Source organism: Erythranthe guttata, chromosome 13 (assembly GCF_056151865.1).
Source record: "Erythranthe guttata isolate IM_541 chromosome 13, IM_541, whole genome shotgun sequence".
Taxonomy (NCBI): domain Eukaryota; kingdom Viridiplantae; phylum Streptophyta; class Magnoliopsida; order Lamiales; family Phrymaceae; genus Erythranthe; species Erythranthe guttata.
In genome coordinates this window covers 4,228,959-4,301,047 of record NC_142545.1, presented here as the reverse complement: position 1 = coordinate 4,301,047, position 72,089 = coordinate 4,228,959, and the positions used below count along the sequence as shown (strand labels likewise).

Sequence of the window (72,089 nt, the reverse complement as noted above, 5' to 3'; positions counted from 1 at the left end):
AAAATAGCCTTATAGAAGACATACACACAAAATCCGGAAATTTAAGATCCCTACAATCGTGTGTGATTGATTATATCCCAAAAAAATCGCTTCCAAATTTTTTCCATAAACTGCCATCTGCAAACTATAATCTTTCCATAATTTTTTTTTAGATAAATTTAAATTTAAATTTTCGTTTTTTTTATTATTTTATTTAAAAACTAACAATAATAGCTTTAAAATAATATTTTTCTTTTAATTTTTTATTTAAAAAATATTTTAATTTTTTTTTTAATTTTTTTAATTTCAGTTTTTTTGTTCGGAATCAACTATAAAGATTCCGAAAGCAACTATAATATTTCCGAAATCGACTATAATTTCGATTTTTTTATTTCATTTTTCTTCATTTTAATTTTCAGTTATTTTTGGCATTTTTTCCACAAAACAACTATTTCTTTGCCATTTTTTTTTAATAAAAAACAACTATAAATTGTAAAACAACTATTCGAAAAACTACAAAAACCTATCGAAAACAACTAAAAATAGCAGAATAACGAAAACAACTAAAACAAATAGCAGAATAACGAAATCAACTATAAGTTTTAATATATGAGATTCACGAAATTGTTTCTACTGCTTTGACGCAATCGATGTCGTCACACATAGCACATACGTCGATATTATCCATAATATCTACAAAAATAACATAAACAAACAACAAATAACACGTTAGACTAAATACATGTATATGTTTAAATAACCATTGGACAAATCCATTATATCAAAATAATGAAATAAAGTACATGTAAAACTATGAATATATAAAAAAAAAAAAAAAAAAAAAAAAAAAAAAAAAAAAAAAAAAACCCTTTCCTCTTTGCACTATTTTTATTTTTTTGTGAGTGTAAAATTCGGGTGGAGAGTATGAGTGAGTAAAAAGGATTGGAATGTGTGATATTTATACTTGTGTTTTATATAATAAAAAATTAAATAAAATCTATTATGGAAATACACATTTAATGTCATAATCTTAATTAATTATTGTTGATGAGATCTTTTCCATAACTTATTCATATGAATCTTAACCAATCAACTTAAATAGGTAAGAAATCAAATTATATGACATAAAATTGGGAAATTGATTGACAATTTATAGTAAAAAAAAACATTTGAAATTCAAAATTTAGAATCTTAAAATTTAAATTTCAAAATTTAAATGTTGTTTAGTTATTAATATTTGTAAAATTAAATTAATAAATATATATTAAGTTGGCAAAATATATAAAAAAATCCATGTATGTTGATAAATTAATTTATTGATAGATTCATTTGGAGTATTAATGATTTGTAAAAACAATTATTATTATTATTATTATTATTATTATTATTATTATTATTATTATTATTATTATTATTATTATTATTATTATTATTATTATTATTATTATTATTATTATTATTATTATTATTATTATTATTATTATTATTATTATTATTATTATTATTATTATTATTATTATTATCATTATTATTATTATTATTATTATTATTATTATTATTATTATTATTATTATTATTATTATTATTATTATTATTATTATTATTACTGACTAGTATTATTAAAAAAACTATATTCGAAAATATATATCACAAAAAAGTGAGTTTTCTATTTTTTTTTTCAAAAAGACATTCGAAAAATATATTGCGGAAAATTAAATTAAAACGTGAGATAAAAAAGCAATTAATGAACCGTATATAAATATAATTATGATTATTTCACTTTAAAAAATAGTGTGTAGAATATATATATATATATATATATATATATATATATATATATATATATATATATATATATATATATATATATATATATATATATATATATATAAATATATATATATCGAGTTTTCTTTTCAAAAATAAAACTGAAATTATTGAGTTTTCTAGTTTTCTTTTCAAAATAATGAAAATAAACAAATAAATATATTCCAAAATTATTGAAATAAAATCATAAAAAAACATAAAATCAGAAATTTTAAAAAATGAAAAATGCAGATTTGGTGGAAGTATAATCTTTAAACACGTGTATTAAATATAAAAGAAATTAAAATGTAAATTTTGAAATTCAAAAGAACATATTATAAAATATTAGGAAAAATATCCGCTTTTTAACATAAACTAATATTTATATTTTGTAAATGTAAAATATTAGAAATAACAGTAATGTAATAAATTATATTAAAATAAATAATTATATTGTTATCATATTAATTTCCATGTAAATCATAAATGTAAATAATTTTATTTTATACATAAATATTTTGAAATAAGGTAAACAAATAAAGAATACAATGTAATAAGGATTAATTAAGGGAAGAAGTCAAAAAATGAAATACATGTGGGGTCAAAATTTGAGATTTGAAAACATCAATTGTGTACCTTGTCTTTATATATTATATAGATTACTGTCTTGGCTGCTAAATTACTGTCTCCAACAGTAACTTAACTGTCTCAAACAGTAATATTAATAATATTACTGTTCGGAAAAATAATATTCATAATATTACTGTCCCAAACAGTAATATTATTGTCTGAGACAGTAATTTAGTAGCGAAGACTGTAATATTAATTAAAATATTTTTTTTGTAAGAAAAAAAATTCGAAAAAAGAAAAAAAAATCAACGCCGGAGACCGGCGGTCAATGGTGGTTGACCGGCCAGAAAAAAATTTCAGAAAAAAAAAGTTTTCAACGCCGGAATCTGGCCGGAAAAAAAAAATTCAGAAAAAAAATATTTTTTTCAAAAAACTATTATTTGGGGGGTGATATATTTGTTTAAATCCGGGGTCAATGTGTAATATTAATGAAGTTAGAGCATAATTGATGGAATGGATAAGAATTATATTGTGGTGGGTATTTTAGACTAAAGGCATGGGGATGGGTTTATTGGAAAGACTGTTTTTGTTTTTTTTTTTTTTTTTTTTTTTTTTTTTGTGGACTAATGTGCATTTAAGTCCCATGTGATGGGCCTATTTGCCATTCGGCCTTAGCTGAAAGTGGCTCACATTGATCTTTTGAGAATAGAAATATATTTAACTTTACAAATAAGCTCATCAATAGGTACATGAAGAGATTCAGACAATAAACTCACTTACAAATAAGTCCACACATGGTCCAGATTTTTGTAAAAGACTAAAATAGCCCCTCATACTTTAATATGCTTTAATTTCATCATTAATTTAATTTAACCTCAATTGGAACCCAAATTTCACAAATTATTCAATTTTGACCCAAACACATTTTTAGGGACGAATTCGTCCGTCACCGCCGTTGACCGCCGGTCTCCGGCATTGACTTTCTTTTTTCTTCCGGATTTTTTGCATTGACTTTTTTTTTTCTCCTGATTTTTTCGCCACCGGTTTCCAACGTTGACTTTTTCGATTTTTTTTTTATGTAACATTTTTTATCGTTTAAACAGCAACATTGCTGTGATTGACAGTACGTAATATTAACTATATTACTGTTAAACACAGTAAAATTAACTATACTACAGTTTAACATAGTAATATTGCTATGTTAATCTCTAGCACAATAATATTAACACAACAAAATTCATTATTATTGTGTAATAAAGTACTAATATTATTACGTTACTCCGTGAATAACTCAAACAAACAAAAAAATCCAAACAAAATAATAATATTGATGTGGTTGACAGCAATATTACTATAACAACAGTAATATGACCGTCACCCATAGTTATATTATTGTGTTTACGGTAATATTACAATAATAGACAGTAATATTTTTACGTAACTCCGTGAATAACTCAAACAAAACAAAAAACCCAAAAAAATAATAATACTCATATTGTTGACACTAATATTATTGTGTTTACAGTTATTTTACTGTAAACAACAGTAATATAATTACGTTGACTTGTCAACAAATCAAACAAAATAAAAATAAATAACAAAAAATAAAAAATTCATAATATTACGTTAATTTACTGTCAACGGCATAAAAATTACATAAATGTATTATCGACGACAGTACAATTACGTAAATTAACTGTCATTGATAGTATAATTACATTAATTTACTGTTTGTGACAGCACAATTACGGTCAACATTTAGCGGCGGACGTAAAAGGAAAAAAAAAACACTAAAAAAAGTCAATGCCGAATCCGGCGGCGGAAAAAAACAGACAAGAAAAAAAAAAAAAAAAAAAAAAAAAAGTTCAACGCCGGAAACCGGCGAAAAAATCCGGAAGAAAAAAAAATTCGAAAAGTCAACGCCAGAGACCAGCGGCAAAAAAAAAAAATTGATTAAAAAACCGCCAAAATTGAATTTTTGTGGACAAAATTGATTAAATTGGGGTTACAATTAATAACTGAGTATAAAGAGTTGGGGTAATATTGTCATATACATGAATGTTTCATTTATTTATAGGAAAAATTAGCAATAACCCCCTCATCTAGAAAATGTAGTTAATGAAAACCCCCTCTCCTAAAAGTAATAAGAGAAAACCTCTTTTGTTGTTAGTCTAGATAAGTAATCAAGGTAATCTCCCAACTATAATCTTACTCTTAACCCTAAATTTTGACATATCATATATCGCCGCTGTTATTTCTTTTCTTTTCCTTTTCCCTCTTATCTTCTCTCTCTTCTCTCTGCTTTCTGCTCTCTTCTCTCGTTTTTTCTTCTCTCTTTTTTTTTTTTCTTCTCGATCTGCTTCTTCCCTTCTCGATCATAATTCGGCCGACGCCGTTAAATACTGCCCCGACGAACATTGGCCGACATATTGGGTGAAGAACTATTGCAACCATCATAATTGGACATATTGGGGTGGAGCTCTGGCCGCGAAGGCTGGCGATGACGAGGAGGTTTCGGCTCGACGATATGAAGACCCCGTCAAACAAGTTGTTGCCGATGCGGTTTGTTTTCTTAAACCGATTGATTTGTTTTTATTTTAAATTCATCATCTCCATTAAAATTTGATTTTGAATACCCTACAACATATTTTTTTGTGAGTAGAAATTGATGGAGTAATTAATTACTGTTTGTTTTATTATAATTTTATCTGTCGAAGAAATCACGTTTCCCAAACAACACGCATACTATTTGAGGATTTTCTACAACAACATGAATAATGTGGTGTGGCGGCGGTGTGGTGACGATGGGGAGGCAGATTTAGGGTTTTTTGGTGAATCGGGCGGATAACGGCGTATATAGACAAATTTGCGCAGGCTGGAATCTTAATCGACTATGTACATGTTCAATAGTCGATTAAGCTAATCAACTATGCTCTGGTAGTCGATTAAGGTTGATCAACTCCAGTTTTTTTTTTTTTTTTTTTTTTTTTTTTTTTGTTATTGATTCCAATTGTATAAATCAATTACAATGTTGGTATATTTTTTGTTTTTGTAAAATATAGTTGATTTTGCATTTTTTTACAGTTGTGATTTGTTAATTTTATTAGCAGATTCTTAATCGACTATGCTCTGGTAATAGATTAAGGTTGATCGACTCCAATTTTTTATTTTTTATTTTTTTGAATTTTTTGTTTATTGATTTCAATTGTATAAATCAATTACAATGTTCTTATATTTTTTTGTTTTTGTAAAATATAGTTGATTTTGCATTTTTTTTGCAATGTTGATTTGTTATTTTTAGTAGCAAACTTTTAATTGACTATGCTTAATCATAGTTAATTAATATACTGATATAGAAAAAAAAAAATAACAAACAAAATAAAATTAAAGAATTTACTTAATCGACTATGAAGCATAGTCAACTAAGGCTAACTGACTATGCTTCATAGTCGATTAAGAAAACTGATACATAAAAGAAAGAAAAAAAAACGGAAGAAAAAATAAATTGCTGAGCGCGTGACCCAGCAATGATGTGGCGGGCAGAGACAAAGTTGGAAAATATAATGGCTCAAAATGGGTGTGGATTTTTTTCAAATGGAGAGAAATATTTTGGACCTCTCTCCATTAAAAGAAGTAATGAGGGGGTTGCCCGCATGGGTGTAGCTCAACTGGTTCCGGAGGTGGTAAGTTGGTGCAAGGTCCTAGGATCGAATCCTGGCAGCCGCAGTGTGGGAATTTCAACTCCAAATGAGGGTTGGTTCCTTGTGGGCACCAGGTCCGGGTCCGCTACCTTAACGGGCCGTTGAGTTACCATGATTTACATCCTCCATCAATCCTTGTCGGGCCAAGGGATGGGGGCCCTTGGGGCGAGGGATTCGCCTTTTTTTTTTTTGGTGCAAGTAATGAGGGGGTTTCCTCAAATAGCCCCTTATTTATAATAAATATTAAAGGGATGAGCTTATTGGTGAAAGAAATATAGCCCCTAAACCTAAAATAATAAAGATGCTTGGTTAACGACTTATGCAAAAACCCCAAAATATAATATGGAAGTGAAATTTTGAAAATTAGATTAAAATTTTGACAACTTTATAATTTGGTTGAATATTGACAATGAAATTCCAAAGTTGACCGAAAATTTGAATGTGGACTTTTGTAAATTAACATCAAACTTCTGAAAATTTGTAATGAACTCAAAGATGTGCCCCTCATTATAGAGTCGCCCAAACTATTCCAATTGACTTTTATCAAATTAAAATACTGGGATACAATATTTTCGTAAAATAAAAAAAACGAACCACTTTTATCGAAACCGAAAGTAGCTTGTGCTTATATATATGAGAGGCTTTCAGTATATTACCTTAAAAAAATTATACGATTTTATGATAATTTAGTTATGTAATTAGGCTAGAGGGGTGAATACACAATTATCTTGTAAATTAAACTAACATAAAAATTCATTTTTTTTCTCACAATTGTGGGGCAATATTAAATGGGCAAGTATAACTTCACCCTCTCAGAAAAATCAAGTTTTTGCACTATACTCCCTACAAATATAAAACAGAAGTCCCCTTTGAAAATTTTGGCAGAATAGAATGTTTAAGAAGGGTAAATTTGTCATATAATGGCATATATATCAATCCTAGCTAATGGTCGTTAGGGATGGCAATTTTTACCCGACCCGCGGGTACCCGCCCCGCCCCGAAATTTCCAGGTAATGCCCGCCCCGTAAATAAATGGGGCGGGTACGGGTCCTAATTTTTCCCCCAAAAACGGGTTCGGGGCGGGTGCGGGTTTGTGTATACCCGCCCCGTACCCGCCCCGGATATATATATATATATATATATATATATATATATATATATATATATATATATATATATATATATATATATATATATATATATATATATATATATATATATATATATATATATATATATATATATATATATATATTTATTTATTTATTTATTTATTATAATATTATTATATTTTAAACTAAAAATCCTAGATATTATTTGTACTAACTACCGTACAGTTTGTTTTCTTTTTTTTTTTCTTTTTTTTTTGCCTTTTTCTTCAACTTTCACGGGTTTTTTGGCGGGGCGGGTACCCACAGGTCTTCTATGGAGCGGGTGCGGGTGGGTAAATTTTAGACCCATTGCAGGGCGGGCGGGTGCGGGTTGAATGGATTTCTTAACGGGGCGGGGGCGGGGAATGCAAAACCCGCCCCAAACCCGCCCCATGGCCATGCCTAATGGTTGTCTATGATCACTAACGATGTGTTCACAATAATGCATCAATCTTATCATTTGTGAGTTTCAATTCTTTTTTTTTTTTGGTATATAATGCATGATTTTTTTTTTATTTTTTTTTTATTTTTCAAGGATAAATGTGTGTTTATTGAAATAAGATTGAACTAATTTCAGTTATTTTGTCCAAAATAATGTGATATTTTTCAGCTTTTTCTTTCTTATTTCTTATTTTCCTTTATTGTACAATTTATTTTGTTCATGAAAATAAAAGTCCTAAAGTTGCCATAATGAAAAATGGGAATGGAAACTATTATAATGAAATTTTAGGGTGATGAAAATAAAATGGCCCTTGTATCCTTAAGTTACAAATTTGCCCTTCTTAAACATTCCATTTTGCCAAAAATAAAATACTTTTTGGAGCATAGTGCAATGAATTTTATATTTTCAAGGGGGACTTCTCTTTTTTATATTTCAAGGGGGTGTAGTGCAAAAACTTGATTTTTTGAGGGAGAGAAGTGTTATTTGCTCATATTAAATTACGGGTCAAACTTTAATTGAATTTGTTTTCCCATTCTCTTAAATTAGAAGCACAATAATGTAAGAACAACTCTAGTGGGAATATCAGATGGTTTATCAAACACATAAACCATTCTTTTGATATCTCAAAATTTAGAAGGAAAAAAAACACCTTCAATGAAAGTATCAAAATGGATGCGTATTTTGATATTCCACCTGTTTTGATTGTTCTATGTAAAAACACTTCCACATAGATTGAATTATAAAAAAAATAACTGTCCAAAAATTCAAATACAAGTTGACATGTGATAATTATAAATAAAATTACTCATAAACTGCCAATTAATAATTAATTGGGTAAAAATCATTTTATACCCTTGTACTGCGAAATGTGTCATTTGCCCCATGATATACATAAAACATCAAACGTCCCCCCTTTTCTTACGGTTAATGGTCAGACTTTTAAGGGTGTTAAATTTGAGTGAGCAATAACTCGTTAGGATTTTATTTCTATTTTAGGTTTTAAAGGGGTTTTAAGTTAATTTTTTTTTTTGGGTTTTGCGATCATTATTTGCAAGCTTTATTTTAATTGATTCGATTTTTCATTTTTTATTGCGAAAATAAAAGAAAAATGGGCCGTAAAGTGTGAAAATTTTGCTAAAACTTAGCAACCTATATATATATATATATATATATATATATATATATATATATATATATATATATATATATATAGGATTATTGAGATATTTTCGTCAGAAAAAAATCAATAACTCTTTGCAACAGTCGGTCAAAGGATCTGACCAACGAAATTAGGAAAAAGGCTAGCGATAAGGGGGCGTTTGAAGTTTTTTCATACATTAGACGGATAAATGATACCTTTCACATATTACAGAAGTGCAAATATAAAATTTACCCTAATTTATTTGATAAATAGGTTTGAAGTTAATGAATTTTAACTATATATTAGAATTTTATTTGAAAAATCAAATAAATATTAGATAACTCATTATAATATTTACCAATGAACTTTCTCTGAAGTTTGGAAATATGGATCTGAAAACGGCAAAACTAAAAAAGAAAGGGAAAATTAGTAATAACCTCATCATCTACGAAATGAAACGCCCCTCTAAAAAATAATTAGAAAAAATCCCTAACTAATAATCCACTCAAATGATATTTTTATTATTCCAAAACTATCCTTAATTGTTCAATATACTCTTTCAAAACCCTAATTATTTTTTACATTATTTTTTGCCATTTTTTTTTCTCTCTTTTCTTCTCTTCACACTCTCTTCTCTTTCTCTCTCTTCTTTTTCCCTCTTTACAAGATCCGATCCGAGTATTTGGTGGTGGTTCGGCAATAGGGCAATTATAGAAGGCGGCGTGGGCGGAGGTTGGCTCCTGGGGCTTCGAGTGGAGCCGGGAGCAGGACGATGGGGGCTGCAAAATACGCACTCAATGTAGTTTTGCTTCATTCTACTTATTCGTAATGAATTTTTAATCTAATTTTGCTGCATATTTTTTGATATGGGTGGCTTTGTTTTGGTGTTTTTTCAAGGTGGTGGTTCTGTTTTGATTGGTGGTTCGAATTGTGATTTACTGCACTTTTTTGATATGGGTGACATTGTTTTGGTGGTTTTGAAAGTGGTGATTCTGCTTTGATTGATGGTTCGGGTTCTGATTACTTATTTGTATAAAAAACTGTTAGAATATGGAAGCGGGGTGGTGATGGTGTGGTGTGGCGGCGACGTGGTGACGATGAAGAGCAAATCTAGGGTTTTTTGATGGATTGGGCAGAAGACGGCGCATAAATATAAATTCGCGCAGGTTGGGCCCTTAATCGACTATGTTCAGTAGTCGATTAAGGTTAATCGTCTCCAATTTTTAATTTTGTTTTTGGATATTTTGTTTATTGATCAAATTGTATAAATCAATTATAATGTTTGTATATTTTTTTGTTTTTTGTAAAATATAATTGATTTTGCATTTTTTTGTAATTGTGATTTGTTATTTTTAATTAGTAGTCAGATTCTTAAGCGACTATGCTTCACAGGCGATTAATATACCCGATAGAGAAAAAAAATTAAAAAATAAAAAATAATATTTTTTTTAAAGAATTTCCTTAACCGACTATGCTTATGAAGCATAATCGATTCATAAAACTCATACAGAAATAAAGTTAAAAAAAATGTTGATGACCAGCGCGTGATGCAATGATGATGTGTCAGGTGGGGGCAAAATTGAAAAAAATAATGACTGGAAATGGATATGTACTTTTCTCGAATAGAACAAAATATTTTGAGTTCTCCCCATTAAAATAAGTAATGTGGGGTTTGTAACAACAAATTCTTATCTGCGATATAAACAAACAAGAAAAATTGAACAAAGATGATTTTATTGAATTAAAATAAATAAATTGCGGGTTACAATCTCTATTTTAATCCTCTGATTCTTCTCTCAAGAACAATATATAGTTGACTTGAATTTTCGGAGTCGGGTCGTTGACTTGATCTTCTCCGGATTTGATTTTGGATTTGGATAACGTTTTCCGAGGGTCTTGCGACTTGAATCTCGGATCGAACGTTGAACTTTGACTTGATTTGACTTGAAGATCTTGAAATTCTTGATGGATTTGGCCCTTCAATCTTCCAATGATCTTGACTTGAATTGATTAACGTTAATCCGAAGGTTTGGCACCGTTATCTCGGATCGAACGTTGGATTTGATGAAGAACGCCTTGAATTTGCTCAAGAACACCTCGAATTTGACGAAGAACACTTTGAATGTAGAGAGAGAATCTTACCTCCTACGAATTCTTCTTCCTTGCTTCTTGAATTGTAGAGAGAATTTTGCTCCTACGGTTTCTGTTCCTTCAGTTGTGTTTTTGAATTGTGAAGGGAGGATCCCTATTTATAGTGGTAGAATAAGAGTCCTTGATGGGCCTTACTGATGATGTGGCGCGATTTGATTGGCCCGATTTAAATTGATATTTATCTCTTGTAACTTGGAAGAGAAAAAATAATCTGATTGGCCAATAATTAATTGATATTTATCTCTTATAACTTGGGAGAGAAGAAATAATCCTATTGGCCAATATATATTTAAAATCAATTATCTATTTAAATTAGGAATTTTTTTTAATAAAATTCTTAACATTAAAATAGAAAACATATAATTGATATTTAATATATATTGCTTTTGACGCATAAATTCACCCGGTTCTATGGAAATTAGCAATTTAATTGCTTGAAAATTCTTTCGTCTACAAATGCCCCCTCGAGACTTATTTACGGACCATGCATCTTGAAGTGAATAAGTCACGAATATATTGTGTTGATTCATAAATATATTTGGGCTTTTCGTGAATATACCACATGTATTCAATTTATAGACTTTAAATGTAAAGCCACTAGAATTGCCCAAACCGAGAATGCACGGCTAAGGAATGATCGATCTGCTATACCAATGCTTTCTTTCCTCAATTCGCTTTATAAAATTTAATTGGGCCCACTTAAAGAAACAAATAGAATTCCAATTGGAATTGGAATTCTAGAGGAGAAGCACCATCCACTTCAGCAAATATATATATATTTTTTTTATTTTCTTTTATTTATATATATATATATATATATATATATATATATATATATATATATATATATATATATATATATATATATATATATATATATATATATATATATATATTTTATTGCTTTATGGGCCCACTCAAAACTTCAATAGAACTCTATCAGACTTGAATTTGTATTAGTTGAGAGTTTGTCCCCTACCCACATTATGCTTCTGTCGTTCTTCATGATTATTTTGACGGATAGAGATTTCTTCGTCCACGGATTTTCATTACGTGAAAAATAAAAGCTGACACTACTTCTAATTGAACTCCAACTATTCTGTCATTGGACGAATGGAGTCCTAGCATCGATTGGTTCTTTTCTTTTTTTTCTTCTTTTCATGCTTATAAAAGGAGGCACCCCCTCTTTTTTTTTTTCACAAATCCGACGACCGCCAACTATCTGCTTTCTGCCCTTTCTGTTCTCTCTTTTTTTTTTTTTTTTTTTTGTTTTTCGTCTCTTTTTTTTTTTTTTTTTTTTTCTGAACATGCGGTCTCGAATTCTTCGAATTCTCCATTGAATTTATTGAACCCTTCTTTTCGTCAAACTAATCGTTCTTTCTTTTGAATTGTTTTGACAGGTTTTGCGATGGTTTTACTTCAAGGGTAGATACTTGTTTTGTGGCTCTCAACAGTCGGTGATTTTCGAAGACAAGCACAGGCAGCTCAACGGCCAGGTGATTCTTGGGGACAAGCATAGGCACTCTCTCAAAACTCGGCGATTCGAGCATCAACCCACTGATGAAGGCACGCTTTTTTTTTGACCTGTTCATGCCTCCTTGATGGTAGATGTGCAAAGCTTTCACGAGTCCACTTTTCATAGGAGAATCATCAACGTTGAGTATCAATCCATGAATGAAGGCGCGCTCTTGATTATTCACGCCCTCCGCAAGTAAGTCTCTTCGTGCAAATATTTCAAAGTTCGACTCCTCACCACAAGCGAGCTTCCTCTTGCGACTATTCCAAAGTTTGGCGCATCACCACAAGGGAGTTTCTTCGTTCAAATATTCCAAGGTTTGACGCCTCACCACAAGCGAGCTTCTTTTTTGCGACTATTTCAAAGTTTGATGCCTCACCACAAGCGAGCGTCCCCTCGAGACTTTCCAAAGTTTGGCGCATCACCACAAGCGAGTTTCTTCGTTCAAATATTCCAAGGTTTGACGCCTCACCACAAGCGAGCTTCTTTTTGCGACTATTTCAAAGTTTGATGCCTCACCACAAGCGAGCGTCCCCTCGAGACTTTCCAAAGTTTGGCGCATCACCACAAGCGAGTTTCTTCGTTCAAATATTCCAAGGTTTGATGCCTCATCACAAGCGAGCTTCTTCTTGCGACTATTTCAAAGCTTGATGCCTCACCACAAGCGAGCGTCCTCTCGAGACTTTCCAAAGTTTGGCGTATCACCGTAAGCGAGCTTCTTCGTGCAAATAGTTCCGAGTTTGATGCCTCACCACAAGCGATCTTCCTCTTGAGACCATTCCCAAGTTCGGCGCATCACCGCAACGAGCTTCTCCGTGCAAATATTTCAAAGTTTGATGCTTCACCACAAGCGAGCTTTCCTCTTGAGACTATTCCAAAGTTTGGCGCATCACCACAAGCGAGCTTCTCCGTGCAAATATTTCAAAGTTTGATGCCTCACCGCAAGCGCGCTTCCTCTTGAGACTATTCCAAAGTTCGGCGCATCACCGCAACGAGCTTCTCCGTGCAAATATTTCAAAGTTTGATGCTTCACCACAAGCGAGCTTTTCCTCTTGAGACTATTCCAAAGTTTGCGGCATCACCACAAGCGAGCTTTTCCTCTTGAGACTATTCCAAAGTTTGCGGCATCACCACAAGCGAGCTTCTCCGTCTTTTCGTTTTCAAGCAGCTTGCTTTCCTTTTCAATGTCTTTTATTTATGAGAGATAAATACTTTTAGCTCTTTGTTATCTAGCGGGGAGATACCCTTGAATTTGCCGGTGATTCTGATTTAATGAGGTGTGGGAAGATAATATTTAAATCGTGGGGAATTTTGATGCACCGAAGAATGAGCGTCTCTTTATCCGAGTTCCATGAGGTTCCTCGAATGGGCTCAACATAACGTAGTTCAAAGGAAAAAAGATAGATTTTTTTTTTTTTTTTTTTTTTTTTTTTTTTTTTTTTAGGAAAGGACTGAACTTAGAGAATATCTAAGCTGCCTACGTACCCCGAGTGGGATCAAGTCATAACGTAGTTCAAAGAAAAAAATGATAGATTTTTTTTTTTTTTTTTTTTTTTTTTTTTTAGGAAAGGACTGAACTTAGAGAATATCTAAGCTGCCTACGTACCCCGAGTGGGATCAAGTCATAACGTAGTTCAAAGAAAAAAGATAGATTTCCTTTTTTTTTTTTTTTTTAGGAGAGGACTGAACTTAGAGAATATCCAAGCTGCCTACGTACCCCGAATGGGATCAAGTCATAACGTAGTTCAAAGAAAAAATGATAGATTTTTTTTTTTTTTTTTTTTTTTTTTTTTTTTAGGAAAGGACTGAACTTAGAGAATATCTAAGCTGCCTACGTACCCCGAGTGGGATCAAGTCATAACGTAGTTCAAAGAAAAAAGATAGATTTCTTTTTTTTTTTTTTTTTTTTTTTAGGAGAGGACTGAACTTAGAGAATATCCAAGTTGCCTACGTACCCCGAGTGGGATCAAGTCATAACGTAGTTCAAAGAAAAAAGATAGATTTTTTTTTTTTTTTTTTTTTTTTTTTTCTTTTTTTTTTTTAGCCGTGCACAGTTTCAACTCATGCGGGCCAGGAGCCTTCTCCTCCGCTTCATGCATAGTACCGCTTCAAGAACTTTCCATTTATCGGACCAATTCTTAAACCATCTTCGGCAACCAACTTGTACGCTCCGTTTGTGTATGCTTCTTTGACGACATAAGGACCATCCCACTTTGAAGTAAATTTATTTCCCGTTTTATGAGTGACGATGATGGGCCTCCTTACGGCAAGCACCAAATCTCCAATTTGAAACGATCTTGGCCGCACCTTCTTGTTAAACGCCCTAGAAAGACGAGCTTGGTAGCATTCAATACTTTGTTGTGCCTCTAATCTTTTCTCGTCAAGAGCTTCCAATTCTGCAAGACGCAAACGGGCATTTTCTTCTTGAGTGAGTTCTTGTTGTATAGCTATCCTCAATGATGGAATTTGTTTTTCAAGAGGTAAGACCGCTTCCACACCGTACACCAACGCATATGGAGTGGCTTGAGTAGGTGTTCTATACGTTGTTCTATAAGCCCATAAAGCTTCTCCCATCCTTTCGTGCCAATCGCGTTTTGACTTGGCGATCACTTTCTTCAGCAAATTACATAAAGTCTTGTTGAAGGCCTCGGCGAGTCCATTGGCGGCAGCGTTGTACATCGAAGACTTTCTTTGCTTGAAGCCAAACTTTTCACAAAGTTTATCTATCACACTGTTGCAAAATGGCTTTCCGTTGTCTGTGATCACATATCGAGGAACTCCGTAACGGTAGATGATGTTGATGCGGATGAAATCAGCAACGTTCTCCTTCTTTACTTCTCGAAGAGGCACTGCTTCAGCCCATTTGGAAAAGTAGTCTGTTGCTGCCAAGATATAGAGATGTCCAGCTGAAGACTTTGTCATAGGTCCAACCACATCCAAACCCCAAGCATCAAAGGGCCATGAGGCAACAGTAGGGTGCAATGGCTCCGGCGGTTGATGAATAAAGTTTGCATGAAATTGACAAGGTTGGCATTTTTGGGCATACTCCATGCAGTCCTTCACCATAGATGGCCAATAATAGCCCATTCTTTTTATTCGGAAATGTAGCTTGGGTCCTGACTGATGGGCGCCGCAAACTCCGGAATGAGCTTCTTCTATGGCTTGAACGGCTTCGTCATCACCTAAACATCTCAAGAAGACTCCATCAAATGAACGTCTATAAAGTGTATCTTTATAGTAGATGAAACGAGCCGCACGACGTCGAATATCAACCCTTTGACGTGGATCATTAGGCAACTTTTCGTACTTCAAGTAATCCACAAACGATTGACGCCAATCTTCTTTCTCGATTTCAAACACGTAAACCACTCGAGTTTCGTCTTCTTCAATTTCTTCGTGTTCAAAAATTGGTGGTACGACCCACCTCTTGAAAATTGATATACGAGCTCCGTCTTCGGGCATGGCTAAAGTAGAAGCAAGTTTTGCCAATGCATCTGCTTGTTTGTTATCCTTTCTTGGCACATGCTCTATCATCACATCACCAAGGTATCCGATAAGTCTTTTAGCATAATCCACATAAGGGAGTAAATCGAGCTTCTTTACTTCGTACGATCCGAGTATCTGATTGATCACCAACTTGGAGTCTCCATATACCTCCAAATTTAGTTGCTTTATATCAACTGCCATTTCTAGCCCAAGGATAAGAGCTTGATATTCAGCAACATTGTTGGAGCAATTTTGTGTTAAGGTAAAAGAGTGAGGCAACACTTCGCCGTTGGATGTGACGAATACTACTCCGGCGCCCGCTCCTTCTCTGTGAGAAGCTCCATCAAAATACATCTTCCAAGGAGGACTAGCTTCAATCACAAGAACATCTTCATCGGGTAGATCATCGGATAACTCCCACTCTGCAGGGATAGGGTGATCCGCCAAGAAATCGGCTAGAACTTGTCCTTTCACAGCCTTTTGTGGAATATATGTTATGTCAAACTGCTGCAATTGCAGGTACCACCTTGCAAGTCTGTCGGATAGGACGGGTTTTGACATGACATACTTTAGAGGATTCATCCTTGAGATTAGACGGACAACATGCGCTTGAAAATAGTGCTTCAACTTTTGAATTGCAAAAATGAGTGCTAAGCATGTCTTTTCGATTGGCGAATAGTTCAATTCATTTGGTGTCATTGTTCTACTCAAGTAGTATAAGGCACTCTCTTTTCCATCATCATTCTCCTGGGCTAGTAAAGCTCCGACAGATCGTTCTTGAGCAGCAATATAGAGTATTAACGATCGTCCGGGCACTGGTGCAATCAACACAGGAGGCTTCGTTAAATACGATTTTATACTTTCAAAGGCACTAGTGCAAGCTTCATCCCATTCAAAGGGAACATTTTTCTTCATGAGTCGGCTGAATGGTTGACATCGACCGGCTAAGTTTGAAATGAACCTTCTTAGGTATGCCAACTTTCCTTGCAAACTTTTGAGCTCATGAATGTTCCTAGGCTCGCGAATCTTTAAAATTGCATCAATCTTGGCTTGTTCGATTTCTATGCCTCGGTGACGAACTACGAATCCAAGAAACTTCCCCGAAGTAACACCAAATGCACATTTCAATGGATTCATCTTCAATTGGTACCTTCTCAAGCGCTCGAAGACTTTTCTCAAACTTTGGAGATGATCTTCCCTTCTTTTGGATTTAACTACCAAGTCATCCACATAACATTCAACATCTTTATGGAGCATGTCATCAAATATCTTCTGCATGGCTCTTTGGTATGTAGCACCGGCATTTTTCAAGCCAAATGGCATCACTTTATAGCAATAGATGCCCTTAGGAGTGCGAAAGGCTGTTAATTCTTCGTCTCTCGGCGCCATTCGTATTTGATTGTATCCTGATGACCCATCCATAAATGATAATGCTTCGTGGCCCGTAGTAGCATCAATCATTAGTTCGGCTATTGGCATTGGAAAGTCGTCCTTAGGGCATGCTTCGTTCAAATCTCTAAAGTCAACACATACACGAATTTGTCCATTCTTCTTTCTGACAGGGACAATACTTGAAATCCATGTTGGGTACTTGACTTCTCGAATGAAACCAACATCAATAAGTTTATTCACTTCAGCCTCAATTGCAGGGACTAATTCGGGTCTAAATCTACGTTGGCCTTGCTTTACAGGGCGAGCTCCTTTCTTCACGGAGAGATGATGTATTGCCACTTTTGGGTCCAATCCGGGCATTTCTTTATAAGACCATGCAAACACATCCTTGAACTCGTGCAACAATTCAATATAAGTCTCCTCTTCGTTGACGGCCAGTAAAGCGCTAATGTAGATTGGTCGAGGATTCTCCGCATCTCCTAAATTAATTTCCTTTAACTCATCGATGGTGGCTTTGACTCCTTCTTCAAGCTCGGGTGGAGCAGTTTCAGCGTCTTCTTCCTCAATCAAGTCTATCTCACTTAAAGTGATATGATACGATGATGCCACACTTTCTCTGTCATCTTCCTCGTCGTCTTGGACTTTCGTAAAGACGACGGTTCGTATTTTAGCCTTCAACTCTTCACCACATGATATGGTCAAATAAGTACGCCGTTTCATGCGAGATGGAATCGAACTTCGAATCCTTCGTGTTTTGGTGATTTTAGTATTAGAGACACCCAACTCTTGCTTGTCGCTTCTGTTATGCCCCCACTTTCTAAGTGGTCCAAGCCTATCAAAAACGGATGGCGTAAGTCTATCAAACCCTCGTTTGTCGCCTTTCTTATGCCCCCACTCTCTAAGTGGTCCAAGTCTATCAAAGACGGATGGCGCAAGTCTATCGAAGACAGATGGTGTAAGCCTATCAAAGACGGATGTCCTTCTCACTTTTGTCCCACTTTCAAGAAAATCGTCTGTTGATGAGAATTCGTCTTCGATTATGTAATTACTGGTAGCTCTATTGATAGCAATACGAATTGGCTTTTGAGGAACAAATCCAAGACCAACTCGAGGACTTTGAATAGCATGTCCTTTTTCTTTCAACATTATTTGAGTAGTATTGAGGCCATGCATCTTTTCGCCAACAACTTCGGCAGGAAGCCTTCCAAGCGTAGAATCTTCATGTGGGTTAAAACCAGCTTTCACTAAGAGTTTATAAGCATTTGGGCCAAAGCATTTTGTCATTTGGGACTCGGAGAATTCTTTGCATTCCTCTTGGGTTTCTTCTGTGGGATGAACAAATCCTTTAGGTGGTTGAGAAGTTGATCGCTTCTCGTCAATTGGTGTTAAGGGAAACATCAAATCTTTCAAAGCCTCACACGCTAAAGGAGCCTTGTCTTGATTATTTCTTCGCTTTGGTTCTTCAACTGGTAGAATTTCTTTGGCCTTTACCGTCTTCTCATCATCAAGATAGTACTTAGCATCGGCAAAGTGGGCTTCTGCCTCGGTGAACGGTTTATCATCGGCGAGTATTATTTTAACTACTCCGTCTCGACAATACTTGAAACATTGGTGCCAAGAAGAAGGAACCACACTATTCTCATGTATCCAAGGTCGCCCGAGAAGCATACGGTATGAGGTTCTTGCATCAATGACATGGAACAGTGCGGTGGACAACATATCATCCATTAACAACTCTATCCTTATGATACCAAGGGCCCTTTGTCCTTCTTGATTAAATCCTTGGATCATCAAGCGACTAGTTTTGAGCTCCTCCGTGGAGATCCCCAACTCCTTTAAAGTGTGCAAGGGCAAAATATTGACCGCAGAACCTCCATCGATTAAAATTCTATTCACCTTCTGCTCACGAGCGTAGCCGGCAACAAACAATGGCCTATTGTGTGGTTTGGAACCAAGAAGTAAATCTTCATCAGCGAAAGTCATTGTTGACATGCATTTACCAATCACGGTACAAACTTCATTTGAAGACGGAGTTGTTCCACTAGCAGCGATCTCCTTTTCAATTATCGTGTTGCATGAGATGTTAATATGATCATCATCTCCTTCGTGTACGTTGGTTGTCGTCATGCCAAGGGACTCAAAACTGCTGACGATAAAATTTGTATTGGCGCTGATCTCTTCAAGTGATATCTTTCCTTGGCGAGCTAGCTGCATGATTTTGTCTTTGAATACGAAGCAATCATGAATTGGGTGCCCGACCAACCGATGATACTTGCAGTATTTTGGGTCATCGGTTTTGTTAGCTTCTTCGGGGCGCTTCATTTCAGGCAATTCGATAAGTTTTAAACTTAGCAAATCGTCAAATATTCCAGCCACATCAGTGTCGAGGAATGGATATTCCCTTGCTTGCATTTCTTTTAGAGTAAGTCTTCTTCTTTCTTGGGAAAAATCTTGTTTTTCCTCATTGTTTCCGTTCACTTTTCCTTGAAATTTGATAGGGGTCGCATTCACTGCCAAAGATTCTTTGCTTGAGGTCTTAGAGAAAACTCTACCCACCTTCCGAAAATCCTGTTTTTCTTTCGACTGTCGAGGCTCTTGAACTGGTGGTCCCTCAACTCCACTAGCCATAATGCTCAACTCCATGTCGTGCGCTCTAGTGGCCAACTCTTCAAAACTCTTAGGTTGAATCCCTTGCAGGATATATCGGAGTCCCCATTGCATTCCTTGAATGCACATCTCGATAGCTGAGGCCTCTGACAATCGGTCCTTGCAATTCAGGCTTAAATTCCTCCAGCGATTAATATAGTCAATGACGGCCTCTTCTTTCCACTGGCGAGAGTTTGTGAGCTCGATCATGCTCACTGTTCTTCGGGTGCTGTAGAAGCGATTCAAAAATTCTTGCTCCATTTGACTCCAACTGTCAATTGAGTTCGGCTCTAGGTCCGTATACCAATCAAAAGCATTCCCCTTCAATGATCGAACGAATTGTTTCACGAGGTAGTCTCCAAAAGTCCCAGCATTGTTGCAAGTTTCAACAAAATGTGCCACATGCTGTTTTGGGTTGCCCTTGCCATCAAATTGCTGAAACTTCGGGGGTTGGTAACCAATTGGCATCTTCAAGTCGTCTACTCTTAGAGTGTATGGCTTGGTGTATGTTGACGACGATTTTGAACCCTCATTGAATTTGTCTTTGATAGTCCCCATGATGAACTCCTTCAATTGGTCTATAGGAATCAACCCCTCTGACGAAATCTGGAATTCTTCAGCCGGGCTCTTCTCCCTTTCGATTGGATGTCGCCTTGCAGAAGTTTCAGCTTCGGTGTGATTTTCGCCTTGTTTACCCATGTCGTGACTACCGTCAACCTTGTTTCGCAACATCGCAATTTGGGAGTCTTGTTCTTGAATGTGCTTTGTTAGCCCTTCAATGGCCTTGGTCAAGATCGCCATCTGCTCTTCCATGGTCGTAGCATGTGTCGTCATGACGGGAGCCACCTCAGAGTAGTTTGATGCTGAAAGGGACGTGGATGACGAAGCTTCTCCTCTAGATCCTTCCACGCCTCCACCTGTGTTGACGAGAGGTGACGAGCCTTTTTCGATGATTTGGGGCGTTGAGCTAGTCTCGGAGGATGTCTGCAGCTTCTTAGCCATACTCCTTGTAACTACGCCCATGCTTGATGAATTTGAAGTAGCAGCCTTCATCGTGAACGTAGAACAACTACTAGGATCTTCGAGAGAGAGAAGAGATGAGAGGTAGAGGTGTCCCACCGGGCGTGCCAAAATTTGTAACAACAAATTCTTATCTGCGATATAAACAAACAAGAAAAATTGAACAAAGATGATTTTATTGAATTAAAATAAATAAATTGCGGGTTACAATCTCTATTTTAATCCTCTGATTCTTCTCTCAAGAACAATATATAGTTGACTTGAATTTTCGGAGTCGGGTCGTTGACTTGATCTTCTCCGGATTTGATTTTGGATTTGGATAACGTTTTCCGAGGGTCTTGCGACTTGAATCTCGGATCGAACGTTGAACTTTGACTTGATTTGACTTGAAGATCTTGAAATTCTTGATGGATTTGGCCCTTCAATCTTCCAATGATCTTGACTTGAATTGATTAACGTTAATCCGAAGGTTTGGCACCGTTATCTCGGATCGAACGTTGGATTTGATGAAGAACGCCTTGAATTTGCTCAAGAACACCTCGAATTTGACGAAGAACACTTTGAATGTAGAGAGAGAATCTTACCTCCTACGAATTCTTCTTCCTTGCTTCTTGAATTGTAGAGAGAATTTTGCTCCTACGGTTTCTGTTCCTTCAGTTGTGTTTTTGAATTGTGAAGGGAGGATCCCTATTTATAGTGGTAGAATAAGAGTCCTTGATGGGCCTTACTGATGATGTGGCGCGATTTGATTGGCCCGATTTAAATTGATATTTATCTCTTGTAACTTGGAAGAGAAAAAATAATCTGATTGGCCAATAATTAATTGATATTTATCTCTTATAACTTGGGAGAGAAGAAATAATCCTATTGGCCAATATATATTTAAAATCAATTATCTATTTAAATTAGGAATTTTTTTTAATAAAATTCTTAACATTAAAATAGAAAACATATAATTGATATTTAATATATATTGCTTTTGACGCATAAATTCACCCGGTTCTATGGAAATTAGCAATTTAATTGCTTGAAAATTCTTTCGTCTACAGGGTTTTCTCAACGAGTCAAAAAAAAAATATAAACTTGGATGAAATGAATGTCAGTGAGAAGATAACATCTCTTATCCAGAAAACAGAATGGGGCTTTGCACGCATAGCGAGGCTTGCCAATACTGTATATGAAGCATCTTTGTGTCTGGATAGTCTCCCAAATTAATTAATTCCCAACTCCAAACTATTGTTTGCTTAATACATGCCCACGTAAACATGTCTCATATCCACTAATTAAAATTAATTGGTCTATTATTTCTTAAGGTTAGCCTAACTTATACGATTTGTTGGATTCAAAATCAAAACTGAAAAGGTTTATATTTGTCTCGTAAAGAATGACCAATGTTAATTCACCAAAGTTCGAATCATCTTGTCAGTAGTCTCTAGGTGGAGTTTGTCACACATGATTAGTGTAGCGTGATTGACGTCTCTTGTATGATTTGCAAGTTATTTTACGATAGTGTTGCACCCAGGGGCGGACCCAGGGGTGTTTTCTTGGGGGGGCGGAAATATAGGGGTAAATTAAGAGAGAATTTTTTTTTTGTTTTTACTTTTTAGGGACTAAAATGTACAAAATTAAAAGTTTGGGGGGGCGAAAGTGTATAAACTAATACATAAATACCCAAAAAAAAAAAAAAAAAAAAAAAAAAAAAAAAAACAGCTTAAAAAAAAATTCTTGGGGGGGCGGGGGCCACCCCAGCCTTAGGCGTGGGTACGCCCCTGGTTGCACCTACCTTTTCAACTGCAGGCTCCTTCATTACCGAAAAAAAAAAATCTGAAATGAATGTCTGCGATCCAAATAAATGAGATAGTGACTTACTAGTGAAATTTTGTGGAATGCCTCCTCAAATCAATGAACATTAATTATTTTTAGATGTAAGAGTTTAAGTAATCATAAAGATAAAAAGAATAATAATATTTCAATTAAATAAGTGTATAAATGAAATATGGCTTAGTCTCAATTCACACCCTCAAAATATAGTATTTTTGCACTTAGCATTCTCGAAAAAATTAATGTCACTTTACACCCTCGAAACACAAATGAAGTTCATTTTATTTTTTATTGGGATGCAAAATAAATATTTAAATTATTATTTTCTTCAACTTCTAACCTAATTTTAAGGGTACAAAATGTGGAAAAAAATTCGCAGTGAGTTACTTTAAAACTAGATTTTCTCATAAGAAAAAAGACATCACATTTTCTCAGTAAATTATTCAATTGATAAATCTTTTATTGTAATTGGTAAAAATATTTGGTAGAAATCTTTGTCGGGAAATTTAATTTTCAAATAACTTGACTAAAAAAATAGCCGAAGGATTTATTTATTTTTTATTATTTTTTTTATAAAGTGTATATGTGATAAAAAAATATATTTTTTTAATATGTTGATGAGATGAATTTTTATTTTTTGTGGTTTCAAAAGTATTGATGAATATAAAAAAAGGATTTAAGATTTGTCATCCTAAAAAAATATCACTAAAACTATTAAATTACATTTGCTAGCTTAAAAATTCATTTCGGGTGCATTGTGCATGATCCAGTGCGTTTCGAGGACATACCCATTAAGAAAAATAAACTTTTGAAAGTACATCCCACCATCCCTTCCCCCCCACCGTACGGTATTCCACTTGGTAAATAATTATACCCATTCGGAATAAGAAATTTTTGAAAGTATAAGGAAATTACATGCATATATTAAAATATAGGGTTAAATAAAGTTGACACCCATAAAGTATACCCTTGTAACAATTACCTCCTTAAAGTATGATTTGTAACACTTACCCCCTCCCCCTCAACCATAATTTAATTGGTATTTTAAAGTCTAATACCTTAAAAAAATATCATTGAAAGAAATAACTTAAAGAATAATTAAATTATATAATTAAAAATTTATGTTGAAAAATGCAATATTTTAAAATTTTAAAACATGATGTTGCGTTGGGTACATATTCAATAAATAACATCTAATTGTTGTTGGACCAATTAACCGAATATATTGATATGGATGAATTTTAAGAAATCAATACATAACTTATAGTAATCTTAAGTATTTAAATTTATTTTAGTTCGTTAATTTCTTAAAACATATGTTCATTCATTATGAAATATATATATTACTTTTTTAATTTATTTTATTCAATAATTCAATTTTAGTTACTTTTCATTTTTTTATGATCCGATAAATTATTATATTATTATATTTATTATTTTTCTAATTCTAAAATATAAAATAGTCGATGTTGAGGGGGTAAGTGTTACAAATGATACTTTAAAGGGGTAAGTGTTACATATGCTATAGTCCAGTGGTGCAAAGTGTATTTAACCCTATAATATAAAAAGGCCATGTGCTATATTAAAAGTACAAGAGGGTCATGTGCATAAAATTCAAACACTTAAGAATTTGGGGGAGTCGGACTTATTTATTAATTGACCCAAATTTCCCCGCAATTCAATGATTCAATAATCCCAAGCAAGCAAACACCACCCGAAACCATCCATGGAGAAATTTAATTTCAGAACCCAGGTGTTGATCAGGCACCTCCAACAAACCACCGCCACCGCCACCGCAATTTCACGGTCGCCATGCCTGAGCTACGCGCCGCCGGAGATTTCCGAACCGCCGTCTCCGTTCGACGTGAGTTCGATGCGGAAACTGATGGACGGCCACAATTTGGTCGATCGGGACTGGGTTTTCAACCTAATGATTCAGAGCAAGCTCTTCAATCCGCATACGAGAGGCGGAAAGGTGTTCGTGGTGCCGGATTACAACCAGTCGATGGAGCAGCAGAGGGAGATCACGATGAAGAGGATTCAGTATCTGTTGGATCACGGCGTTTTCGACGGCTGGCTCACCGGTCGAGGGTTCGAATCCGAGATGAGGAAGCTCGCACTTTTGGAGGTTATCGAGATTTTCGACCACTCCCTTGCTATCAAAATTGGCGTCCACTTCTTTTTATGGTATATTAATTTTGTGCTGTTGTTTTTTCGATTTTGATTTTATTTTGTCAAATTAAGTTTCTAATTATCGGAATATTTATTGTGCTTGAGATTTTAAATTTGATCTGATTTGCATGCTTATTGAGGTTTGACTTGGTTAGTGAAAACTATTTTTACGTTGCTTATTAACTTGAGGGTAAATTACAGTCACCCCACCCCTGAGGTAAGGTCAAATTACGAAAAATCCCCTCTTAATTGGGTAGTTATACTTATAACCACCCCTTAGCTACGAATCTTCTTACACGTATATCCTTATGGTGTCAAATTTAACGTAATCTTCTAGATTGCGAGGAATGTTATATAGTTTGTACTCGTTTTCTGCAAGCAAAAAATGCAGTTTCTGACGCACCGCAATCTGATATTTACGGAGCATGAATGGGGTAAAATATGTACAAACTGGAGAATATTATTCAAGAAGATTCCACTAAATTTGACACCGTAAGGGTGGACGTGTAAGAAGATTCATTGTTGAGGGGAGTCATTGCAATCACCCAAACATGAGGGTTTTTTTTTTCGTAATTTGACCTTACATTAGGAGAGTGGCCGTAATTTACTCTTAACTTGATCGGTACAATTTTCGGTTATCGTATGGTATTTTGTGGCTCAATTAACTTGAAGAGTTTTAATGATTTTTTTTTATATATAATTGTTGATGGTTCAGGGGTGGTGCTATACAGTTTTTTGGAACGAAAAGGCATCACGATAAGTGGCTGAGTGCAACAGAGAATTACTTGATCAAAGGCTGTTTTTCGATGACTGAGTTAGGACATGGAAGTAATGTATGTAAACGTAATTACTCGATAAGATTTATTTATTTTTCTTTCTTTCGAAAAAATTCCCGTTAGAAGGCGTTTGATTTTGATTGTATGTTTTTTCAGGTTCGAGGAATTGAGACTGTAACGACATACGATTCGAAATCCGGGGAGTTTGTCATCAACACTCCGTGCGAATCGGCTCAAAAGTACTGGATTGGGGGTGCGGCAAATGTAATTAACTCCTTGTCGAAAACTCTATTTCTTATTTGATTGCTTAGAATTGGTAATAATATGTAATCGAGTCTCTTTTTCTTGAATTGAATGGTTTTGTAGCATGCGACACACACAGTCGTCTTTTCGCAGCTCAACGTTGATGGAAAAAACGAAGGTGTCCATGCTTTCATCACTCAGATCAGAGATGCAGATGGAAATATATGTCCCAATATTCGAATCGCTGATTGTGGACATAAGATTGGTTTGAATGGTGTTGACAATGGTCGAATATGGTAAACCACAATTTTTAATTGGATAAAGTTTAAACCTTTTTTTCGTATAATTTTTCCAAGTTATTCTGATACTCTCTGTATTTTTTTATTTCAGGTTCGACAATGTTCGAATTCCTAGAGAAAATTTATTGAACTCGGTTGCAGATGTTTCTCCCGATGGAAAATATCTAAGTGCAATAAAGGACCCCGATCAGGTTTTTTTCTTCCTGTCTTCGTCTTCATTGTACTGATCTTTCAGTTTTATTTAAATAATGTATCGGGTGTTCTAAATATTAAAAGTCTAATCGTCGTACATAAATATCGAATATATTTCAGAGATTTGGTGCGTTCATGGCCCCACTGACATCTGGGCGTGTCACCATAGCTGCAAGTGCCGTTTACTCGGCAAAGGTGAGCCCTAGAGACATTAGCTGGCATTTCTTTCGCCGACTACTTATTAATAAAAATGATTTGACGTATTTAATTTTCTTGAAAACAGATCAGTTTAGCTATTGCAATAAGATATTCATTGACGAGGAGGGCGTTTTCGATTACACCAGATAGTGCTGAGGTTCTTTTGCTTGATTATCCTAGTCATCAGCACCGCCTTCTGCCTCTTCTTGCAAAGACGTGAGTATTTTGTGTATACGTGTCATTTGGATTTTATAATTTATTTATATATTATTATTACAAGGTGCTCGTTTGTGCTGCTACAGATATGCTATGAGCTTTGCTGCAAACCACTTGAAACTGCTGTACGTGAAGAGGACTCCACAGTTAATAAAAACACTTCATGTTGTTTCCAGTTCATTCAAGGCTATTCTGACGTGGCATAACATGCGAACTCTTCAGGTTTGGCATATTTTAATATTTATATCTTATTTTCTATTTATTGACGAAGCTCTTACACTAGAGGAAATATTTTATTCAGGAATGTCGTGAGGCGTGCGGAGGACAAGGCCTCAAGACGGAAAATCGTATTGGCCAATTGAAAGGTGAATTTGACGTGCAATCTACTTTTGAAGGAGACAACAATGTTCTTATGCAACAGGTACAATTGATTCGTTAGTAGTACTTCCAAGATAGTGTGTAGAAGTCAAGTGATTCTGAGTTATGTTTAGGATAAGTGCTTATTTGTAAAAGTTGGGTGTTTGCTAATACTATGAAAAAATCAACTTTAAGTAACTAATAGACAATTTATAGTGTTTGGAAATACTCTTAACTTTCAAATTGGATTTTTTGGATGTCGGAAAATAATGGTGAAAACGTCAAATGCTTTTTTTTGTTAGTTACAGAAGTGCTTTTAAATTGGAGAAACAGCTTCGAGGGTGCTTCTTCTCAGGCTATGGCTTAAAACTGCTTATTTTTAGTGAAACAGAAGCAAAAGCTAGTATTGCAAACATAAAAGCTCATAATCGGTTTTTAAAAGCTTTTGCAAGCACCACCTATGTAACCAGAGAAAACGTTTGTGTGCTATTGAATTGCTTAAATATTCGATTTTGAAAAGTTTGGACTCATTTGGCGGTGCAGGTTAGCAAAGCACTGTTAGGAGAGTATTTGGCGGCAAAAAAGAGAAACAAACCATTCAAAGATTTGGGACTTGACCACATGAATAAATCTTGCCCTACGATTCCTTTGCAGCTCACAGCTTCCACAGTCAGGAGCGTTCAGTTTCAGGTATAGATAAAGCTGCTCATTTTTTTTCTTTTTTCTTTTTTTTTTTAATTTTTTATTATTAACTTTCTCAAACGAGTTATTCCGACACATTTGGGAGTTTTAACTGTACACTTTTTTTTTTTTTTTTTTTGGTGATAGAATGATATATTGTGCCTGCGAGAAAGAGATCTATTAAATCGCTTTGCTGCTCAAGTGTCTAAATACCAAGCTCAGGGAGAAAGCAAAGAATCTGCTGTTATTGCGGTAATGAATCCTTATTTAAATTAAATTTCATCTTATATTACAATTTCTTACATAACATTTTTTTTTCTCGCAGAGTTATCGGCTAGCTGAAGATTTGGGCAGAGCCTTTTCAGACCATGCAATTTTTCAGACTTTTGTAGAAGCTGAGAATAATGTGACAGATGTACCCCTGAAGGTACGTTTATTTTTTCCCGATTTTTCCAATATGAGTATGTATACTGATACGAGGGACTTTCAACTCGTTAGCTAATTTCGTATTGAGATGTCATATATGATTTAGTTTGAAGTTCAATGTCTAAATGATTAATGTCGTAAAATAATCATTAAAAAACTATTGGATTTATCCTAGAGTTTTCTATATTCAAAATTTATCATGTTTTTTTCAAACTTTAAACAATCTTTATAGACCGTAATATTTCTCTATCCTACTTAATATTTTTAATCTTTCTAATTTTCGGCGTTATTATCTCTCGTTGACAAACTAATAGAATTTTTATTGATTTTTTTTTGTTTTGTTAGAGCTTTTCGTCGAATTAAATCAACATTTTCGAATTCGAGTTATTATAATCTTGATAAAAAAAATTAGGTTGTATTACGATTTACGCCACAGTATCCATAGAAGAGAGCAGACGGAAAAAAAGAAACTACAATACGATGATTTAATTGAATACATTTTCATCTTTAAAATTAGAAGAACGTTTTAAGTATACTTTTAATTTAATTTCAAGTTTGATGCATGATGCAGAATATATTGAGTGTTTTGAGGTCGATGTACGTTCTGGTAACATTGGACGAAGATGCTGCGTTTCTCCGATACGGTTACTTAACAGTGGAGAATGCTGAGACAGTGAGGAAAGAAGTTGCGAATCTTTGTAGTGAAATGAGACCGCATGCACTAGCCTTGGTCACTTCTTTCGGTATTCCCGATGCTTTTCTCAGTCCCATTGCTTTCGACTGGATCGCAGCTAATTCTTGGTCCCCGGACCAAGACTTAGCTTAATAATCCCTACGATTTTCTTGATTTCGATTTTTAGTGGATGATATATAATAAAGTTGTAAGAATTTTGTTGTTTGTGTCTGAATAAAGGGTAAGATGCATGGTGGTAAGTAAGCTCCCAGACTGTGATATGGCCTCTGTCTTTGTTGTTTGTAACACCTGTTCATAAGACTTGAGGAAATAAACAAAATTCCATTTTTTTGTTTTATAGTTTATATATATATATATATATATATATATATATATATATATATATATATACAATTTTTTTGTAGCGAACTTTAGTTTTTTTAGCTGTTTTGAATAAGTTCGAATCTTATCAAACAGACATATTATTAGCCCTACAATTTAGTCGGTAGAACCTAATACTAATAGTAATCGAGACATATTATAATGTAAGGCTAATTGAAAAAAATAATGAAAGAAGTTTGCCATTAAACGCTGGTTTACAAATCTGTTTAAGTAGGGCAGCAGCAGCTTAGACACTAGTATTATACAAATGTTCTAAAAATCGGTTGAGGGGGCTGATTAATCAGTCGTCGAGGTGGAGGTGGTCTAGAACCTTTACGATTTTGGTTTAAAAGTTTGAAAAACTGGTGTTTGTATGTGAAGCGGTTTTAGGCGGTCTGAGGTGGATTGAGACGGTCAAACCTTGGTGACCACAAACCTTGGTGACTGGTCAAACTTCAGTGGCAAAAATCGTCAAAAATCGTTTTTTTTTTTCAATTAAAAAAAGGGCTTCTAACAAAAAATAGTCTATGTTTTGTTTACTTTTTGTTATGTTAATTTTTATTTTTAAAGGTAATGATATATGCTTGCAATGTTCAAACATAATTTTTTGCATGCACAAAATTTTTGTTTTATTTTTATTTTGTAAGGATTTTTATTATATGATGATCTTATTAATATTCAAATTTTATTATGTGATAATGATATATAAATGATGGAGATAAAGTCATGTTTAAATATTTTTTTTATATATGTTTTGAGTATTTATAAATAATATCTAAAGTTATATTACATCAAATTTAAAAAAAACAATTTATTTTCAAGTTATCACCGTCATACCGATTAATCGTGAGGCATTGCCTAACCGCCTCGGAACCGATTACTGACTTTTACAAGCTTTGTATTATCAAACTCAACTGAAAATACATTATCAACTAAATGATATTCCTCTAAAACTGGGTGAATAAGAAGACAAATACACGCAATTACTAATTACTCTTTCACGAAGATGTAAAAAACTATTAAAGTCAATAACGAGTAACACCAATTATATGGATCTCAGCTTGTCGCCAATAGTCACTCCAAATATAAGAAATAGGGATAACGAGGGATCCTCTAATTTTGAAAATATATATGAGGAGGTGTAATAAATGTTTTGGTTCTAGTCAAAAATTCAAATTTTAAGAACAACTCCAATGCTAAATATCGAAAGTTGAATTATCAAATATTTATTTGATATTTGAGATAATATTTTAGTATTGATTAAAATTCATCTACTCCAACTATGGTTATCAAATTAATTATCAATTGGAAGTTTATGGGTGATTTTATTTGTAATTGCCACATGTCCACTTTTGATTGAATGTTTAGATGGTCACACTTTTGATAACTCAATTTCCAGCAAGTATTTTTGCATCTCAAAAGTTGAATTATCAAATTAGAACCCTAATTGGATAACCATTGGAGTTAAAAATTCATATTTTTATATAAATAGTGGTTAATAGTTTGAATACCATGTTTGATAACCCATTGGAGTTGCTCTAATCTTAATTAGTTAGACCCCTGAGAAACTTGGGATGTTTGGTTTCATTTCCAAAACCAATTTCCGGTTCTATACTATTCATAAAACCGAGATCATGTTTGTTTCACAATTTTATCCAGAAAATCCCATTTTTTCTTATCAAATTTCTATTGAAAATACACTATTCATATTTTTTTCAATTTTCAAACCTACTAAAACCTACAACTAACCTATATATTTTATTCCATCAACTCATTTCTCCATCCTCATTAATATTCACACTCTCTCTCCTCTCATTTCTATCTGCTCATTAATATCTACACTCTCTTTCCTCTCAATTTATATATCTACTACTACTACTACTACTAAAAATAAAAATAAAAATAATAATAATAATAATAATAATAATAATAATAATAATAATAATAATAATAATAATAATAATAATAATAATAATAATAATAATAATAATAATAATAATAATCACTATCATAATCTTCAATCATTATATTCTACTTTTGCACGTACTTTCGTAGAAAACATTCACCACAACCAAACATATTCTCATTTCTACATCTACATAATACTAAAAATACCCCTTCAGCCAAACATATTCTCATTTTCTACACAAAAACCAATAAACTACTTTTTTCCATCAGAAATTTCGAAAACTAGAAATTCTCATTGGAAATATAACCAAACATCCCTTTGAAATACCTATTTTGCCATTTTAGTTTCAATTATAATGCTCTAACCCTACAATAAAACCATATCTCGATTCTCTTCTCTTCTCTTTCTCAAATCTCGTTCTCATCCATACCCAAATCTCAGCCGCCCACCGCCACTCTATTGCTCTCAGCCGCCCGCCGCTTACTGCCGCCACTCCGCCGCTCACTGCCGACCACTGCCATCCCGCCTTTGACTTGCGCACTTTTGCGCACTCTCTGTTGAACCCCTTGGTCGTTGATAAGTGCAAATCGGACAAAGATCGTGGATCTTGAGGCCATACCTTCAAATTGAATCCATAAATTGCTAATTTGATCAATATGCCTTCTCCCCTACAACTTGAATGAAATTAATGAATATATGGATTTAGTCTTTTCTTTTTACGATGTTCCATACGCCTTTTAAACCATATAATTTCTCAGTCAAAATGTAAATTCAACCTCAAACCTTTATGCTCATATGCCATGGAGTTTGAATTAGTTTCAGTTAATAGATATGCAAATTTGATGAAAAAAAAAGGTTACTGTTTTCTTCTAGCAACTAGCATAAAGTTTGCAAAATAGTTATAGATGATGTACTTTAATGGATGTCTTCATTATTTGAACTGTATATTAAATCTTGACTTATTTTTTAAAAGTTTTAAAGTTTGTCTTCATTATTTTAACAATTATTACACCACAAATGCACTTAAAATATTTGAACTCTCGTCTAATTTGTTAACGATGTAGGTCTTGGTGTTTGAACAAATTCCTTGCACTGTTTTTGTTGAGAGGATATGGTGTTCGTCAATTCAAAACGAGTTCTTTTGCAACTGATCAATCGGAGTTGTTGTCGCGTTGAAAAGTGGGATTTGAAGCTATAAATACAAATTACACTAAATATGACTATACTCTTATAGTCACATGTGGTCATGTACATAGTCATATATAGTGACATGTGGTCATGTACATAGTCATATATAGTCACATGTGGTCATATACATATAGTCATATATAGTCACATCCAGTCGTATATATATAGTCATATGTAGTCACATATAGTCATATATAATTATATATATACTATGTGGTTTTTCTGATGTATAGTGATGTTGATGATAGTGTTTTTTCAAATTTTTGTTCGGTACTAATTGATGATGATGATTTGTTCGTTATTGAAGAACATATGCATGTGATTGTGTATTACGATCTATATTTGTACAAGTTGATTTATAGTAATCAAGATTTTAAATTGTGATTTTTTTTGTTGGTGTTGATGAAGTTCTTTTTTGTATATAATTAGTTGTCTACATAGCCGGTCGACTATATATAACTCTGGTTGAAGAGAATAACTCTCGGTGAAGAGAAGGTACAGGGCAATATATAACTTTGGAGTAAAAAGAAGGTACATAATTATATATAACTATATGTGACTATAGAACATGGGATATATTATAGTCATTTGTAGTCAATTTCTGTACAAGAAACTTATTGAAAATTTATTTAAAAAAAAAACGATTAAAAAATTAAAAAAATGCCGTACAATTTTTTTAATAAAGTTAAAAAAAAAAAGATTAAAAAATTTAAAAAAAATATTTAAAATTATTTAAAATAAAAATAAAAAATAATAATAAAATAAAGAATTATATTTTTTTTATTAAAAAAATTGAAAAATGATAAATAATAAATGCAGTTGGGCGAAAATTATAAATAAGGGCACAATAGTACTTTTGCCTCTCCAGAGATATCTAAAAAAAGAAAGAATTTTAGGGGTATACCTATCCCTATTTATTTTCCATATTAGGGGTGTATATCAAATGGACCCATAAGAAATAATAACTATTTTATCAATAAATTTATAAATGGATTTATTTGAGATAGTCCCTCACTGATTTACATAATGAGGATTTGCCCCAACTCTTTTTATATTCTTGAGTAAAATTCATTAGATGTAAATTTCAGTTGATGTAAACCTAAATAATTAGTTTATATTTTTTTTTATTCTTTTTCAAATCCTAGTTAGGTTTTCTTGTTATCTAATTTATTACAATTATTATTCTTATTTTATTATTTATTTATTAAAAAAATAATTAATTATTTTTTTTTCTTGTTGCATGTCGTGGAAATTTTGATTTGCTGACTCACCTTATCAACATTAGTTGACTTTAGCATTAGCTGATATCCGGTTATTGTTTTTTCTTTTATCCTATTTTTTTTCTTCTTCTTTGGTGGCGATTGTCGGAGTTCTGATTAGCTGACGTAGAATTAGTTGACTTCAACACGAGTTGGGGCATTAGCTGACATCCGATTTTTTCTTTCTTTCTTCTTCTTTTTAATTTTTTTAGTTGGTGGGTCGTCGGAGCTCTGAGTAGCTAATTCAACATTAGCTGACATCCGATTTTTATTTTTATTTTTTCGACGCCGGGTTGTCAGAGCTCTAATTAGTTGACTTCAACAATTAACTTGATTTAATTAACTAAATCAGAGCTCAGACACGCCGCTGTGAAAAAAAAAGTCAGATTTCAGTTGATTCTGAAGTCAGCTAATGAGAGCTTCGAGGACCTATCATCGGAAGAAAAAAAGAGTTCAACAAAAAAAATTGGATGTCACCTAACTTTGAAGTTAGCTAACGAGAACTCCGACAACGACCTGCCACCAGAAGAAAAGAGAAAAAATAGTCAGATGTCAACTTATATTGAAGTCAACATAAACTAATTTTGATTAATTGAGTCAATTAACTGGACCTCCAACAACCTGCCGCCGGAAGAAAAAAAGAAAGTTACAAAAAGAAAATTACATGCCAGTTTATGCTAAAGTCAACTAATGTTGATTAGTTGAGTCTTCTAATCGAAGATCAGACCATGTACTAACGGAAACAAATAAAAATTAAAATTAAAAGAAAAAGAAAGTAAGATGTCAGCTTATGTTGAAGTCAACTAATGTTGAGTAGTTGAGGCAGCTAATTGGAGGTTGGACCACCTGCCGCCTAAATTTTTTAAAAAAAAAAAAGAGAAAAAAATGATTGGGGGTTGGGGTGGGAGTAGGGATGGCAAATAAACCGATCCGCGAGCTAATGAATTGCTAAAGTACATAAGAAGTTTCGTATCATTCCATTCAATTCAATGTCATGAATTTCATTCTTCCGAAATTAATTATTATCAAGATCCTATAGCAAATATGCTACTTTAGTCATCTTTTTGTTGTCTTGGAACATTATTTTGATGAATTGTCTTTTTTTTTTTTTGTATAATTTACTTCAAATTTATTTCTTATTAAAATAATTTAAATGATATGTGGATATCCGGATATTGATGATACTGGTTATGATATTTCGATAAATATTTTCATGGGTTTGGTATGATTTTGGTTTGAGATATATTAAATGATCATGGTTATGGTATTTCATTTTTTTTCGCAAGTCCCGACTTCGCTGCCATCCATAGGTGCGGGTGGTAATTGTGTATATTTTTATTATTAATTTTTTTTTAAATGTTCGGGCTTATGTCAAATGAAAATAGATGGGTTATTTTGAATATGTTTGAATACAAATATATAAAAAAAAAATTTATATCTTAATAAAATCTTATATATATTTATATAGAATATTTATAAATATACCCCTATACTTTTAATATTTATACATTTCCCCCAAGTTCCCGTACCCCATTTTCGGAACATGTCGTTTCCCTGTATCGCCGTTTCCGTGTCCATGCTACATAGCCATTAAAAAAATAGTTAATCCACGTTAGAAAAGTTGATACCTTAAAGATGGCAATCGGGCCAGGTGAGCGGAACATAGGTAGGTTCAAACTCAAATATCATGGGGCTCACGATTACATGTTCAAAATCACATTACATCGGATTTTGTAATTGTAGAATCAAACTTGGCTCATACATTATTTTGGACTTCAGGTTCCAAATCGGGCTCAACTTGAACTTATAGCAGTATTTTATTTCAATTTCATTCATATAGTCCACGAAGTACCATTTGAAAAAGATGCATATGAACATTTTTTTGATGAAAATTTTCTTTTCTAATCAATTGCAAGTGAGGTAAATATTTTAAATAATTCAAATCAATGAAAATGAAAAATTTGTTATTAATTTTTTTTTGAACTTGCCAAATTATTTTCATTATAAGCTTGAAAATAATTTTAGTGGCTGACTGTAAATTTAAATTTTCATTTATCACTAAAGTATTTTTGTCGATTATTATTAATTGTTAACATAAATGTTAATAAACATAAAATAATAAATTTAATAAAAATTAAAGTTCTTAATCAATCGTGCTTTATCCGAGTTGAGTCATAGATAAACTCAAACTTGACTCATAAATTTTCCGGTTTTAATAAAATGACTCAAACTTGGCCTGACTTACAATTAATCAAGGCTCGGCTCAAATAAAATTGGGTCAAGTCATCTGGCTTCGGGTAGATCTTGTTCAATTGTCAGTCCTACCCAACCTCTACCATTAGACACGATACCAGAAATCATCTTGAAATTGAATGCACCAAATCTTGATGAAGCAAGTAGTCATCAAAAGAACATGTTAAACACAAATTACAAGGAGTTGACCGACCGGTATTGGTAGAGGCGAAACAAATCTCCCTGCGTGACAATGACCTTAGGAGGTTCGCTGTTGTAGTTTCTCTTCACATTCTACTGAAAGAATGGCCAACTTCTGACCATCATCTGTCAATTCGTACCTTGCTACAAAAGGGTAGTGTAGTGCCCGATCCCAACATTACCGCGGACAAGATAGGTGATGTCAGATACGCTTTTGCACCTTTAACCAATTCTTTACTAATTGTTGTGGAAAATTGTGATTGGCATCTCTCTAGTGATTTCGAGAGTGATAAATCAAACTATGTAGTTGTGAACGTTGTCCGACACATATGTGTAATTCGAGGGACACTAGAGTAAACCTAGACCGTGGACTAGCACTACTAGAAATTCAGTTTTTAATGACGCCCCCATGACGCCTTAATATGACGCGTTTTGAAACCCGTCTCAATAACTATCTATTATGACACATTATATTAAAATAGCCGGATCAGTTTTCTAATCACAATTTTTTCGGTATTTTTTATTTTAAAAAAATACATGTTATGACGCGTTTAAATCAATTGTCATAATATATCATCTATTTTGTGACGGTATTAATAAGACGTCCTAATAGCTCTTAATTAACCAACACAAAATAGAGGAAATTAATTAAGAATTTTATAATCACATTAAATTAAATCAATAAAAATAATTACTTTTAATTTACATCCTCAGTTTAGTGGGGAAGAAATCACGTCTCCTACTAACTCTCCCCAAATCTTTTTTATTCCTTTTTTTCTCTCTCTTTTCCTTCTAACTATACAAAGTGCCAATTCTCTGAAAACTTCGATTACGACTCCCGCGAGAAAGAAGCAAATTCTTTGGCAATTTCATACATAGAACACGGAGAAAAAGAATTGAAGAATTGAAGACGAATTTTCCATACGAACTCAAATTCCTGGAGAAATATCGACGCACTCAATCAGCAAAAGAACTCGAAGATAACCCATCGGTTTGCACACCCCGTCGAGGTAAAATCAGTTGTTGTTGCTAATTTCTTTTTAAATCTGTCATCTTTGTTTTTTTTATATGTTCAATGTAAAATTACATGTTGGGGTTTTTGCTGAAAATTAAGAATTTTAATGGGTTTTTCGTCAAAGAATCTTATTGATTTTGTGGTATGAATTTATTGAATTCAATGACTTCAGTATAATTTATTCAATTTAATTCGATTTATTTGCAGTTATTTGATTCAAGATTAAGTTTTGTTTTGATGTTTTTATTTGGGTCTTGTTATTGATAAAATTAAAAACAGAGCTTTTTTTTTTGAATTCGAGTGTTAGTCTGATTCTTCTTTTTTGTAGTGAATAATGAATCTGTGATTTCTTAGGTTTCTTGTATCAAATATATATTGCACCTATCCTTATGATGAAATAACCTTAAATATTATGAACATTATATTGGGCATTTTGACAACTTTGTGTAGCTATTGTATGATTCTATATATGCTTCATACTTTTTTTTTTAATTAGCCATGAGAATGTTTGGTTTTAAGTTGTCGTATATCTCTAATGAGATATGTTGAAATATACTTAAAAATTAGGTACTTCAGGTATTTCTTTTGTTCCAGTACATAAAATGACTTTGCAGCTCTTTGAAGATTTTATTTTAATTTAATATTTTTTTCTTGTATTTTTTTCATAATTATTTATATTTTAATGAAATATTAGTATGGACAAAAAATGGATGGATTTTCCAAGGTCAAGCACATAATATCATATAGGGCTGCACTATTTTCTTGACTTTGCCTTCTCAAATTCTAATGACGCGATGATCTTGTGCCTCTGCAAAAAATGTAAAAATGCCATTTGCAAAACACGGGATGTAGTGGTAGAACATCTTCTTTGGAATGGTTTCTTAAATGGATACAGTAAATGGGTACTTCATGGAGAGTTGATCACTGATCAAACACATCTACCACAAGATTGTGACGACGTACATGTATCTGATAACATGCAAGAAATGCTACATGATAGATTTGGGATGCATGAGGAATTTAATGATTTTGAAGGAACGCCATCAGTAGAAGAGACAGAAAAACCTTGTAAAGAAGCTGAGCAATTTTATAAACTTATGGAAGATGCAGAAAAAAGAGCTTTATCCAGGATGTAAATTTTTTTCTAAACTCTCTTTTATAGTTCGATTGCTCCAAATCAACTGTCTTGGTAATTGGAGTGATAGTTCTTTTACCTTGGTTCTTAGTTTATTAAGAGAGTCATTTCCAGAAGGTGTCCAATTGCCCAAGAATTACTACGAGACCAAAAAAATACTAAAAGGATTGGGATTGAGTTATAAAAAAATTGATGCATGGAAGAATGACTGCATGCTTTATTGGGGTGTTAATGACAGTAAGACAAGGTGCGAGACTTGTGCTGAGCCACGATGGATAACACCAAACCACATTCAAGCAGAAAACGGTCTTACTTCAAAAAACTTTAAAAAGGATAAGGTCTCGGCAAAAGTAATGTGGCACTTCCCGTTAAAACCAAGGTTACAAAGATTATTTATGAATTCTATAACTGCTTCTCTTATGAAGTGGCATGATGAAAAACGAACAAAAGATGGTTTCTTGAGACACCCGACAGATTCTCCTGCTTGGCATACTTTTGATTACCATCATCCAGACTTTGCCAAAGACTCTCGAAATGTAAGATCAGGTTTGGCAACTGATGGTTTTAATCCTTTTAAAACTATGAATATTTCTCATAGTACATGGCCAATAATCTTAATGCCGTACAACTTGCCACCTGGAGATTGTATGAAAAAGTCGTACTTTATGTTGTCTGTGCTTATACCAGGACCCACAGAACCGGGGAATAATCTTGATATATATTTGCAGCCATTAATTGCTGAGTTAAATGAACTCTTTGAGGTTGGAGTGAACACTTATGATGCTTCAACGAAAGAAAATTTTCAAATGCGTGCAGCCATATTATGGACGATTAGTGATTTCCCTTGCCTTGCATCTCTATCTGGGTGGAGTACTAAAGGAGAGTATGCATGTCCAGTATGCTACAAGTTCACCAACTCTAAATGGTTGGATAACTCTCACAAATATTGCTACATGTGCCATCGTATTTTCTTACTTTCTGATCATCCATATCGAAATGAAAAAAGGATCATTTGATGGCACACAAGAGCACCAAACTTCACCTCCATATTTGAAAGGATCTATGATATTAGATGATATAAAGCACATTGAAAACAAGTTCGGGAAGAATGTAGGTGACCGAAATTTACCTTATAGCTGGAAAAAGAAAAGCATTCTATTTGATCTGCCTTATTGGAAAGATAATTTGCTTTGCCATAATCTTGATGTTATGCATATCGAGAAGAATGTTTGCGATAAAGTTTTGTACACTTTAATGAATTCTGACAAGTCAATAGACAATTATAAAGCACGACTTGATCTACAAAAGATGGGTATAAGGTTTGGTCTTCATCCTTTCGTCGACGAGTTAGGAAAAGAGTGGATGCCAACATCATCTTTTACACTTAATAAAAGCGAGAAGGAGAGAAATTGTAGGGTTTTGAAAAATATCAAGGTGCCTGATGGTTATGCTGCAAATGTGTCGAAATGTGTGCATCTTAAACCAACCAGAATATTTGGTCTTAAGAGTCACGATAGTCACATACTAATGCAACAATTACTACCACTTTCTCTACGTACACTTTTACCAAAGTCAGTGCGTTCGCCTTTGATTCACTTAAGCCGTTATTTTAGAGAATTGTACTCTAAAACACTCCATCATACTAATTTGGCTCGATTGGAAAAAGATATTGCTCTCATATTATGCCAGCTTGAAAAGATATTTCCTCCAGCATTTTTTGATATCATGGTACATTTAACTGTTCATTTGGTCACCGAAGCAAAGTTAGCAGGGCCTGTGCACTATCATTGGATGTATCCTATTGAAAGGTAAATATTTTCATGAAAATTATGTACTCATTCTTTACTATCTTTTTATATAATGTTTATGTTTATTAATTTGGTTGTTTAGGTACCTGTGTACTTTAAAGTCTTATGTACGCAATAGAAGTCGACCAGAAGGCTCAATTGTTGAAGGATACTTAGCAGAAGAATGTTTAGCCTTTTGCTCCTTATACTTCGATGAAAATGTTGAAACTAGGCTCAATTGGATTAGTCGAAATAATGCTGGAACCGAAGAAAATACATCAGACTTACAAATATTCTCTATGTCTGGATGTCCATTATGGAAGGGGAAACCAATCATTTTGGAAAATGACATATTGGGCATGGCTCATCGATATGCTCTGTTCAATTGCGATGAAATTAGATCATATTGGGAGTATGTTCAATAAAACTTTGTTCTCTCTCTCTCTCTCTCTCTCTCTCTCTCTCTCTCTCTCTCTCTCTCTCTCTCTCTCACACACCCACACACACATATATATATATATATATGGGTCCATTTGATATACACCCCTAGTATGGAAAATATATAGGGATAGGTCCACCCCTAAAATTCTTTCTTTTACATACCTCCTTGGGGAGGCAAAAGTATTATTGTGCCCTTATTTGTAATTTTCGCCCAAACTGCATTCAGCATCTCCCCAACTGCATTAGCATAATAGCCAACTACATTTAGCATTTTTGAACATTCATTTATCATTTTTCGGATCTTTTAATAAAAAATTATAAATGTTTATTTTATTATTATTTTTTAATTTTTTAATTTTTTAATTTTTTAATTTTTAAATTTTTAAATTTTTTTGATTTTTAATTTTTTTGATTTTTTTTTGATTTTTTTTTGATTTTTTTTTTATTTTTCGGTTTTTTAAATTTTTTTTAATTTTTTCGTTTTTTTTTAATTTTTTTTATAATTTATAATTTCATTTTTTATACTTTTTAAAAATATTTTTTCAATAAGTTTCCTGTACAGAAATTGACTACAGATGACTATAGTAAAGTACATGTTCTGTAGTCACATATAGTTATATATAATCATCGACCTCTTTTTTAACTCCAAAGTTATATATTGTCCCGTACTTTCTCTTCACCCCAAAGTTATATATCAGTTATATATAGTCGACCGACTATGTAGACCGCTTATATAATCGACAAATATAGATCGAAATACACAACCACATGCATATGTTTTTCAACAAAGAACAAATCGTGATCATCAATTATTACCGCACAAAAAAATGAAAAAACACAATCATCAACATCACTATACATCAGAAAAACCACATAGTTTATATATAATTATATATTACTACATGTTACTACACGTGATTATATATGACTATATGTATATGACTGCATGTGACTATATATGACTATATGTATATGACTGCATGTGACTATATATGACTATATGTATATGATTGCATGTGACTATATATGACTACATGTACATGACTACATGTTACTATATATGTTACTATATATGACAATAGTCATATACTACTATAGACACCTATAGTATTCTATACTCTTAATGAATTTCACTTCATTGCGTACTTTTCGAATCACTCCTTCATGTATACAAGCAGCAAAAACAACAATCCCTGTGGCAAAGAAATACTGAGTTAGAGAAAACGAACAGAAAAATCGAAAATGCAATTACATCAAACCTTATACGCACGACTATACCTTTTCTTTTAGACGCGCAACTATACATTTTCTTTCTAATGATGGCACTGCCGCCGTTCCATTTTCACACTAGAGATTTCAATTTGCAGAACCAATTTACTGACCATCTACAGAAAAAATATAAATCTACAAATTAAATCATAAGTTCAGTAATATAATTAACTGCACTGGCACTTTTGAGAATTAAATCTACAAATTAAATCATAAGCTCAGTAATATCCAAGATCACATACCAATCTGAGAATAAAATTGCTCGTTTTTTTTAAGAACCATATTTTCTAATTTAAAAAAAAATATTTTAAATGAAAATATTCCTAGATCTGGAAGCTCAGTGGCAAATCCATTATCAATTAGTGTAAGAAATGAGAAATGGAGGCAAACCTGTTGAGGGACTCCAAGTGGAGAAGAAAACCACAATTATTTTTTGCTTGCTTTTGCTGGCTTGACATAATTAGTTTGGAGATGGAGAAGAAAGGGAAAGAGGATGAAGTAATAATAACAGCAAATAGATTTCAATTTGCAGCACCAATTCCACCACCACAAGAGAGACTTCGACGGCGGCAACGACGGAAGCCCTGCTCGGGGGCGGCCGTGGAGGGTCTAGGGAAGGAGGAGATACATCCGCCAACAGGAGGTCGGGGGGTCACCCAGCCGGTTCTATAAAACAGTCGAAGCCGTCGGGAGCGGGATAGGTGGCGGCTGAGCTCGGTGAAAGGGGGAGCGGCGCTAGACGTATGGTTGGAGAGAGTGGTTAGGGTTTGAATGGGAAGAGAGAATTAAATATGCAGATCGTGACTTTCTTCACTTTATTTAACAAAAACTTTTCATTAGGGGGACGATTTGACGGCGGCAATGACAGTGGCGGAAGAAGAGGGGAACAGAGCGGCGGTTTGCCTAACGAGAAAAAACATCGAGAAAGAGAAGACTAGGGTTTGCACGGGAGTGGAGAGAGAATGCGTACAGTCGTGGTAATTAAAAAACAGATTATGTAAGGGTAAAACATGTATATCAATTTGTCTAGGGGGGTCTATTTAATTAAGTTCAGAATTTGGGTTTTTGCCTTAAAGAGAAAAAAAACATTGGGCCTTCTCATATATATTTTCAAAACTAGGGGGTTATCCCACATTTTCCATATATATATATATATATATATATATATATATATTATAACAATAGTAATAAAATCTGATTTTTATGGAATTGTGCAGGCAACATGAGGCCGAAGTTAAGCGGAATAGGCCTCGTTCCAGAGAACATGAAATCAAGCGCATTCATAACGAATCATTTGCATTGTGGTTTCAAAATCATGTATAAACGTGTATAAAACTTTCGATTTATCTATAATTTAGTTTTAATTTTTCACATATAATTTTTTTTTGCAGGCTGTAGAATCAAATTTAAATGAAGATGATCCTAAAGTACGTGATCTATTACGACTTGCAAGCGAGCCTGTTAAGGTTGGAACAAGTTATAGAGGTTTTAAGGTGAACGGTTTTCGTTTTCACACTAGAGAAATTGAGAGAAAAAAGAAAACGCAAAATAGTGGAGTGATGGTTAATGCAACAACGACGATCTTTGCAAGCAAAAAAGATAGGAGGCCGATCATGCAAGAGATAGCATATTATGGGATCATAAAAACTATTATTGAATTAGATTATACTGATGGAAAAAAAAATTGTATTGTTTGATTGTGATTGGGTATGCAAGGGCAAAAGACTAAAAGAGGATGAAGACGGATTTACCCTGGCTAATTTCACAAATACCAAGCGTCAAGATGAAACTTTTGTTCTTGCAACTCAAGTTGAGCAAGTATTTTATGTAGAGGATCCAACTGAAAAAGGGTTGGCATGTTGTGATAAAAACTAAGGCTAGAGACACGTACGATGATGGGAAAGAATTGTCTACTGATGGTATTGATACTATTTTGCAAAGTAAAACTTGCAACGATCGTCCAATTGTTGAAGATTAAGCTGTTGTCTGGGTGCGAGATGGAGTACCTGAAATTTTGGTGGAAGACTTGCAAGAAAATCATGTAGATGACGTCTAGGATATGCTTAAGTGGAGATTTATTGTTTACTCATATGTTTAAAATATCGTCGTTCTCATTTTTCTTTTACAGAATGCGGTTGTATTTTTTTTCCAAAGAGCGGATATTACCCTTATTTTATCCTTTAGTAGTGTTTTCTATTGATTGTACAATATACTAAATTGTTTATTTCATGACAATGTATCTTTATGTTTGAATTTGGAGTTTGTTATAATATTTGAAGTAATTGTTTCAGGATCATGGCAAGGACGAAGAACGGGAATAATAATAAGCGAACCAAGATTCACAATCAAATAGGATGCTCTATCAACAATATGGAGGTATATTAAGTAGTTTTTCATTATTTTTTTTTTATGTTTAATTGTTTGAAAAATTATAGAAAACCATTCATCAGTTTGTTGGTTCTCAGATCTGCTCCTTGGGGTTCTCTTTTTTACATAATTTTGATTTTACTTCCTTGACCATTACCATGGCTGAAATTCGAGTGTTATGCAGATAGATCTTATGTAAATTGCTTGTTATTTTTCATTTCACATTTAGTTACTCTATGGTACTAAATTTGTTTCAGGGCATTAAGGCAACATTTGATTTTTTTTTGTTTTTTTTATTCTTGAGAGCTAGGTTCTTTGTTCACCTTTTCTTTATCATTTTAATGTGATATTAGTTTTGTAGTAACGGATAGCACGAGAAGTGGTAAATGCACTAAAATTGGGCAGGATAACCATCAAACCGAGTCACATTCACATGCGATGGAAAATGAGGTTCATGATATTACAGGTATGTGGGGAACATATTGATATAAGGGTGACTAGTGGTTTGAACTTTTAATCTCTAAATTAAAAAAAACAACATGCAGACTTAAAAATAACATACATATTGTTCATGTTTTAACTTGGGCAGTGCATTTAATGAAGAAACTTGTGTGGTTTTTTTTGTTTTTTTTTTTTTTTGATAACCTGGAAATTTTGTCAGGTTGAATTTTGTAACTTTTGATCAATGTGTATTAAACTTGTGTCGTTTTAAGGGCTTAATGTGTTTACATTACACCTAATTTATTCTATATTATGCATGTTAGAAATTGTATATAACTTGATATATAATTAGTGATTACTGTAATTTTTACACAAGACAAGTTAAAACGAACTATCTTATGTTAGGACAAGCATCATGATTAGGAAAAAAATATATCCTTTAATTAGTCCACAACGTAATCCAATTAATTATTGGCATAATTTGTTTTTGCAGAAGATGCTCATGGGAAAAGAACTAGATGACCTACTTACATGGAACGTGTTTGGGTAAGGAAAGACCGTAAGGAAGTGGAGTTCAATGGGTTAGGTCAGGCTATTGGTCCAAACAAAAGTGAATATGTCGAATTCATTGGTACTTTAGTAAGAAATGGTAAATTGCTTCCACTTAACATTAAAGATTGGCATAATGTGTCAAAGTCATACAAAAGCAAATTATTGGATTTAGTTAAGGTAATACAAAGCAATATATGACATTAATTTATTTTTTTAATATGTTATTTATTAAACTATCTTATTGATATGTTAGGAAAAGTTTTGTGATTCTCCCAACCTTGAACGTCATACATTAATGAAAATGGCAAAAAGTTGGAGGAATTGGAAGAATAGAGTAAAGACAAAATTCTTTGATCCATATTTACATTTGGAACAAAACTTACGCAGACGGCCTGATACGGAAGATGAGAGGGTCTTCCCCGATCAATGGAAGGATTTAGTAATATATTGGAGCAATGATGCAGTAAAAGTAAGTTAATTTTCGATGTTTGAATTTGAATTCTGACTTGTATATAAATATATATATTTCTTTTATATTAACTGTCTTCTAATTTTTTTTTTTTTTTTTATTATATTTTCAGAAACTATGTGATCAAAACAGAGATAACAGAATAAAAAAGACCATGGATCACATTACTGGCAAACGAAGTTTTGCTCAAGTGAGAGATAAGATGAATGTTAGTTTGTTTGAAGATATATGCTTTAACTTCAAACTTGTTATCTACTTATTCACGTAAAATACAATTTGTAGAAGGAGTTACTGGCATCAAAAAATCAGATGATGAAAGAATGGAAGATAAAAGCGATGTTGATGAAATAAGTGGCAATAAGGAAGAAGAAGACAATGTCGAACCCTCACGGATGGATCTTTTTGCAAAGTATCATACTAAAAATGGGGAGACATCTAATCCTGATGTAGAAGATAATCTGGTAAGTGTATTTTCAAATTATATTAAATTATTTCATTTTTTTCTAAACTAATTACCCTTAATTAATTCAATAACATATATAGATTTTAAGTTAAAGAATTACTCTGACCAGTTCGTTATAATTTATATGCAATGGAAGATGAAAGAATTAGTTAGTGGACTTTCTCATGGTGAAAAAGATATTGGTCCGAATGATATTTTTTCTCAAGTTGTTGGACCAGATAAAAGGGGAAGAGTAAAGATGTATGGAAAAGGTGCCACTGCAGCTATAGTATATGGTGATATTTCGAGGCGTGGTAAATTTTTCAGATACATCCATGGGTAATCAGAATGAAGTTGAAGCCTTAAAACAAAGAGTTGATCAGCAAGAGATGCTTATAATGGAGCAAAATACACAAATACAAGAGCTCCTAAAAATGAATAAACAAAATTTAGGACATTATTTTCCACCAGAAACCACTAGAGCCCTCTCATCATCATCTCATGGTCATTCAATCTCTCGTCGTCTTTCAACATCATCTTCTAGCAAGACGTCTTTACAGGTAACTTGACTATGAGCCCTATTTGTGAGTTATTCCGGGTTTTTTTTTTTTTGGTAATCTAAATGTGAATAATAAGTTGAGCTGTCATTTGACTTTTTATTTTATTTTATTGCGTTGTATAGAACTGAGATCTAAGTAAATGTAGATTAATATTGATTGTAGGTTGGAGCAAAAGTATCTTTGAGAAGTATGTCCGAGTCATCTAAAGTTGTGGCTATTGGCTATGTTCAAAGTTTGGATCCATCAAAACACGTTGGACAAATACGTTTGGGAAATAATTGGTGTGAGGTTCACATTAATGTTGGAGTTGATCCGGAAGAGGAGTTAATTCGACCAATTTCACATTTCAAAACTATTGGCGAGGCTATAGGATTGACGGTTGCTTGGCCACAATATTTGGTAATGATCTATGATATATCTCATTAACAAATTCGTAGTTTATATTAGTTCATTTGACTAAAATACTGTTTCATCATATTCATAGATTTACCAGGATACATAAAGAATTTAGAAGACTTGCTTATGATTGACGGCCAGGTCATACTTTTAGATCACTTTTGAAGTTAGTTTTTAAGTTACGTACATTCTCATCAATTTACATTCTTATTAGAATTTTTATTTTATTTTATGCAAACATATTTGAGAACTATGGAAATTTTAATTGGATGGTGGAAGACGGTATATTTTGGATGTTGGCTTTCTTGGTATTCAAACATTATTATTATTTTTTGAGATTTTGAAATGAATGGATTCAATTTGAAGAACATTTTTTTCATGTTCATGCAGAGGAGTTTTATTTTTTCTCGGTTGTGGGTTGAGCTTGTGTATAGAATCATTTTACTGTGTTAGTTTTACATATAAAACATTATTGTATAGTATCAGTGCATAAAAATTGCACACAATCGAATCGTCACTATAGGCACGGTAATGGGTGTCATAAAACTATTTATCTGGACATATACGATGTCATATAATCTAACATATTAAGACGCCTAATACCGTCACATAAAAAGGTAGTTATTTATCAATAACATGACGCTGAGGAGCGTCACAATAACACATATTGAGACCATAAAGCCGTCCCAACAAATACTAATTGAGACGCACCAAGTGTCATATAATTAACTTGTTGAGACACTCATAAACGTCACAATACCACGATTTAAAGACGCCTATTGCCGTCAAATAAAGAGGTAGTTACGGTGGTTAGAAAAATGTTATTGTAACGGTACCGGCCGTCACAATATACCCATTGTTGGGGCGGAAAAAAACGTCCTAATAGTCTATCTATAGGGACGGTGGGGCGTCACAACAAGATATTATGATGGCCACCTATGTGTCGCTTTTTGGAAGCGTCGCAATAGATGAAGCGTCACAATAGGTGGATGTAGTGACAGTTAAGGGCGTCATAATATACCTTTTTGTATAGTGTAGATGTGTTGGTTGGTAGAAACAAGATAAAACGATAAATGGCGATATCAACCGTAACAATAGTGTGCTTCGAAAATTTGAAGACAAGTTCATTTATGGATTTCTATTTCATTAAAAAGATAAAATGTCTACTCTTACTCGTAACTAGTTTTAGTTTTGCTTTAATGGAGTGTCGATCAATTAAGAGTGAGTATTGAACCTTAACTTAGTAGGCATAATGCTCATCATTGCACTGGCATGTTCATTTTGGAGGAATATTTTCTAGAAATAAAGTCGAAAAGGTTATTCATCTGCGAAAAAAAAATGAAAATAAATTTGAATTTAGATGATTTGTGAATCTTCCAAAATGCATAACTAATTTTGACAAACAATACTTATTATCTAGGTTGAAATCCTTCTTCAGCTAAGAATCTTCCAATTGGATTAACTCCTCAAATTATTTGACAATATTAATCTTGTTTCATTGTTACAACAAATTGTCTTTGTCTATTAAATATTTTTGCCATGCAAAATGATAATCAATGAACTAGTATGTGATCGACCTAAACCATAAATTTCATTGTCATAGTCAAATTCACACGTATAAGTAAGTTCATACCATGTAACCAAATTGATGAAATGCAAAACATCCCAAGCTCCTTGATGAGAATAAAACCAAGACTGGAACCCTCACATATTTGGAATCATAATATAAACATCCAACATTAAAAGTTGTCAAAAGTCAATATTTGTTCAAAATCATCCACCATTAACCAACATATTACACGACAATAATTGAATATACCAATTAAAATATGGACACAGATAGTCAAGTAACAAATAAACCAAAACAAATATATTCCCTATTGTTTTAAAAAAAAATTCAACTGCAACGTTCAAAGATAAATTGTATATCATGCCCCATCAATTATGAAGATCAACTTTTGATTGGCACAAATAGTCAAGCAACAAAATAAACCAAAACACATATATTCATTATTGTTTTAGATTTTTTTTTTCAACTGCAACGTTCAAAGATAAATTGTAAATCATGCCCCATCAATTATGAAGATCAACTTTTGATTAGCCGACATATTGTGAAGACATATCGCAGATACTCCATACACTACTCAGATAAATATTTCGATCCCAATTTTCCTTAGCCTCATTCCTTTTGGAAATATGGATTCAAGTGGTGCATCATCTTGAACCTACACATGAAGAAAATAATTACAATATAGAAGAGAAACTAGTAGAAAGTGCGCTAATATATGTTTGTTGTTCAAGCACATGTGCAAGTTATGTTGGAATTTAGGTAAAATCATATACAATGCCTATAAAAAGACGTGAAGACGTGACCGACCCTTTTGCATGATTGTACCGGGAGTAAATTGGGGTCCTATAATATGATCCGATGTTTTATTTAGAAAATAAATGTTTTGAAAAAAATGAATTGGTATCCTATTGACTCGAAAAGACACAAAAGCATATAAATTCGTTCATTTTTTCCACCACATTGCAGTCTTAAGTTTTCTAATTATTTTTCCACTATAGTCCGTAAATTGAATAATATATGGCTTAAGGAATTTTAATTTCATATTTTGAATATACTGTGTTTTAATATTTTGGAGGACAAAAGAACTGTGGTTCCGGAGGATTCTCTTCCGGAAAAGAAAAAATCCAAATTGAAATCTAAAATTGAGGACAAAATAACTGTGGTTCCGAAGGATTCCGTTCCGGAGAAGAAAGAATCCGAATTGATCCTCGGGTCGTTGGTACAAACCTTCTCAGTTGACAACCACAAGAGTGCATCAGTGGAGAAGAAAAATACAAAAAAATGTCTTCCGATGCACCATGTGTGGTAAAGGATGTGGGAGTGCAGGTGAACTAACAACGCACTACGCTAAACACTCTCATATCTTCAATTCGAAGAAATTCAAGGTCAAAAGGTGCAAATGTGGTGCTAAGTTCCTGAATAAAGATAACTACAAGGACATAAGAACTCCGACGAGTGTCCTTTGCTCCCTGGAGAAAGCCTCACCCAACTTAAAAAGCGGAAGGTGGTTGAGGCAAGGGCAAGGGCAAGGGCAAATGCAGAGAAGATGATTGAGTAAGAAGAAGGTTGGAGGCTGTGTATAGTCGGTATATTGAGAAAGAATGCTATATTGTTTACTTTTTTTCTTTTTTGGTACAACCTGTTGTAAATAAACATATCTACTTTGAGCACTGTACTCTTATCTGAAGATATGCCTTTTAATTTGACGAATCAATTTTCCTTAATTCCTCTATTTCCTTACAAAGCTGAGGTTTTGACTTCAATGTAATATCATCATTGGCTTGTTCATGCACAATTTTTTCCGGTACCAAAAAAAAGAAAAAAAAATGATTTATGTACGAAATAAATGAAAGATCGAGGGCGATACTTTTGTACCCGTAATTCATTTTTTGTCTTCTTTTCTAATTTCAATTCCCGCCCCCCTAAACAAAAAAAATCTTAGGTAGAGCGAGAGAGGGGCAACTTGAACTAAAAAAAGTTATTACACAACCACAAGGTTGACTCTAATACAAACAAAATTGAAAAAAAAGTAAACAAAAGATATACTTAAAAAGCAACCAAGTAAATTACGATTAGTTTTGTTCAACCACGACCTTCGCCTTCGCCTTCGCCTCTGTCGCCGCCGCCACCACCACCACCATCGCCTCCACTTCCACAAATGAAGTTTCCTGCTTCCTCTACACCTAGCCTTTTTTGTAGAATGCGATTCTTGAAATGCTTGATTCATTTTCTCTAGAAATATCCAAATAATTCAAGAAAATAAAGCCGACTCTTAAGGCATAAAACAAATGTGGCCGCTTAGGGTCTTCAACCTAAAATGATCCCATTTTTTTGTAACGTATATATATATATATATATATATATATATATTTTTTCATTGTTAAAATATCTTTAATTTTTCCTAAGAAATTGTCTCCGAGAATCAACTTTAATTGAATAATGAGAAGTCAACATGCATTTCTTTTCTACCCAAAGGTCAATCTTCCATCTCTGTTTTAACCATCACTTATGGACTATGGTGGAGAAAGAATTAAGGATATTAATGAACACAATATGTGTTAGTTGAATTGAGGAAAATTTGATCTCTATTCTTCTCCACAGGATGCATTATTTATACACATAGAGAGAAAGCTATACAAGGAAATAACTAATTACAATGAAATCAAATCTCCTAACTTATGTAAAGCATATCAAATCAAATCCTTAATTATTCTACAAGAATATACATTAACAGCCCCCCTCAAACTCAAGGAGGGTGAGAAACCAACTTGAGATTGTAGACCAAATCACGATGACGTCCCTTAGGATGAGGCTTTGTGAAGATATCTGCAAGTTGATCTTTGGAAGAGACCGAGAAGAGCTTGAGAACAACTTGAATAATGTGTGAACTGATAAAATGACAGTCTATCTCAATGTGTTTAGTCCGTTCATGAAAAACATCATTATGACTAATATGGATAGCACTTCGATTGTCACAATGAAGAGGAATGAGAGAGGATGTTGATACTCCTAAGTCATTGATAAGCCATCGAAGCCAAAGTAGCTCAGATGTGGTATCCGCAAGAGCACGGTATTCTGCTTCAGTGCTGGATCGGGCAACAAATGTTTGTTTCTCACTTCTCCAAGATATTAGAGATGTGCCAAAAAGAAAACAATAACCAGTAGTTGACCTGCGATCAGTGGGATCTCCAGCCCAATCACTGTCGGAGAATGCTCGAAGAACTAGAGGCGACTCAGTAGAATAGAAAAGACCATGAAAAAGGGTACCCTTTAGATATCGAAGGATGCGTAGAACGACAGCATAGTGTAGCGATCTTGGAGCTGATAGATATTGACTCACTTGATGAACCGCATATGAGATATCAAGACAAGTGACAGTAAGATAGACTAGACTGCCCACCAAACGCCTATAAAGTGACGGATTTGACAACAGTGTCCCCCCCTGAGGGAGTCAAGTGAGTATTTAGTTCAACTGGAGTGTCAATGATCTTGCTATCAGTTAGTCCGGCTTGAGATAAGAGGTCAGATGCATATTTGGCCTGAGTAATGTAAAGACCATCTTTGGAGTGAGTAATCTCAAGTCCCAAGAAGTAGCTGAGGTGACCGAGATCTTTCATTTCAAACTGTTGACTCAGAAAATCCTTCAATTCTTGAATTCCACTAGGATCGTCACCAGTTATGATCATATCATCCACATATAAGAGGAGGAAGATGGAGCCTTTGTGAGTGCGACGAACAAATAAGGCAGAATCATAACAGCTGGCAGAGTAACCCAAATCAGATATAGTGGAGCTGAATTTGGCAAACCAAGCTCGAGGGGCTTGTTTAAGACCGTAAAGAGCACGACGAAGATGACAGTTCTGTCTGAATCAACAGATAGTCCTGGCGGAGGTTGCACATAGACGTCTTCAGCTAGTTCTCCATTTAGGAATGCATTTTTAACATCCATCTGAAATAGATCCCACTGACTAGTAGCGGCAACGGCCAAGAGAGCGCAAACTGAGGAGATTCGAGCAACTGGAGCAAAAGTCTCCTCATAATCAATTCCATACTCTTGAGTAAAACCCTTTGCAACAAGACGAGCCTTATATCGCTCAATGGATCCATCAGAGCGAGTCTTGATCTTGTAGATCCACTTACACCCAACAATAGAATGTCCAGGAGGGAGAGTAACAAGATCCCAAGTATGGTTTTTAGATAATGCATCAAGTTCCTCTCTCATGGCATTCTGCCATAAAAGGGTCGGTGGAAGCCTCATGATAGAAGTTAGGTTCGTGCAAAGTGGTAAGAGTAGTGTAACAATGATAGTCAAGTAGATGAGAAGGAATAGATCTTACCCTATTTGAATGGCGAGGCGGTAGATGGTCTGTAGGATCCTCAAGCGGAGCAGGAGCAAGGGACTCATGTTCAGAACTGGGCAGTTCGTGCGCGACCTGTTCATTTTCCACCTGTTCATTTAGGGTTGGGCTGGAGCGAGGAGTAGAAGTATTTTCAAACAAGTCGATAGGAGAAGGAGACTCATCCGAAAATATATCTAACTCGGGTGAGGTACTTAAAGAAGGACGAAAATGTGAAAGTTCAACAAAAAGACGATGTTCCCAAAAGACAACATGACGAGAGACACGAAGACGATGAGAGATAGGATCATAACACCGATAGCCCTTTTGAGTTTCTCCATAACCAAGAAAACAACAAAGGCGAGATCGAGGCTCGAGTTTGTTGTGTTCGTATGGTTGAAGAAGAACAAAACAAGCAGTACCAAAAGAGCGGAGGTGATGATAGTCTGGAGATTTCATAAAGAGTCGCTCGTATGGAGTTTCATTTTGGATAACAGGACTTGGTAAACGATTGATAGCATAAATTGCATTCAATGCAGCTTCACCCCAAAATGGAGAGGGAATTTTTGCAGAGAGAAGGAGAGCACGAACAGTGTCAAGAATATGACAAATTTTTCGCTCGGCTCGACCATTTTGCTGAGAGGTCCCTAGACAACTAAGGTGATGAATAGTGTCATATGAACAAAGGATATTTTGAAAGGCATTTTGAGTATATTCAAGAGCATTATCAGATCGAAAAGTTTTGATGCGCTGTGAAAATTGAGTTTCAACCATTTTTGCAAAATTATTATATATAGACAATAGTTCTGAGCGAGATTTCATAAGAAAAATCCAACTATAACGAGAATAATCATCAATAAAGACAACAAAATATCTAGAACCACCAATACTAGTAACGGGGGAGGGACCCCAAACATCAGAATGAACTAAGTCAAAATTTTTATTGGAAACTGATGAACTAGTATTAAATGGTAAGGCTGGTTGTTTACCCAACTGACACGAGGTGCAATCAAAATGTTCTTTAGACACAGAACCTAACACACCTTTAGAAGCTAATTGCTGAATACGAGATGTAGGAGCATGACCAAGGCGAGAGTGCCATAAAACAAGAGAAGGTGAAGAAGATGTAGGTGTAACAGCACACTAGGCCAAAATGCAACACTGGCGACGAAATGTTGCGACGAAAAAGGGGCATTGGCGACGAAATTTCAACACTTGCGACGAAAAAAAAACGTCGCAAACGCTTCAAAAAAAAGTCGCCAAACGACCCGTCGCAAAGCGTGCGACGAAAGTGTATTTTAGTCGCAGAAAGTTGCGACGCTTCCATGTTTCGTCGCAAACAAAATCGTTTCTGCCAATTTATTTTTTTGGGCTTCGAAATTTGACAATCGTCGCAAATCTGCTGGTCATCCTGCGACGTTTGTGCAAAAAAACGTCGCAATTGTTTTGTACAATTCTGCGACGAAAATAGTTTTCGTCGCAAAAATTTACCCACTTATTTGAAACGTTTTTACAAAAACGTCGCTAGGTTTGTTTTCTTTGGCACTGTATATTAAATGATAAATTAACCGATAATAGATTTTCAGTTCTTTATCTTTACAATAATTAATTATCAATTCTAATAATTCAAAATTAACTATTGGATCAAATAACACATCACATTAAAATTTATTCCATCAGATTAAAATCAAAATATTAAGTGAAATTACACTAGAACAAATTTGAAAGGACACTAAAACTTAAAAAATATTGTAGCATTGCAAAAAAAGATTTGATCCATACTTTCTTCACTGTTCATTAGAAGTAGTTTGATATGGTGAAATACTTGACTTTGTCGTTTCAAATGCTCGATCAAGGAGTTGAATATTTTGCTGAAGTTATCCACTTGATCATAATAAGCTCTTTCCATCCGTGCCTGAAAAAAATGTATAAGTACATAAGCGTGACATAAATACAATAAGCACAAGCTAAACAAAAAATATGGCACCATAACGACTAAAGCACGAAGACACCAGAAGTGCTTATGCCAATACAAAACACCCAACCGATCTTGCAACATATATGAAACAAAAGTTTCAACATGTAAGTATATACCAAAAAAAAGTTCCTAACACTACGCAATAGATACCAAACACTTTATACAATATAGACCAAACATCATAAGGTGGCGCAATATACCAAAGAATATATCTCAAATACCTCGGAGTAAAGTGACAAGCCAGCCCCCCTCCTCCCCTACCCTTGAAGAGAAAGAGATAAATGATTAAAGAAAATCTCCCATAATGGCTACGGCAATTGTTACCTTATGTTAAACCTTGTTCTTTAAAACGGAACTAGCAACCTTTATGTCTGCCACAGGAATTACCAAAGAGCTTCACACGCAGATCCCTTGGAGCTTAAAAGGCATGCAGGTCTGTTACACCAACTCAGAGATTTTTCCAAACAAAAAATATAATCATAGCCATCTCAGACGAAGTAGATGCTATGATAACATAGTATCAAAAACAAAAGCAAACATTACATAAATATATTGCTGAAAGTTTACTCTGAAAAACTCATACATGTGACTTGGGGTTCACTGTCCTCGAAAAGATCGTCTTCTCATTTGTCATCATTTTCCCTTCGTCTGCAAAAAAAAAGAAAAAAAAAAAAAAAACGATTTTGCTAACATAAGAGGATCTGTTTTCTCCATGAACGAAAAAACAAAGTTGACTTGGTCTTTAAAATACCTCTGCCATAACAACCGATTCCCTGCTTCATCCCCCATTTGATACATTCCGGCTATTTATATTCTAGCAAATTCACCAAATACAGCTTCTAATTGATTTCTCACAAACTCCCAAAACAAACCCACCTTATTTATAGAACATATATAACTAGAAAAATATTAAATAATTAACATCCTACTAGAATGAAATAACTCTCGTAAAAGTTATTTTCATAAACATCATATATGTCCAGATAAATTGACAAGCTTATTTTGAACAGGCATTAATATTCTTATTTACATTTTTATATTACTTCAACTGTATATTTTACTTAAATCTCTACTACTAAACTATTAATAAAAACCATGAATATGTAATCACACCAAAGAGTTCGTTCATACTCCAGTGACTATCAAAGCTTAAAACACAAAATAATCAACTTCCCACCAAATTTGTCATTTCTATGAGTGTACTTTATATTATCAAAGTAGATATCGATACCTATGAGTGCAAAAGCTCAATTTCAGATTTAATGGACCTACAAACAAATTATATATTCAGGAACTCATTACCTAATTAAGGGAATTCACGAAGAGATAGTTCCGCGGGGAAAAGAACAAAGGGGCGATGGCTACGTCCACGGAGAAGACAATCGAGGCGCCGACAGCCTGATACAATCATGGCGGCAAATCGTGGAGGCGAAGGGACGGCGAATCGTGGGGGCGAAGGGATGGCGAATCGTAGCGGCAAAGCAACGGCTAAGCGACGGTGAACCATAGGGGCGAAGTGCACCGGTGAAGTCTGGGGGCGAAGTGCGGCGGCGGCAGAGAGAAACTTAGTGAGGGAGAGAAAAGAGCAGGGATGTGAATTAAATTAGGGTTTTGCTGAGTTATTTGCTACGTTTAATAGTACTTGAAAATAAAATTACATTTAACTATTGCGACGAATCCATTAACTAATCGTCGCAATGGAGAACCAATTGAACTTTGTCAACTCCCGTGCGACGATTTTGCAAACGCAGTATTTTGTTATATTTTATAAACCAAAGTATATTGCGACGAAAACTACCTAATCGTCGCAAACATATTTTTTTTTTAAATAAAAATTATTAGAATAATGCGACGAAGCATTTATAATCGTCGTAAAACGAGAGGAATTTATTTTTTCACTAAATGTCGCGACGATTACTACATAATCGTCGCAAAGATTAACAAAAAATATATATTAAAAAAACATTTTACCTGTTTGCTACGAAAATCATGATTTGGTCGCAAGCATTTTCTTTTTCAGGGGACTTTTTTGTGTTGCGACGAATGGTGGAAATAATCGTCGCGAGCGGGAGACGAAATCAATTTTCGTCGCTATAAAATCGTCGCGAAAATGCAGTTTTGGCCTAGTGGCAGCAGCAACAGAGATAGGAGCAACAGGTGGAAGACGAAGGTTATCCACGGGAAACATACGCCCAATTCTAGGCCCGGTCCCAAGCTCTTGTCCCGTCCTCGGATCCTGAACAATACATCCAGAGTAGTCAAAAGTAAGACGGTAGCCTAGTTCAGCTAATTGTCCCACAGAAAATAGATTATAAGATAGGTCGGGAATGTGAAAAACGTCGGGAACAAGAATATTTGAAGTTGAAACCGGCCCTAAGTTTTTACCGTGTAAAGTGGAACCATTTGCTATATGAATGTTTAAAGGGTGTTGAGCAGGTTCAAGTTTAGAAAACAAGGAGGAGTGAGGGGTCATATGGTTGCAACATGCTGAATCGAAAAGCCAAGTTTGAGACTTACCAGGCAGGACTGAGAGAGCAGTGGAAAGAGATGCATTACCAGCCATACGAATAGCCTGAGTTATTATATCTTGTAATTCAGGTGATGTAAGATGTATAGTGGATCCAGAAGACTGAGACACAGCTGAGGTGGAAGTCATTGGCGGAGTGGACTCGGTAATTGCAACGGTGGATTTGTTCTGACGATAACATGTATCGATGGTGTGGCCCGGGCGTTTGCAGTAGTTGCAAAACTTTTTGGTCGACTGTCTACGCCGGTTATCGAACCCTGAATGAGAAGGTTTCTCTTTGTTGATAGGGGGAGCAACTGCGAGGACATTGAGCTTATTCTGCACTTGAAGAGTTGCAAGACGTGTTTCTTCTCGTACCAACTCATTAGCAGCTATATCAAGAGATGGAAGCGGACTACGATTGAGAAGCTGACCTCGGAGCGGTTCAAATGCTTTGTCAAGAGACATTAGAAATTCATAAAGACAAAATTCGTCTCGGACAGCAGCACAAAGTTGAGCATCTTTAGAGCACGCCCAAGCTGGTTCAGATAAATCAATTTGGTCCCATATGTAGCGGAACTGATCGTAATAATCATTGATGGATTGCCCTGGTTCTTGGCGAAGTTGGTGCAATTCAACAACCAACTGATATTTCATAGATCCATGAGAAGTCGAATACCGTTTCGCTAACATGTCCCATGCGGACTTGGCATCGTCATAACTGCCCAATAAGTTGGAAATTGAAGGGATGGATGTATTTCTGAGCCATGTAATAATCATGTGGTTGTGGCTGTCCCACTCAATTGTACGACCAACAAAGGCAGAATCTGCTTCATCTTTCGCTTGAACAGGAATAGTGATTGCACCAGTACAATATTGACAAAGCATTCGACCTTTAAAAAAACTTCGCATAGCTTGAGACCATGATAGGTAATTATTGGTTCCCTCGAGAGTACTATTGATGGGTCGAGGAAGAAAGTTGTCTCTTTTGTCCATTTTTTTTAATAAAAACGGACGTAAAAACTGAAATCTATGCGAAAAATCGGGTAAAAATGACCTAAAAGTCAAAGTCAACAGACGACTGGCGCTGATGTGGCGGGCTGGCGCTGATGTGGCGGGCTGACTCAGCAATACAAAGCAGTGGTGATATGGCTGTGATGACGTGAGGATGACGTCACAGAGATGCAGCAAACCAGGTGTGGAGCGCGTGGGCGGGCGCGTTTCGGCGCGTGAAATTCTGCAGCGACAGTATGTGGCGCGTGACGGCGCGTGATGGCGAGTGAGCGGCGCGTGTCGGCGCGTGAACGCGTGAAATTCTTCGGCGGTGGTACGGTGGCGCGTGAAACTGCGCGCAAAACCTTTTCGGGGCGCGTGAGGGCGCGTGCGGTCTCCGATGGCAGTCTGGTTTTCACCGATGAGTAGATCGTTTAACGACGATCTTGGTGGTATGGTCAGAATCTGGATCGGAGCGATGACGCACGCACATCAGTGGTTTTATGGTGTTTCGGCGGAAGCGAGAAAAGAAAAAAAAAAAAGACGAGAACACCACAATGAAACCAAAAAAAAATTGCTAGATGATCAGAGATTGGCTCTTGGTACCATGTTAGTTGAATTGTGGAAAATTTGATCTCTATTCTTCTCCATAGGAGGCACTATTTATACACATAGAGAGAAAGCTATACAAGGAAATAACTAATTACAATGAAATCAAATCTCCTAACTTATGTAGAGCATATCAAATCAAATCCCTAATTATGCTACAAGAATATACATTAACAATATGGTTGAGGGCATGAAAGAATCGATATGTTGTTGGGTCAAATATCCAATTCGAGTTTTAGAAAATATTTCGGAAATTCATGCTCCCATTTCCAATGAGAACTTTTGTTTCCACAATTTTGAAAGAAAAAAAAAATTGTGTAGAAAATGAAAATGTGTGGATGGAGTGATATTTCTAGTTTTATATAGGTGGAAAATGAAAACATGTTTTGTTGTGGTGTGTTTTTATATGGAATTACGTGCTAAAAGTGTAATTGAAGTCTTTGACCGATTATGATCATTGTTTATGCGAAGGGTTTATGCCAATGTTTTGAAAATCGGACGTGCCGGCCGATTAAGCGGTCTTCGAGGCGGTGGCGGTCCTCAACTTTTACGATTTTTGAGTACAAGTTTAAAAAAATGGGTTTTTGCCTACAAGGTAGTGTTAAGAGGTTTGAGGCGGGTTGAAGCGGTCAAATCTTGGAAGACGGGTCAAATTTTGTGAGCCAAAATCGGTCAAAAATGATATTGTTTTCTTTGACTTTTTTCATTTCAAAATTAAAGTTGGGCTATTAATAAAAAAATGGGTTTATGCTTTCTGCTTTATTTTGTTTATGTTATTGTTAAAGAACCCAATAATATATGTTTGCAATGTTCAAGAGTAAATTTAAATTCGAAAGATTTGCATTTTATTTGTATTTTATAAGGATTTTTATTATTATAATTTTATTATTATTAAATTTTTATTATGTTTTTAGCATATATATATATATATGATGGGATATAAACATGTCTAAATATTTTTTTATATAAGTTTTGAGTATTTATAAATACTATCTAGAAATATATTATATTAAATATTAAAGGGTTTATTTGAGATAGCCCTTCACTAACTCACATAATGTAGGATAAGCCCAAACCCTTTTATATTTTTGAGTAAAACCTATTAGTTGTAAGCTTCATTTGATATAAACCCAAATAACTGGCTTATGCCCTTTCAAACCTTAATTAGGGTTTGATTTATCTTATTTTACTTTTATTATTATTTATTTATTAAAAAAAAATATTTTTTTTAATTATTTTTACGGCGGTGGACTAGGGTTGTCGGAGCCCTAGTTAGCTGACTCATCATTAGTTGGCATTCCATTTTTTTTTTGATTTTTTTTTTCCTGCGACGGGTAGTACAAGCTTCGGTTAACTAACTCAGCATTAGTTAACTTCAACATTAGTTAACATTCCATTTTTTTGTCTTTTTTGTTTTTTGTTTTTTAATTTTCTTTTCCAACGGCGCGTGGAGCTCTGGTTAGCTGACCATCATTAGTTAACATCAACATTAGTTGACATTTAACATTCCATTTTTTTTTCTTTTATTTTTTTTTATTTTATTTTATTTTTTCTTTTAATTTGTTTCCGGTGTTGGGTCGTTGGAGCTCCAGTTTGTTGACTCAAATTTAGTAAACTTTCCCATTAGTTGACATCTCTCTCTCTTTTTTTTTTTTTCCAGCGGCTGTTCGTCAGAACTCCAGTTAGCTGACTTAACATTAGTTGACATATCTTTTTTTTGTTTTTTTTTTCCCTTTTATCTCTGTTTAAAAAAAAAAAAATTCCGACGGCGGGTAGTTGGATCTCCGATTAGTTGATTTGCATTATCTGACTACGGTTAGCTGACTTCAACATTAGCTGACGTCCAACGTTTTTCGTTGAACCTGTTATCTTTTTTTTTTTTTTTTTCGTCAACGGGATGTCGTAGCTTTGATTAGCTGACTATGCATCAGCTCACATCCGACCATTTTTCATTTTTCCATTTAACTCTTTTTTCGGCGGCGGATATTTAGGGCTCTGATTAGCTGATTAAACAATAGCTGACACCCGATAGTTTCAATGTTGCAGTCAGCTAATCGTAACTCTGACGATCCGCCATTGAAGGAAAAAAAAAGTTGAATGTCAACTAATGTTGAGTGAGCTAATTAATTGGTGACCTAACGACCTGCACCCGAAAAAAGAAAAGATGTCTACTAATGTTAAAGTTAACTAATATAACTAATACTGAGGCAGCTAATCGGAGTTCCAACAACCCACTACATGAACAAAATTAAAAGAAGAAAAAAAAAAATTGAATGTCAAATGTCAACTAATGTTGAAGTTAACTAATGCTGAGTAGCAAACTAGAGCTCCGACGACGTGCTGCTGGGGAAAAAAAATTCTAAAAGAAAAAGAAAAAAAGGAAAAATTGACCGGGTCAGACCGTCATGGTGGGCGCGTGGGATGGGGTGGGTTGAACTTTTCTCAAATAAAAATATGTAGGCCTATTTTGGGAGTTCATATTTTTGTGAGTTTATTTGAAATGAAAATTAAAAAATGGGTTGATTTTGTAGTGAAACTTCATTCCATGGGCCTAGCTCAAATTTACCCAATTTTAAAAGTCAATTTATTTTTTATTTATCTCGATTAATTACCGCCACACAGGTTAATTGTAGACATCGCCTCCGATCCAATTTCCACTTTTTACAACCTTGGTTTATACATGATTCACTTTCTAGTGAGAGCAATTGTTGAGGGGAAGATTTGTCCTGTGACAGAAGATTGTGGAGGCTTGAGAGTGGGTCGGGCAATAATTGAAAGTCGAGACGCTTGTATGTGTGTCTAATGCACTATAAAGGTTTGATACACTCCTTTCCTACAACAAATTGGTTTTAGAAGAACTAATAGCCCCTGAGGTCCTACAAATAAAAATAAAATAAAAATCTTTCAGCTGGTTCAACTTGTTGATTAAAACGGCTCGTTTGTTTTTCGGCTGTTGTTCAACTGTGAAATAATTTGTGCCATTAATCATCAATTGTCAACAAATCTTGACCATATAAAAAATTCGTCGGTCAAACCTGTCATCAATAGTTAAATATAAAAGGCCAAATGTCATTGTTAGTCCCTCATGTTTAGATTTCATCCCACTATAGTCCCTCATTTCTCAAATGCATCATTAAAGTCCCTCATCTTCCAATCCCATCTCAGTGTCATCCTTGTATTGACACTTCCGTTAGTATTAACGGAGATCAGCAAAATTGGATTACATTTTCCACTAAATAAGGTCAAAGTTGGCAAATTACTACTTATAATAAACATTAAACAAAGAAAAAAATTGACAAAAAATCATAATTTTCCTCTAATTCAAATAAAATAATTGGGATTTCATTTTTATTTTTATTTTTATTTTTTAGATTTAAAAGCAAATTTCAACCTCTTAATTTGTGTAGGAAAACAATGGACTTTTTAACCTGCTTATATTAAGTTTTTCCTCAACTTTGTTATTTTTTTTCTTTTCAATTAACATAATTTGGTTGATTTTTGTTTTGTGATCTATTTCTTTCATACATAAATTATTTGAGAAGAGATAAATATAAATTTTATATATTTGTATTAAATGTGTGCTAAGTATTATGAAATTAATCTATGGAAGCATTGCAGTTTATTTTCATTTAGTTTCGGGAAAATATATTTTGAGCCAAAAATCTAAGAATAAAAATAATGTTTAATTTTTTTGGAAAAGAAAATTATAAATCGATAAGAACGTTGCTTATATATTGACAATCAAAGTTTACCTTGGGGTGGAAATTAGATGGAATGGATCGGAAACGGCTTTTTCGGAAAATTTTCAATTTTTTTTTGAAGATAAAAATAGGTTCTGATTTTCGTTCCAAAAATATCGGAATGCAAAAATTCATTCCGATTTCGGAATGCCTCGACATCGGCGGATTTTTGGAAATTACATTAGTTTATAATCTCTTGTTCCAAATTCATATATAATGGAAATTTTCACAGTATTTTTCTATATTTTTTGAAATTTTGCAGAAAAATGCAAGAAAATCCAAAAGAGATTTCTTATAAGAAAAAATGCAACATAAAGTTTCTAATACCAACTAATATTTTACATATCGGAATTTCCGTCAACTTTATATACCATTTCAATTTCGTTCTAAATAAATTCAGAATAATCGAAAGCCTGAACTTCGGAAATCGGAATGACAAATACGATTCCAAATTAGGATATGTTCGGATCGGAATTACTGGAATTTTGTTCCAATTTTCACCTATAAGTTTACCACAGTTTAGAGTTTTGGATATTTCATATCTAGAAAAATATTGACTATGTAGAGGGAGGGGTATATTGAATTTAAAAGAAGTTTTTGTCGTCACGTGCATGAAATTGAAATATTTATCTTGAAATGCAATAGAAGAGTAAAATATCAATATTATCCCTAGAATAATTATTTATTGTGACTTTCCGTTAGTATATAACGGGAATATGAAACCAAGGACAACATTGGTACACTCATAAAAGATGAGGGACTTTGACGGTGCATTTGAGAGATGATGGACTATAGTGGTATGAAACTTAGACATGAGGGACTAACAATGATATTTGGCCAATATAAAATAATACTAATCATTAACGATATGTATGTTGAACTCGAATAAAAAAAAAAGGAAAAATGAAGGTAAATTACAACCACCTTTGAGGTATCGTCAAATTAAGAAAAAAAAAATCCACATGTTTGGATAATTACATTTATTCCTCAATTATGAATTTTCTTACATATCCATCATTATGGTATCAGATTGAACATAATCTTCTTTTAGATTCAGTGGAATATTCTCTAGTTTGTACTCGTTTTGTGCAAAATACAATTTCTGGCGCACCACAATCTGATATGTACAAGCCAAAACACACATCTTATGATCATCTAGCTTCAAAACGTGGAGCTCGAATAGGATAAAACGGGTACAAAATTGAGAATATTCCATATAATCTAGAAGATTCCACTAAATTTGACACCGCAAGAATGGACGTATAAGAAAATTTATAATTGAGAGTGGTTATAATTTAAAATCGGCGACGGTTATATGCAAGCCCGTTTTTTTATTAGTTCAAGACCTTCAATATAAAAATACTAATTTACCCTTAATGAAATTTAAAATCAAATAAAAAACACAAAACATTAAAAAATAAAAAAAATCATTTCCTTTGTGCAAGACCAAATAAAATACATAAATCCATAAACCCCTCTACTTTATTTCACGACTTAAAAATCTTCTCCTTCTTCTTCACAAACCCACCAAGAAATCCTACACACCAAAATTATCAAATACATATCAAACATTCACGATGGAACCAAAAAACAATGATATGGTGGTTTACGAGGGTGGAGAACACAATGAAATATGTTTTAACCGTTTATTTTTGCTTTTGGGTCGTTTTTTTTTTTTTGGGAAAAAAAATTCGACGATACCAAAAATCGATCTGCAAATACCGGTTTTTGTTACTAAAGTCGGTAACCACATTCCGATTATTTTAATAAAAATCGGTACTTAAAAACCGATTTTCGTGGTACAAATCGGCATGACAACACCGATTTGTTTTTGTATTATAGGTATTGTCATGCCGACTTATACTACAAAAATCGGTTTTTAAGTACCGATTTTATTATCTGTGTTTTTTAAAGACCGTTTTCTCATACTTTTGTGCAACAACCTAGGGAATTGATGGAGGATTATTCAAATGAATTATCTAACGGATAAATATTTGACACACGGAAAACTCTACTTGATTGGGTTAAAAGTATTGGTAGACACCACCGAATGGTGATAAACATTTTTCGTTTCAAATATTTAAAAAATATCAATTAACCAAATATATAATGTATTATTTAAAAAAAAAATCCGAAAAAAAATCGGTATCCGAAAACCGATTTTGTACTCGATAATCGACATTAGAACGCCGATTTTGACTTGTAAAGTCGACGTTGTGTCGCCGATTTGGTTAACAAAAATCGGCATTATGACACCGATTTTCGTGTACAAAATCGGTTTGGGTAAACCGATTTGGGAAACCAACGAAAAAAAAAAATTAATTTCAATCTCAATGTTTTTTCCAAAATCGGCCAAAGCATTGCAACCCAACAAGAAATAAGCATAGATTAATGTTCATTCGTACATATTTATCAAGAGTCGATGCTCGATTAATGTTTTTGAATTTACAAATAAAAATTTAGTAAAAAGGACTTACTTATTGGTGGTGGTGCGGTGGGTGGGTCGCTGGTCGGCGTCGCGGCGGTTTGGCGGTGGCCGTCGTGATATTTTCTTTTTGTTTTTCTATTTTTTTATTTTTTGATTTTTGGTCTTGAACAAATTAAAAATATGATTTATTTGTATTTGAATATTATTTGTGGATAAGGATATATTTGTCATCTTTAGTCTTGATGTAATAAAATTAGATTAATTTAGGGGCTTGAACTAATAAACTCCTTTATATGAGTTTGAACTAATAAAAAAATGAGTTTGCATATAACCGCCGCCTTTAAACTCGCAAGAGTTTTTCGTAATTAGACCATACGTCGGAGGTTGTTGTAATTTACCAAAAAAAAAAATTATATTTGCCAAATTCGAACCATGGTTCAATGCATGATTCGGTAGGGGCGAGCGAGTCGGACCCATCAACCCGCTACACCCGTCAAACCCGTGAAAAACCGCCCTGTTGGGACCGGACGGATAGATCCATCCATAGGATTGGGTCCTAAAATGGTGAAGAACCGTGGGTTCGGGTCTTAGACGGGTTCAATTTTTTTTAATACCCGTGAAACCCGTCCCGCCCCGCCATACAAAACGACGTCGTTTTGTTTACATTATATAGTATAATAAATTAATAATATTAATGAATAAATAAAGTATATCTAGTGTATCAAATACATAAATCAACTAAACTATAATTGTGGAAATAATAGCTATAAAAATTATGAAAATCTCTAAGAAAATGTAGGAAAAAAAGCATATATATACAACGGTCAACACACGGCAAAAAAAAAAAAAAAAGAAGAAAATGGTGTTGAATGGAGCTGAATAGCGTTGGTTATGCTTGAAAAAACTATATTTATTTTATTTAAATTTTGTCTTTTAAGTTATGAATTATTTATTTTTAGTTTTATATTAATTTTTATTTACTCTTGACATTTACATTATTTATGTTTTGTTTCAATTTAAAATTTTAGGTTATTCATTTTAGTTTCTAATTATTCTCCCATAAAACTTATAAATTATATATAAAAAAAATAGTTTAGACGATAACGGGTTTCGACCCGTAAAGGTTGGGTCCTACTACAAACCCGCCATGGACCCGCCTATCGTAAACCCGTTAAAAACCCACAAGTTTGGTTCTTCAAAATCAAGAACCGTTGTTTGACGGGACGAGGGCGGGTTACCCGCGGGTTTATGGCCCGTGCACACCCCTATGATTCGGGGCCCGGACCCTTAACACATTCTTGCTTAGGCGGACCGGTCAAACCGGGTTAATTGACCCATTACCAGGACCAATTTTGATACGGGTCGAACCGGGGAGCCTGACATGTCTAGCCGTACTTTGTTCCTTCTTCTTCTTCTTCTTCTTCTTCTTCTCTCTCACACAAATGTGACTGTAGAGTGAAGAAAAGAGGCGATTGTTGCTTGGAAAACCAACCTAGAAATTGGTAATGGCGATGATTATTGCTGTCGTCACTTGTATATATATTTGTCTCCACTTCAACCTCTCGTATTCCTCTCCTCCTCTACTTACCGGAGTCCACCCTTTAGGTTAACTCTCTCTCTCTCTCTCTCTCTCTCTCTCTCTCTCTCTCTCTCTCACACACACACACACACACCTGCAAATTGAATTGGGGATTTTATGTGCAGACGAGAATTACTACGACGCGGCGGTGATCAAATGCAAAGATGGATCGAGATCATTCACTAGAGACCGCCTCAACGACAATTTTTGCGATTGCGCCGACGGCACCGATGAACCTGGTAATTAAACACATTTTTTTGTTTTCTTGTCACAGTCGTTTACAATTAATGTTGGAGAAAAATGAATTTCGCAGTTTGTTTCGTTATGTGAGCTACCATGCTTTAAATTTAGAGTTTAGAGAACCGTTTGGTTGTCAAGATAAGCCATGATTAACTAAATAGTTGGACTTAATTTGATGTTTGGTATTCTCAATAAATTGCAGGGTCGACCTGCCAAAATTATATAATCATGGCTTATTGGCTTATCTTGCCTTCTTTTTGTTGGACGTTTCAAGCTCCAATAAAATAATTGAGTCTCATTAGATTATTTAATCTTATCTTGGCTAATCTTATCTTGCCAACCAAACAGGGCCTTAGCTGATTAAGTAGTGCAGCTATATTTAATCTGGGGTTTTCTTGTATGTTACATTGAAAGTATGTGAAATGAGATTGGGTTGAATGTTTTTGTTAGTAAGATTTTGATGGCCCTTCCCCCGTTTCTATGAATTGAGGGGAAGGAAAACGGATCTCGCCCTCCGATATTAAATTTAAGCAGAAATATGTCCTCTGCACTTTGAATTCATCATTACACTGTGCAATCCATTTGATTATGGACTCAACTGTAAAGTTTAGTTCGTATAAGCAAAAGGGAGAATATGTTTTGAAAAACTTATATACAGATAAAAATGCGCGGGCCCACTAAAGAAGAATGAAAGCCAAAATTTTAGTTCAATGGTTCTTTTGCCGAAGCTGCATATGCAGTCCTTCTATCTTAGGACTTGATCTTCATGATGTAATAGTTCTGCACACGTCTTGTTGTTTTTCGGATGGAAGTAGATATCTGTATGCCTCCTTTTGTTTTCATTCTTCTTCTAGCCAGAGCTTATTGTCTAGTTTCAAAGATCATGAATTTTGAAGTTCGTAGTATGTTCTTCAAGAACATTTGTGCGTAGCACTGAAATCCATATTATTGCTGCCGATAAAAAATATCTCATTAAATATGCATAACTTATTTCACTACTAGTGTGGAGTGATATGATACTCAATACCCTTTTAATTTTTTGGTTATGTAGGAACTCCGGCATGTCCTTCGGGAAGATTCTACTGCAGAAACACGGGAAGTACACCAAGATTTTTGTTTTCTTCTCGCGTGAACGATCACATATGTGGTGAGTGTAACAATTTCTGATTTAAACCTCGTTTTGGATTATAGCATAGTTTTGGTTGACTTGTATGTGTTTATTACATATCTTGGTGAAATCATGTTTATGCTATTTATATAGTCCCGATTCTTGAAAAAAAAACATTGCACTTAATGCTCTTACTCGTTTTTCTGGCTCATCCATGAACTGGATTTGACTTTGTATACATGTCAAATTGGTTACTATATAGTTAATGCTTAAGAAAATAATGTTTATGATTGTATCGTTTTAGCTTATATATATATCTTCGATTGCTTTTTGCCAACTCATATTATTGACATATCTGATTTATTTATAGTAACTCGTTCTTATAGATTGCTGCGACGGAAGTGACGAATACGACGGAAACGTCTTTTGTCCCAACACTTGTATCATGGGTGGGGGTATTGTATATCAGAGAACAAATTATGACTCCTCAGTCACAAGTTTAAGAAAAAATAAATCCGGGATTAAGATCGATGACTCAGCACCGAAACTCAAAGGTACTTGTCTATGTATCACATCGACCTGTTAAGCTGTGTATGTATCTTACGCTCGTAAGAATGACTGTTGAGTTGCTATTCCAGGATTGAAGGCCTTGGTGTTTCTCCAAGCGGCTCTTGTTATTATTGTCGTTTATTTCCTGCTATTTCGCAGGCGTAAGATCAGGAGAAGAAGTTCCCGATGAGAAATTTTGTATTCTGTAATGCTTATTTGATCGTGTACATTTCATTCCCGGAAAAAAAAAAGTAAAAAACACGACCATCTTACTGTTGTGTATATTCGTTTTCCACGAAACTGATCCTTACAAGAAATCGGAGACGATGGTCGTTTAAGGACACTTTTAACTGAAACAGGTTTCATTACTTTTTAATTGCGAACTATATTCTTACAATCAGATGTAGAATTAAATACCGTGGTATGGTTCAGAACACTTGAAAATTACAGTCTCTCGAGAAATAAAGGAGTCGGCATCATGACTTAATCTTGTCACAGGAGAAGCAAATTATTCGTCACCTGTAACGTATATATATGGATGGTCAGTTTGTAGTAAGGCATTCTTCTTGTTGGTTATTTTCGAATATTGGATATAAAATTTATCAGTCTGATTCGTAAACAATTATGTTGAAATTCTAATGTCAATAAAACATCAGGTAATGTTTTTGCATCAATTGCTTATTCTTACCGCGGTGCTTCTTCGCATGCGTTTATTCTTGTTGCAGAAAAACTCGTGTTTGCAGCTTCAGTTATATTCCCTCCACTCTTGAGTGGTGAAGGTTGGATCATCTCATGCGTTTTGATAAGTACCTGTCTGAACTTGGCTGGTTCATAAAGCACGTGAATATCGGAGCCGTACCCATGCCTACCTTTCAGGTACTATATTATCATGTTTTTTTTTTCCAATAACAGTTATTACAACACTTGTGCCGTAAAATGTTCAGTTACTCTTTCTACGATTGTAACTCTTCTGAAATTCAAATTTAAAGTAACTCAACCCCCCCGGATTTTCAGTGAGCTTGTCTAGAAATGAGCTGCCCCATAAATTAAATGTTATGTAGTTGGAAGACAAATCGACAGTCTAATCTAACTCCCGTTAAACGTTATTACATTCTTCATAGGTAAGATAAAACAGTAAATTATAACATATTAAACCATCTACTAGTGGAACGCTTTTCGATTCTTTGTGTAGAAATCTAGAAAAGCTATTTAATTTTGTTTTTTCAGATATTACGATGGTGAGATTATTTACCTATTAGAACCCAATTTTTTTTTTTACATTTCGTTTCGTCAAGATCACTTTGTAGGGTAGCTAGCCTGCAAAGCAATGCCGCAAATACCGTTCTTATCCGACGAACCACGGCTCATTTTAACGTAACCCTTTTGACCCCAACTAGTCCCCCACGAATTCTTCACAAGCCAATACTTCTTACCACCATCCACACCGTACCCCACAACCGTAACCCCGTGATTCAAACTCTGCCCGCAGTAGCCGTCAAATACACCACTCGAGTAAAGCTGGAAGTTATAGCCACCGGCATCAATGGCTACCGACACCGGCTGTTTAGCCACTGCAGCCTTTAGATTTTCTTCGTTTCCGACGGGTACGTATTTGTAGCCGCTTATTTTTGCTGCTTTATTTTTTCCCTTTTTGGAGTCGCATTTATCGTTTCTCCCTTTGTAAGGATAATCCTTTGATGTGGCTACGCCCCCGTTCTTTATTATGAAATCGAACGCGTCTTCCATTATTCCACCGCTGCAACCTTGGTTGCCTCCTTTCGTGTCGCAGTCCATTAACTCTTGTTCGGATAGAGTTACCAATTTTCCGGTCTTGATCTTGTTTATGCCTTCTACTGCTGCTATTGCAGAAAACGCCCAGCAACTGCCTAAATAAAACACAAGTAGGATTTTTTTTAACGATTTTTTTTTCATTAATTAATGTTTTTTCTCTAGATTATCGTCGAAGAAATTCTCGGAAATGAAAATTGTTAGAATATATTTAGGTATTTGGCTTACAATAAAAATCTATTAGGTATTATTTTCAATGTCAGTAGATTTGGTTTCTGTCCCGTTTTACGGAACAAGTTTTTCGTAGTTTGAAGTATTTTCCGAACTCTATATCAATGTTTTAGTGTATGTGTTTGCCATTCTAGCCGATTGAATGTTCGATTATCTGCTTTTCTATTCTAGTATGGTATTGAGAGTAGGTTGAAATATTTTTTTTGTTTTTTTATTAGGTTTCGTTTGGCAAAGCTTATTTTACACAGTTGATAGGCTCTTACATCTGATAAGCTGTTTTATGAGTTGATAAGTTGTTACGTCTTATTTTTAGAATTAATGTTTAAAATGTTTGGATAATGATCTTATAAGCTATTTTTACTCATTATAACATTTTAAATAAAAGGGTGGGGTAGAGGCAGCAAATTATTTTTTGAATTTTTAAGATCTTTTTGTAAAATATTACCAAACGCTTTAGAAGAGCTTATATGCTCTTAAATCTTTTTAACAGCTTATAAGCTTAGCCAAACACCCTCTAACTCTATTTTCATTTTTTTTCTTTTCCTTCTCGTTGAAATCCAATTTTCGAAACAAAAAATAAAGTAAATCCTCAAATTGAAACTCCAATAGTAAATGAATCTTCTTTTAAGAGAAAATAGTGTGTGTAGTTACGTATAATCGAGATAAGAATCATGCGTGCATGCGTCCCAATTAGTGCGAAAAAAGTTAAACAGACACAAAAACAAGAAAATATTTGTACCACAAGTGCCTTGATTCTTGATTGGAGTGACAGCACCCTTCTTTCTCCAGTCAATGCTAGCCGGTAGAGCATAATTACGAAGCGTGCCATTGCGTGTTTCAACTGAATTCCCATGAAGATGATTACTATTGTTGTAGCCCAAGTAGATCGACTGGAACTCGTGATTCGTCATGTCCGCAAATTGATTGTCGGTTAGACTGTAAGAAAGATTCTGTGAGTTGACGAAGTCGATATACTGCACATTTGACTGATAGATTCCGAATCGGAAGTTCCATTCGTTGGTGCTTTTGTACGTCTGTCTGTACGTTTTAAGCCAATCATTGAATCTTTGTTCCATAGTCTCCGTTTCGTTCTTCACTTTTCGATCCTCCGAACATTTCGAAGAAACGCAGAGCATGCAGAAAAAGACGATAGCGAGGGAACGATTTTTTGTCTTCATTTGTGAAAGGTAAGAGGAATTCGGAGAATTGATTTACGATGTTCTGTTTTGTTTCCGGTTGTTTAAATAATATGTTGGCAGTTCGGTTGGACTCATGCTTTTGTTTCTTGTAGTGCAAGTATTTCTGTTGCTAAGGCAAGTTTGTTGTGTTATTGC

General features: G+C 34.2%; 3 protein-coding genes, 2 long non-coding RNA genes and 2 pseudogenes across 8 annotated transcripts; 4 read left to right on the top strand and 3 right to left on the bottom strand.

The window, feature by feature from the left end:
* The first annotated feature begins 24,412 nt into the window (after nt 1-24,412).
* LOC105966392 (acyl-coenzyme A oxidase 3, peroxisomal) lies at nt 24,413-29,411 on the top strand. The gene is made up of 13 exons (XM_012990950.2): nt 24,413-25,009; nt 25,710-25,827; nt 25,927-26,034; nt 26,137-26,309; nt 26,404-26,503; nt 26,625-26,699; nt 26,788-26,918; nt 27,005-27,140; nt 27,220-27,339; nt 27,819-27,965; nt 28,104-28,208; nt 28,282-28,383; nt 28,954-29,411. The coding sequence occupies exons 1-13, from the start codon at nt 24,549-24,551 to the stop codon at nt 29,206-29,208; spliced, it is 2,031 nt and encodes a 676-aa protein (XP_012846404.2). The 5' UTR covers nt 24,413-24,548; the 3' UTR covers nt 29,209-29,411.
* A 7,818-nt stretch (nt 29,412-37,229) lies between these two features.
* LOC105977222 (uncharacterized) lies at nt 37,230-40,612 on the top strand (annotated as a pseudogene). The gene is made up of 2 exons (XR_016029167.1): nt 37,230-40,183; nt 40,266-40,612. The product of XR_016029167.1 is annotated as an uncharacterized LOC105977222 (transcript).
* Nucleotides 40,613-41,380: 768 nt separating this feature from the next.
* Nucleotides 41,381-42,881, bottom strand: LOC105969487 (uncharacterized). Its single transcript, XR_016029168.1, has 3 exons — nt 42,263-42,881; nt 41,882-41,988; nt 41,381-41,796 (listed from the first exon to the last, which is right to left on the bottom strand). It is a non-coding gene; the product is annotated as an uncharacterized LOC105969487 (long non-coding RNA).
* A 213-nt stretch (nt 42,882-43,094) lies between these two features.
* LOC148765715 (uncharacterized) lies at nt 43,095-44,137 on the top strand (annotated as a pseudogene).
* A 10,508-nt stretch (nt 44,138-54,645) lies between these two features.
* LOC148765714 (uncharacterized) lies at nt 54,646-56,618 on the bottom strand. Of its 2 annotated transcripts, XR_016029058.1 has the most exons (5): nt 56,287-56,618; nt 55,736-55,798; nt 55,568-55,632; nt 55,309-55,419; nt 54,646-54,921 (listed from the first exon to the last, which is right to left on the bottom strand). It is a non-coding gene; the product is annotated as an uncharacterized LOC148765714 (long non-coding RNA). The 2 variants fall into 2 exon arrangements; XR_016029057.1 differs by having other exon boundaries at nt 55,736-56,617.
* A 9,999-nt stretch (nt 56,619-66,617) lies between these two features.
* On the top strand, nt 66,618-69,766 carry LOC105966394 (kinase C substrate, heavy chain-like protein). Of its 2 annotated transcripts, none has more exons than XM_088811528.1 (5): nt 66,618-66,865; nt 66,965-67,078; nt 68,131-68,226; nt 68,574-68,741; nt 69,462-69,766. In XM_088811528.1, the coding sequence occupies exons 1-5, from the start codon at nt 66,766-66,768 to the stop codon at nt 69,569-69,571; spliced, it is 588 nt and encodes a 195-aa protein (XP_088667654.1). In that variant the 5' UTR covers nt 66,618-66,765; the 3' UTR covers nt 69,572-69,766. The 2 variants fall into 2 exon arrangements, with proteins under 2 accessions (XP_088667654.1, XP_012846406.2); XM_012990952.2 differs by lacking the exon at nt 69,462-69,766 and adding an exon at nt 68,826-69,133.
* LOC105966393 (Cysteine proteinases superfamily protein) lies at nt 69,756-71,976 on the bottom strand. The gene is made up of 2 exons (XM_012990951.2): nt 71,495-71,976; nt 69,756-70,622 (listed from the first exon to the last, which is right to left on the bottom strand). The coding sequence occupies exons 1-2, from the start codon at nt 71,931-71,933 to the stop codon at nt 70,033-70,035; spliced, it is 1,029 nt and encodes a 342-aa protein (XP_012846405.1). The 5' UTR covers nt 71,934-71,976; the 3' UTR covers nt 69,756-70,032.
* Between the last annotated feature and the right edge of the window lie 113 nt (nt 71,977-72,089).

What these genes read in the sequence shown, in the direction of transcription:
- LOC105966392 (XM_012990950.2), top strand. Translation starts at nt 24,549, where the DNA reads ATGGAGAAATTTAATTTCAGAACCCAGGTGTTGATCAGGCACCTCCAA. An exon ending in GGATTGGGGGTGCGGCAAAT is followed by an intron (nt 26,035 to 26,136) that starts GTAATTAACTCC and finishes ATGGTTTTGTAG; the next exon opens with CATGCGACACACACAGTCGT. An exon ending in CAATAAAGGACCCCGATCAG is followed by an intron (nt 26,504 to 26,624) that starts GTTTTTTTCTTC and finishes AATATATTTCAG; the next exon opens with AGATTTGGTGCGTTCATGGC.
- LOC105966394 (XM_088811528.1), top strand. Translation starts at nt 66,766, where the DNA reads ATGGCGATGATTATTGCTGTCGTCACTTGTATATATATTTGTCTCCAC. An exon ending in CGTGAACGATCACATATGTG is followed by an intron (nt 68,227 to 68,573) that starts GTGAGTGTAACA and finishes TCGTTCTTATAG; the next exon opens with ATTGCTGCGACGGAAGTGAC. An exon ending in CTCAGCACCGAAACTCAAAG is followed by an intron (nt 68,742 to 69,461) that starts GTACTTGTCTAT and finishes TTCTTGTTGCAG; the next exon opens with AAAAACTCGTGTTTGCAGCT.
- LOC105966393 (XM_012990951.2), bottom strand. Translation starts at nt 71,933, where the DNA reads ATGAAGACAAAAAATCGTTCCCTCGCTATCGTCTTTTTCTGCATGCTC. An exon ending in CAAGAATCAAGGCACTTGTG is followed by an intron (nt 70,623 to 71,494) that starts GTACAAATATTT and finishes TGTTTTATTTAG; the next exon opens with GCAGTTGCTGGGCGTTTTCT.